Genomic DNA, 71,501 nt, shown 5'->3' with positions numbered 1-71,501 from the left:
GCCCCTGAATTTGACTTCTGATGAAGCTTAATGGGACCCAGAGTTTCTTGGTGGGACTGCCATCTGTGAAAATATAAACATATCCTTTTCCTCAAATGAGGAGGTTTCCTACTACCCATTCTTTGTCAGTTTTCACCAAGATATGTAAATTAACTGCATGAGCCCATGCATCTTCTTGAAAGTATAGTTTAGCAACTATGTGGGGCTTTCCTTGGGTAAATTTAAATTTATAAAGAGAATAATGTTAAAGATAAGAGGCCAAGTACAGGTATATCCCTTTTTTGTTTTGTTTTGTTTTTACTTTTTGGGTCACACCTTGCAGTGCTCAGGAGTTACTCCTGGCTCTTCACTCAGAAATATCCCCTGTCAGGCACAGGGACCAATGGGATGCCGGGAATTGAACCACTGTCCTTCTGCATGGAAGGCAAACGCCCTACCTCCATGCTATCTCTTCTGCCCCCATTTTTTGTTTTTAATAGTTGTATTTTGAGAGTCCTGTGAGCATGTTTAATGATGCCTTGTCCCTGAGGATTATAAATGATACCAGTGAAATGTTTAATTTGTCATTCACTATAGAATAATTGAAAAGTTTTACTAGTGTAGGTTGGGCCATTATCAGTTTTGATAGTATGGGAAATGTCCATGACAGAAAAAGGTTGTAACAAAAAGTTATATGTGGCCTTAGCTCTTTCAGAAGTAATAAGGGACAGCCCATAGAAAGTGAGAATAAATGTCAATGAGTACATGGAGAAAAGTTTTTTTGAAAAAAGATGGCATGTATAATATACATGTGCCATAATTTATCTGCATACCTCAGGCATATCAAATTTTGAGCAGAAATATCTTGGCCAGTGGTTTCCTGGCTGCAGTGCATGCCAAGGGGGCAAGGATGGAAGGACCCTGCATTCCCTGCAGAAATGGCCTGATTTACCACAGTTAAAACATTTACCCTAGGCTTACCTCTGCACTATATAATCCTCAATAGTATTCACATGCACCTGATGTTTAATAGAATCAATGTTCCTACATACCTTTGAATAACTAATAACATCCTCCTTTTCATTGATGGAGCTCAAGATACTTTAACAATCTTTACTAGCATTCTCAAAAACCAATAGTTTCAGTAGGTGTTTTTTGAGTCTCTTTACAATTTTTTGGGGGGGTCACACCCAGCAGCACTCAGGGGTTACTCCTGGCTCTGTGCTCAGAAATCGCCCCTGGCTGGCTTGGGGAACCATATGAAATGCCGGGATTCGAACCACCATTGGTCTTGGGTCAGCTGCTTGCAAAATGCCCTACCGCTGTGCTAACACTCTGGCTCCAAGTCTCTTTACACTTAACCTGTCTTTGCATTGCATCCATCAGTTTCCCAATAAATTTTATATATGTCTCAGAACTCCCTGAAAAGCTTTGGTATAATTTCCTTTAAATTCGGCATCTGCATCAATCTCCTCCCAAGCCCACAATGCTGCCTCGCAGATATGAGCTAAAACAGCACAAGACAAGGTAGTTTGCTTTTGTGTGTCCTGCCACTCTTCCTCACCTATTATCCTCTCATAAATCAATCAAACCCCTAAAACTTTTCTCCCAAAATGGCCAAAGCATGTAGTTTTGCCTTGGCCTCATCACTAAAGCACATTAATCTGATCTATAAAGGGCTCAGCATATTCAGTCCATGCAATAAATGTTGGTAAATGCACCAGAGCAGAGCAAAGCAGCCCAGGAGCAGGAGGGATATGTATGCTGAAGCTTTGATAAAGGACATGACATGTTCAGACCAGTGTGAGATTATCACCACAGTGATGATCCAGGAGGAAACGATGTCGTGCTCCCTGGTCCACTAGCAGATGGGCTTGCTCCATTCCCTGGTTTTGTTGTCAACCTAGTACCATGAAAAACCTGTTACCCCACTCACAGTTTTTGTTCCTGTTCTCAGGTCCCTATTCAGGTGCCAGATGTAGATGATGCTGGGATGTTGGATCCTGGGCAAGTTCATAATTGGTTGGTTTAGAGTATAGGTTCAAACCATCCATAAGCCACTTCAGGAAGATTACTTGATTTATTTTAGATGAAAGTGATATACTTATAGTGTGCTTCAACCAATCAGATTAGGGGAAAGTAGGGTGTGAGTTCTGTGTGTTTAGGGGATTAGGGAAAAGCAGGGTGTGTGCTCTGTTTAGTTACTGGGTGGGGGTGTAGAGCAGACCAGAGGGTCTCAGAGAGGGGTAGGCACAGAGAGCCTGGAAGAAAGCAGCAGAGAAGGAAGGGGTAACAGGAGTAGGCGGACACAGGTTTAAGATGAAGAGGGAAAATCTGGGACAGGATTCATTTCCAGGTCATCTGGTTATGATGGAGATATACTGACATTCCATAGGTTGTGGAGGGGTGAGAAAGGCTGACTGTCCACCATCCCTTCATCCTGGGGTCTTTCAGAATTCAAGTTAAAGAAAGAAACTGCTCTTTGCAGAAAAGGGAAAGTTATATCTAACTTCTGCCCGAGCACTCTAAAAATGTCATCTTCTCTTAGAAAAAAAAAAAACAAACAAACAGAATTTCAGAAGAAGAAAAGCCAGTGAAGGAAATAGTTTTAAAGACATTCAAACTAGAGAAATAGTACAGAGGGGGGTTACTTGTCTTGCCCACATTAAGCCAAGGTCAATGCCCTGCTCCATTTTAAAGAACTCTGTGTATGTATCTGGCGGGGGAGAAGAGTGGTTCTCATGTCTTTGGGAAAAAAAATTTTTTTGGTCTTGAAGATGGTGCTTTATTTAAGGGCAACATGTAGTCGATTATTTTCTTGTGGAAGCAATGGGATAGATCAGCGACTCCCAGACTAGTATGTACAAATCTTTAGTAGTCAATTAGGGAAATAACTACACTAACAATTATCATGACAATCTTAATGAGTGAGAGAAATAGAATGCCTGTCTTGAATACAGGCAGAGGTTGGGAAGGAAGGGGGGGCATATTGGTGGTGGGAATGTTACACTGGTGAAGGGGGGTGTTCTATTTCTGACTGAAACCCAGCTACAATCATGCTTGTAATCATGGTGTTTAAATATTTTATATATGAAAAAAAAAGTGATCCCTGAGCACAAAAGTTATGGGTAAGCCCTGAGCATAGCTGGGTGTGACCCAAACCAACAGCCGCCTCCCAGAAATAGAATTTTATCTACATTTTGTGATTCTTTACTCTATTACTAATTCATACTTCAAACCAATGGCTGATAATAACTAACAGTACAATGGAGGTCATTACCCAATGCCTAACGCCATGGGGATGAATGAGGCCCCACCTCATAAAAGAGCAGGCTAAGGATCTCCTTTCTGTCCTATACCCCAGACTGAAGGTTGTGGGCCTTCTAGACCACTAAATGTGCTCAACAGGATGAACTCCCTACAGTTTGGCCATCAGTGGTCCCAATAATAGCATCAGTTAACCATGAAGTCCCAGGGGTTCTCGTAATGCCAATAAATTTTGATGCCAATGGAACAAACTGGTACAGGGAAGAGAGGGAACATGATGGTTCTATTTAGCCTTTGTAGCCTCATAAAAGAAAAATACAATTTACTTCATGGTTTTGAAACTCAAAAAAAAAAAAAAAATAAGCCCACAAACTGACTGCCTTTGGGCTATGGGCTATTTCGAAGTGAAGCAATTTCTTCTTAGTGTTTTGATTTTTCAGTTCCTGACAAACTCATTATCAGTATCCCCTATCTATCAGCTTAAAATGCTGGTATTCCTCAGTGTGGACTTCAGCAGATCTGTCCACAATTAGGGAAGTCTGGAGGACCATAGGGATCCCCTGTCCTGTGCCACAGGAGCAGCCCATTGACAAAATTAATCACTTTCATCCAACACCTGCCATTGTATCTAGAGTCCTAAGAACTAACTCCCTGTAGATGACATGGAGAAAGAATCATATTCTGACTGTTTAATGGTTAACATCAGCTCAGCCTCCTCTTGGAAATTTCCAACTTAGTTCTTTTTTTTGTTTGTTTGTTTTTGTTTTTGTTTTTGGGCCACACCCGGCTTTGCTCAGGGGTTACTCCTGGCTGTCTGCTCAGAAATAGCTCCTGGCAGGCACGGGGGACCATATGGGACACCGGGATTCGAACCAACCACCTTTGGTTCTGGATCGGCTGCTTGCAAGGCAAACGCCGCTGTGCTATCTCTCCGGGCCCTCCAACTTAGTTCTTGTGCTGCCCATACAGATCCTGAGGCCACCACATGCATGAACAGAGTTTGCTCATCACACACCAATCCCACACACAGAGCAAGGTGACATGAACATAGAGAAGAATATCTAGAGTTATCCTGAGGATGAGGATGTGACATGTCGCAGGACATAGTTAATGGAGGGGAATGTGGCAGGTAGTTTGGGGCCAGCCTTTTCCTAATGAAGCACCGCCCTCTGTCCAGCTTCTGGACAGTGTTTATCTAGTAAAACATCTGGATGTCCCTAATTATTGGGGTGGTGCTGTTTTGGGTTACACCTGACTATATTTATAGCTTACTCCTGCTTCTGTGTGCAGGAATAAACTCGTGACATGGCTCTGGGGACTGTATAAAGTGTGGGCATCAAAGCCACATCTCAATCAGATGTGTGTAAGGCAAGCTCCTTTTCTGCTGTTCTATCCAGCCCTGAACCTGGATGTTTCTTTTTTTTTTTTTTTTTTTTTTTTTTGGTTTTTGGGCCACACCCGGTGACGCTCAGGGGTTACTCCTGGCTATGCGCTCAGAAGTCGCTCCTGGCTTGGGGGACCATATGGGACGCCGGGGGATCGAACCGCGGTCCGTCTCCTAGGCTAGCGCAGGTAAGGCAGGCACCTTACCTCGAGCGCCACCGCCCGGCCCCCCTGGATGTTTCTTGAAGTAAGAAACTTCACCCATAAATAACTTTGCCCATAATGTTTAACCTAAGTGACACTAAGACTTCATGGGTTATTCCATGTATTCCTCTGTATTCCATGGGTTCCATGGAATACAGAGTATGAAGGAAGAAATTCAATGATCCATGTAAAAGCAACTAACTTTCACTAGCATAGATACAGTGGGTAGATGCCTTTGTTGCTACTCAGCTGCCTTTCCCTGCTCTCCTGTTCCAATCTGCTTGCCTGTAAAGTAGCTGAGAATCTCCATCTTTGCTTTCTCAGCTTTCTGGAAACATCAAGTGATCCTGAGACCCAGACCTGGCCAATGAAAAGTAAGAGGAACTCTGCTAGGTGGCTTCTAAGAGAGAGTTTTTTCCTTGATCAAAGCAAAAGGTACATAGGGAGAGCCCCTGTCATTCTACCCCCTCATTCCTGACTGAGACGCTGCCCTTGAATAATGCCATATTTGAAGCAAGTCATGGCAGCCATCTTGTACAAAACCCAAGTTTGGGTACTTGTTGCTTGAAGGCCAAAATTCAAGAGACCCAATTTTTTTAAATTTTTTATCTGGTTTTTGGGTCACACCCAGTAGAGCTCAGGGGTTATTTCTGGCTCTACACTCAGAAATCGCTCCTGGCAGGCTCAGGGGACCTTATGGGATGCCAGGATTCGAACCACTGACCTACCTTGCCTCCATGCTATCTCTCCAGCCCCGAGACCTAATTTTTTTTTTTTTTGAGAAATAGGAATTTATTCAGAAGAGGGTGCAGAGATGGTATAGTGGGGAAGTCATTTGTCTTGCCCACAATCAACCCAGGTTTGATCTCTGGCACTCCATAGGATACAACAAGCTCACTAAGAGTGATCTCTGAGTGCAGAACCAGAAGTAATCCCACACCATACTGGGTATGGCCAAGAACACGGGAAGAGCCTAGAAACTTGAGAAGATGGTGGACACATGTACCCCCTCAAAACATGACATTTCTCAGATTGAGATTACAGACTTACATAGGACTGGAAAAGAAGTTTAAGGCCAGAAGCAGAGTATGGAGTTTTGTGTCATGGCTGCTAAGGCTGGTGTTATTGGCTTACAGATCCTTGGAGGAGGGCAGTCTGTTTTCTGTGTCATAGTCAGGCAATAGTCCTTTTCGGGGTCTGCTTGGTAACTTTGAAGAATCATTTTAGAGTGCCATGTTTTAAGGACAGATGCATCCTTGGGGTGCACCCAGGAGAGTTCTCAGAGGGCCTGTGATTTTCTCTTCCCTGACCTTGACATAACTGGATGTGGCTCACCATCAAACACACAGAGCATAGGGATGTCTCTTAGAAATCAGGAACAGGACAAAGACCAAGGGAGAAAGAGGAGCTATAGAATATGTGAAAAGCAAGATGGAGGACCTAATGTTCACTCACTTACCATCTTACAGCCATCCAGGGAAACATGACACACAGAATATATTTGTGTGCTGCTGCTGTTTCACTGATAGCTTCAAAAACTCGATACCTTTAAAACACCTACACTCAAAGCCAAAGCAATAGCACAAGTGGTAGGGCAGTTGTCTTGCATGTGGCTGACCCTGGACTGACCCAGGTTCAATACCTGGCATCCCAGATGATCTCCCAAGCCTCAGGAGCAATTTCTGAGTAAAGAGCTAGGAGTAACCCCTGAGCACCACCAGAAGTGGCCCCCAAACCAAAAACATACATATACATACACAGACACTCATTCACACAACACAACACACACACACACACACACATACAAATAGTTTTATTATCCCTCAACATTTCTGAGGATTAGGAACCCAAATTGTGCAAAGTGGTCCCAGCTTAGCATCTCTCCTGAGGTCATGGCCAAGCAGAGAGCTAGAGTCACAGTTATCTGAGGGTCATGGAGTGGAAAAATCCACTTCACAACACACTTACATAAGCTATTGATAGACTTCTGCTCTTTTTAGGGCCTTACACCATAGGCCTCTTCAATGACTTACTCCCATACCCACAATTTATTGTTTCCAAAATGATGAAAAGATTAATAGGAATTGATTTAAAGTAGAAGCCATACATTTTAATTACCTAATCTTGGTAGTGATGCCAAATGCTCTATTGGCCATACACATTAATTATTAGTGTGAAATAATGGGAAGGGTAATGGGGCCAATTTGGAGGTGAACTATCATGTTAAAGAGAATGAATGAAAAGCCCTGGATTCTCTTTTTCTCTCATTTTATCTCTTTCTCTCTCTTTCTCTGTCTCTCTCCCTCCCATCTTCCCTCCCCCGCAGCCCACTGTGCTCACAGGCAACTTCCTGCTCTGTGCCTGGAAATCACTTTCAGCAGTATTCAAGGGACTATGCTATGCCAGGGATCGAACCTGAGTCTCTGACATGCAAAATACATACTCAAGCTATTGAGTTGTCTCTTCAGCCCCAAAGCCTGAGTTTTGTTTTTTGTTTTTTGTTTTTTGTTTGTTTGCTTGCTTTTTTCCAGTGCCTGAGATTTTTAGGGAATAATTGACTGAAGATACCAGTTCCCAAAACATGAGTCTACATTCTTGCTATCATGTCAGGTTGTTGGGTTTGGTTTTTTTTTTTTTTTTTTTTTTGGTTTTTGGGCCACACCCGGTAACGCTCAGGGGTTACTCCTGGCTATGCGCTCAGAAGTCGCTCCTGGCTTGGGGGACCATATGGGACGCCGGGGGATCGAACCGCGGTCCGTCTCCTAGGCTAGCGCAGGTAAGGCAGGCACTTTACCTCCAGCGCCACCGCCCGGCCCCCCGGGTTTGGTTTTTTTAACTGTTTGTTTGTTTGTTTGTTTGAGGACCATATCCAGCAATATTCAGGGCTTACTCCTGGCTCTGTACTCAGGAATTACTCTTGGTGGTACTCAGGAGACCATATAAGATGCCAGAGATGGAACCCAGAGATTGAATCTAGGTCAATAGCATACAAGGTAAGTACCTTACCCACTGTATTATCTCTCCAGCCCCTATTTTTTTAAAAAGTTCTAATTGTTTAAACTATTCATCTGATACTTGTTGCTAAAAAAAAACTCTTGACCAAAGCAAGGATTGTTAACTATTTGCAATGAAAAATAGTGCTTTTATCATGAGCAAGAACAAATGAAAATACACTTAAAGGACAATATAGTTCTAAATCTTGTTCTAATTTATGAAAATTCTGAAACTATTATCAGAAAATGTTTATCATACTTTTTAGAAATAGTTGGCCAATTACTAGGTTTGTTGAAGAAACAGAATATGTCTCAGGGTTGGAGCAATAGTACAGTAGGTAAGGTCTTGCTTTGCATGTTAGCGTCAATTCTTAGCATTTTTTTTTTTTTTTTTTTTTGGTTTTTGGGCCACACCCGGTGACGCTCAGGGGTTACTCCTGGCTATGCGCTCAGAAGTCGCTCCTGGCTTGGGGGACCATATGGGACGCCGGGGGATCGAACCGCGGTCCGTCTCCTAGGCTAGCGCAGGTAAGGCAGGCACCTTACCTCGAGCGCCACCGCCCGGCCCCAATTCTTAGCATTTTTTATAGTCTCCAAGTCCACCAGGAGTGAACCCTGAGTGGACAGACAGGTGTAAACCCTGAACTCAGCCAGGTGTGGTCCCAAAACAAAACAACAAAGAAATAGAATATGTCTCTCTTTTATTCCCCCTAAAAATAGTGCTGCAAGCTGAACAACTAGTAAAACACTTACCAGGCTCAGAAATAATACAGCAATGGGGCTGGAGCGATAGCACAGATGTAGGTCATTTGCCTTGCATGAAGCCAACCCGTGACAGCCCCAAGTTAGATTCTCAGCATCCCATATTGTTCCCCGAGCCTGCCAGGAGTGATATCTGAGCGGAGAGCTAGAGTAACTCCTGAGCACAGCCAGGTGTGCCCTCCCTGCCAAAAAACAAGACCAGAAATAATACAGCACATAAGATGCTTACTTTGTCTTTTTTTATTTTTATTTTTTTAATTTTCTGGGTCACACACTCTGTGGCACTCAGGGGCTACTCCTGGCTCTGAGTTCAGAAATTGCTCCTGACAGGATTCAAACCACTATCCATTCTGGGTTGGCTGCGTGCAAGGCAAACACCCTACCGCTGTGCTATCTCTCCAGCCCTAAGATTCTTACTTTGAAAGCCTGAGTTTTATCTCCAGACTGCACATGGTCCCTCAAGAACCACCAAAAATGATCCCTGGATACAGATCCAGGAGTAAGCCCTGAATGCATGCTTGAACATAGTGTGGCCCAATATCCTCGGCCAAAGTTAAGGACAGATAGTACAGAGGTTAAAGCACTTGCATGTGACCAACACAAGTCAGAATGCCCTAAACCACATATGGTTTCCCAAGCACCACTAGGAGTGATCCCTAAGGATAGAGCCAGGTATAACCCTAAACTCCATTGAATGTGTCCCCCAAAACCGGTATATATACCCACACATAAAACCCATTCCTCGGGGTCAGAGTGGTAGCATAGTGGTAGGGCCCTTGCCCTGCACACAGCTGACTCAGGACAGACCTTGGTTCGAACCCTGGTATCCCATATGGTCCCCCAAGCCAGGAGCAATTTCTGAGTGCATAGCCAGGAGTAACCCCTGAGCGTCACCGGGTATGGCCCCAAAACAAAACAAACAAACAAACAAACAAACCCACTCCTGTTTTGAGATATGTTAACTTAACGTTTTAGTCTTGTTTTGGTTTGGGGGGGGGGGTCACACCTGGCAAGGCTCAGGATTTACTCTTAAGCTCTGAGCTCAGGGATCACTTCTGGAAGATTTGAGGAACCATAAGGGGTGCTGGGGATTGAAACTGGGTTGGCCTTGTACAAGGTACACCCCCTACCCATTGTACTATATCTCTGTTCCCTGAGACTTAAATCTTTAATACCGGATTAACTTAGAGGTAAGTCTTCTTGAGTTCAAGTACTCGGACGTTTCCTAAGATGTTGACGATTTAAGGAGTTCAGGGATAGAATGTCCGTCTTGCTAACAGGAGCCGGATCCCCGGCACTGCCACTGTGATTCCCAGCACTACAACTAAAGTGTGTGCTCCCCAGTGAGCTCTGCACCTAAAGTGGATGAGAGCCTTGGTCTTTGCAATAGAAAGAGCAAAGGGAAGTAAAGGGAAAGAATATCAACCATTCTGAATATTTGACAGAGGAGAGTGAGTAAAATTGGACACAGTGGAGATGAGGACCCAGCTGGCTGGCATTCTGTCATGCTGGCCTCTTCTAGAACTTGAGATCATTCATGTAGCCTAGATGGTATCCTTTACGCATTAGGAAATAGCTCCACCAAACAGCACTGGAAATAGAAGAACAAAGATCCATATACCTCCTGCACACATGGAACAAATCTTAACATCTTACATGTCAGTCCAACATTTACTGTTTTGGAAGAACTGAAACACTAAAACATCGTCAAGGGAGGTGAAGCAGCCATTGAACTCTTGTAAGAGTCTTAGCCTCCCCCACCACATGCGAGGAAATCCCAGATTAATGAGGATCTTCCCTTCTGTGACTTTTTTTTTGGGGGGGGCACATCCGGGGATGCTCAGGGGTTACTGCCTGGCTAAGCGCTCAGAAATAGCTCCTGGCTTGGGGGACCATATGATCGCTGGGGAATCAAACTGTGGTTCATTCTAGGTTAGCCTGTGCAAGGCAAACTCCCTATCTATTGTGCTGTGGCTCCAGCCACCTCTTGTATTTTTTGTTTGTTTGTTTGTTTGTTTTGGTGTCGGAATTTTTGTCCTGATTCCTTACTCAGGAATTGCTGCTGACAGTGTGTAGGAGACAATATGTGGTGCCAGGGATCGAATTAGGTTCACCCACTCTGCAAAGCAATGGCCTTAATCCCTATACTATCTCTCTGACCACTTTTTTTTTTACTAACTAGTTTATTGTATGTTACTGTATATAAAATAATTACACTTGCAAAACAGAAATTAATGAAAATTCATAGAGATAGATTAAGCTATGGCTTGACAATACTCTGATACATATTAAGTAGGTAATTAAGTAGGTAAGGAGGTAAGTTTTCATATTGGTGTTTAAATTTAATTCCATTGAATATTCACTGGTTCGTGAACAGTGGTTTAGAAAACCTTCCAAAGATTCATTTTAGGGGCCGGAGCAGTGGCGCTAGGGGTAAGGCGTCTGCCTTGCAAGCGCTAGCCTAAGACAGACTGTGGTTTGATCCCCCAGTGTCCCATATGGTCCCCCCAAGCCAGGAGTAATTTCTGAGCACATAGCCAGGAATAACCCCTGAGCGTCAACTGGTGTGGCCCAAAAAAACAAAAAACGAAAACAAAGATTCATTTTATCTACAAAAAGGAACAAACTTCCTGGGGTCTGAAGGGATTAGTACTTGAAGACACCAAAAAAGGGTCATTTTGAGCCTTCTGCAGACAGTACTGTTTCAAATCTGCAGCAGCCTGGGAAAGCTTCACGCGGTTGAGCCAGGCCTCCAGCCGGAGCTGCTAAACCACTTTCTTCATAGTGTCGACACTGGAGGAACCAGACATAGCCATGCAAGTGCCAGGCTGAAGTGTCGATCCACCTGACCCCACATTTTTATTTTAAATGACAACCCTCCATTAACCAACTCTTAAGTTATTTATTGAATTTCCATTGAAAAATTGTAGTTCAGTGGGCAATTTGATACCATCTATTAAAAAGCAAACAAAATAAAAATTTTATGCTGCAGAAATATTCACAGGAGCCTCTAAAATATATGAACAAGGTTGTTAACTCAGCACCAATTGTAACAGTAAACATCTAAAAGTAACCTAAATATCCAATGATAGCTTGTTAAATAAATTATGGACTGGGACTAGAACATTAGTATAGTGGGTATGGCATATGCCTTGCACATAGCCGATCTTAGTTCAACCCTTGGCATCCCATATGATTCCCAGAGCAGAGCCAGAAATGACCCCCAAACATAGAGCCAGGAGGAACCCCTGAGCACCTCTGGGTATGGCCCCAAAACAAAAACAAAAAGTCATAGACTAGCCAAATAAAGTAATTCTCTGCAGCCAAATAGAACACTAAAGAGGTTTAAAAGTGATCCTATAGAAAGTTTTCTAAAGTATTTCAGCAAGTAGGACAAATTTACCAAATTCATGTTCCAAACCAGAAGTATGATATGAAAAGTATGGTTTATGTTGAAAAGGGGGGGGGTGAGTCCCTCAGTATACACAGGCAAGACATTCGTTATTGGTGTCCAAAGTAATCAGGCCCAGCATTAGGGAAGGAGCTGTCTGTCCAGAAGGCTTCAGGTCTAAGACAAAGGTCTTGAAACAGACTTCCTCAGATGACTCTGGCCCTGCTCACTGTAGACCTGACCTCTGTAGATAACTACCAGACTCTGCCTCACACAGATGACTCTGTATCTGGCTGTCTCCTGGTGCAGGCATCCCTATCTGCTTTTCCCGCCTTGAGACAGACATCTGCGTCGTTGTTACTGCTTCTCTAATGCCTTCATGATTTACTCCCCTCTTACTTCATGTCTTAACTCTACCCTTTTGATTAACTTCTGTAGACCTAGCTTCATGGCCTGGTCACATAGGTCATGGCCAGTAAGATAAATAAGCCAGAGCTCTCTTGGTAAACTCATTATTTGACTGTCAGTCAGTAGTCTAGACTATAGGTCATCAGTCCTTGGTCCTTCCCATTTCTTCAGGCTCTACACACCAGTCATCCCTGTGACACGCAATAGTGAGTCTTGAGGGAGTCATTGGCTTCCACTGCTAGTCTCTTACGTTGCTCTTCTTTGTAACTTCTATTACAGTCAGCAAAAACTTGATATGTGTGATTCCCTTGGCACCATGTTGCTTTGCTGTGGGCATTTGAAATATTCTGAGGTGAAGACACTTTTGTGTTATTCAATCTCTGAGAATAAATGGGACTATTAGGAAACAGGCAGGAGAAGAAGGAGGCCTCAGTGAAAGGATTTCTGCTGTCTTCAGCAGCCTCAGAAGGTGAAGTGTTTGTGACAATAAGGCCAATAGAGGAGATTTGACAAGATTTGTTTCACTGCTGTCTATGGAGAATTGACTGCAAACCGAAGCAGGGGCTAAGGGGAGGGGGAGATGGGGTTATCTCTGGATGGGGGCAGGAGCAGAACAGAGTAAAGCAAATGGAAGGCCAGGGTGAGTCTTCCTGGAGTATCTGTTGGTGTCTTTGCAGTACTAAGAACAGTGCCTTTACGTTTCCGAGGACAAATCCACCTTAAATTCTGGTGTCCCATTCTGTCAAGGCTAGAGGAGAGACATGACCTAAAAGATTCAAATGGAAAGGACCTGCGCAATAGAGCAGCGGTAGGGCATTTGCCTTGCATGCAGCTGACCCAGGACAGAGGACCTTGGTTCGATCCCCGGCATCCCATATGGTCGTCCAAACCAGGAGCAATTTCTGAGCGCTTAGCCAGGAGTAACCCCTCAGCATCATAGGGTATGTCCCAAAAATCAAAAATTGAACAAACACAAATTTTTTTTTTTGTTTTTGTTTTTGGGTCACACCTGGCAGTGCTCAGGGGTTACTCCTGACTCTATGCTCAGAAATCGCTCCTAGCAGGCTCGGGGGACCATATGGGATGCCGGGATTTGAACCACCATTTTTCTGCATGCAAGGCAAATGCCTTACCTCCATGCTATCTCTCAGACCCCAAACAAAAAGATTCTAATGAAAGCTAAAAAAAATGCTAACAACAACAACAACAAAAAAAAAGTGAAAATGTGGGCCGGAGAGATAGCATAGAGGCAGGGCATTTGCCTTGCATGCAGAAGGACAGTGGTTAGAATCCCAGCATCCCATATGGTCCCCCAAGCCTGCCAGGAGCGATTTCTGAGAGTAGAGTCAGAAGTAACCAAAAAAAAAAATGTTGGCAATTTTTTTAGCAAAATTTACCCCCCCTTTCAGCACATTTCTTTTTCTCTCATGCGCTCTAGCTCTTTCACTCACTTACACACACACACACACACACACACACACACACACACACCCCTAGCTGTGGCACTTGTGCATTTTGGTGGTGGTCCTCTCTGAGAGTCCACTTCTTTGGGAATCGCACATCTGGTTGTAGTCCGTGCACACCCAGCCCAGATGCTCTCCAGAGGTCATACTAATTAGCTGTGATGCTGGCACACACATTCTGCCCGAAGCGATGAGACTCCAGCACAGTCTGGTTGTTGCTCTGGCCTGTGGCCTCTGATGTTCACACAAACAGGTGGCTCCAGGCCACAGTGTTTACACATCAAAAGGGAACACCCTGGTGTGCTGGAGTGCTGGGGTCACAGCTGATATGCTAGGCCCTGTGCCGGCCAGCTTCCAGCAGTGCTCTGTGGGTTGAGGACCATGCAATTAGGAGCGGGACTAAGGTCAACTCTATGCCAGGCAAGAGCCTTAACCTCTGTACAGTCTCTTCCACCTCACACAACTTTCAGTGATGGTGCTCACTTAGGGTCAGGCCATTAGTTGGGGGACTCAAACACCCCTGAATGACTATTTATTCCTGGTGTGGTGAACCTCCTTGCTCTGGGAATCACAGGCATGGGTTGGGGAAGGGGGACAAACTCTCAGCCTTATACTTACAAGGAGTACTCCAAGCTGTTGAGCAATCCTTAATATCCCGCATAGCTCCCCAATAAAGGAGATCTAAAGGTAGCTTGCATATACCCGTATTTAGATTTAGGAAGGAGGAAAGAGGTCAGGTTGGTCTACACAACATGGAGATGACTGACACCCCCCAATGAAGTCCAGGATATTTTCTCAAGGCAGCACAGTGAGGAAGGTTTGGGGGTGCTGACAGTCTGTGTTCAAATCACAACTGCATGAATTCTGCCTCAAACGAGTGTTTAACAAATGCATGTCTTTGCTTTCTTATCTATAAAATAAATGCAGAAATAATGCCCCCTCCTCCTTGTAAGGTTGTCCCGGTATGAGATTTTGTCGTTGTGCTCAGGGGTAACTTCTGACTCTGCACTCAGAAATTGCCCCTGGCAGACTCGGGGGACAATATGGGATACTGGGAATCGAACCCAGGTTGGCTATGTGCAAGGAAAACACACTACCGCTGTGCTATTGCTTCCACCCCAATAACAGCAAGATTTTTTTGGTTCTGGGTCACACATTGGAGGTGCTCAGGGGTTACTTCTGGCTCTGCAGTCAGGAATCATTTCTGGTGGTACTTAGGGGATCTAATGGGATGCTAGGGATCAAACTCAGGTCGGCTGCATGTAAGGCCAGTACCTTAACCACTTTACTAGTCTTAACTGTGACTTAACCACAGCCCCTAGACTTAGCTGTGACTATTTATTCATAAAGCCCAAGCTCAGGACAATAACATTAACAGGCTCACATACCTAATGTGACACTGTGACCTTATTCAAGTCACTGACACAGCAGCCTAAGTCAGTTGGTGTCTCCATCCATATGTCTCTTCTCTCCACCTGGGAGCTCAAACTATCTTCAGAGGCTCCTTCAGAGAACAGGAACACTCCAGGGCTTGGATTTACTTCCAAGGCTGCTTCTAGGGCCTGCATATTGGGCCCTTAGGGGGAGACGCATTGTTTTCTAGAAGCTTTTCCAGTCATGGTTGTCCTATAAATATTTGTGGCATGAGCCAGTGGTCAGTAGCAAATGCAAAAACACCCTCAATAGTCACCACTAAGGGGCTGTTATTACATTATAGTGCAGTCATCCAACAAAACCGAACAGTCATAGAAATAGGATAATTATAGTGATTATGTAGAAAGATAAAGGCTTGTGACCTGATCATCTTGAGGATGGGGGAAGTCTAAGTCTAAATGGTCTGGTTGTAATGTGGGTCCATCTTCATGAGAGAACTTTGTGAAAAAAAAAAAAAAAGCAAGATTCAGGAAACTGGAGGATAAGACAGGGCCCTTGCCTTGCATGTTGCCGACCCTGGTTTGAACCCAGGCATCACCAGGAGTGTCTCCTGAGCAGAACTGCAGATGTGACTCCACCCCTCAAAAAAAAAAAGAAGAAGGAAAAAGATTCAGAATAGGGTGTAGGATATCATGACTACCACTTATGTGGGGGGAATGAAATAGCACACATACAAGGATAGTGACAAAATGCCTCTGAGCCCCACATCCAAGGATCAAGGCTGACAACACTTGGTGGGGGGGGGGGAACAGGTCCAGAAAGTAACAATACTGACACTCTGTACCTCCCAATGTGGGCCAACACAAACTTGTTTCTGATTCAGAGTGTAAATAAAAAAAATATCCTGGCCTATAATAAAGTAAATAGTCCTATTATTGTTGTTATTTTTGTTGTTATAGCTTTTACTATTCTCTTTCATTGCAAATCATTATTTTTTCTCTCCACACAGACCAATTTCTAAGGTTGGGATATATTACACAATCAATGGATGTCTTCCAAAGTTTCTAGTGGTGAATTTTTGGTGCTGTTGTTATTATTTTGTTTTGTTAATTCATTTCCCATCACCACCACAATGCTTTCACTAAGGTGATTTTGAGTCTTTGAATGAATAGCTCTTTAGAATCCAGGAAATAGTGTGCATAGGTAATAAGGACCACCTCCCTCTAAAAGCATCAGCTCTAAGAAAAATACTATTTCTGGATAAATAGTACACGGGTAGGGTGTTTGGCTTGCACACAGCTGATCTGGATCCAATCCTGGGCATTCCTTTTGTTCCCCTAAGCACCATCAGGAGTAATTCCTGAATGCAGAGCCAGAAGTAAATCCTGAGTATCGCCAGGTTTGGCCCAAAACCAAAATCAGAAAATGAAATCAAAGCATCAGCTCCTGAAAACAGTTTAAAAAATATGTTTTTAGCCATTCAACGACCCAACTTCACTGGCTTTTCCACTGACCTCTGCAAACACTTAACCGACAAAATCTCCAGGTCTGCCAGGCTTGGTGGGCTGAGAACTCTGGATCTCCTCCAGAGTGAGGGCCGGCAGCCTCCCATCACCTCCATATTTCTGGAAGCTTCCAGCCACAGACACATCCTACAGCTGCCATGTGTCAGCTCATCCACAGGTTCTGAGGTGTACCTCCAATTTTTCAACACTGAGACCCCCAGTACAAACACACTAAATTAGATGTCAAAGTTGCAGAGAAGCTACCTGAGGTCAACAAACAAAACCAGTAACATTGGTTACTAAACCTTTAAACATTTAGTACATCTTTAAGCAATTACTGCATTGTGAAATATAACTATTTTCACAAATTTTCTTTTATTGAAGTTTCCCCCCATATTTCCATTACCATTTAGTTGTAACAGGCAATATAAAGTAAATCATTTTGTGTCTACTATGGGGGCAATTTTGGGGGGTGAAACTCGGGAAAATAGTGGAGGGAATGTTACACTGGTGGTGGGACTGGTGTTAGAACATGGAATTCCAGAAATAACTCTATTATGAGCAACTTTGTAAACCATGGTGTCTCAATAAAGTAATAAAAAAAGTGTGATTGTTTTTTTTTTGAGGCCACACCCTTTTGATGCTCAGGGGTTACTCCTGGCTAAGTGCTCAGAAATTGCCCCTGGCTTAGGGGGACCATATGGGATGCCGGGGGACCGAACCACAGTCCATTCCTTGGCTAGCGCTTGCAAGACAGACACCTTACCTCTAGCGCCACCTCACCGGCCCCAAAAAAGTGTGATTTTTAAAAAATAATTGAAGAGATATCATGGAACAAGCTGTTTGCCTTGCATGAAATTGTCTCTGGTTTGATTCCTGTCACCTCACTTGGTCTCCCAACACTGCCAGGACTCATTCCTGGTCACAGAGCCATGAGAACCACAGGGTGTCTCACACACACACACACACACACACACACACACACACACACACACACACTAAGAATTATGAAAAATTGACATAAAATATTACATCATGAGAAATAAAGTTCTCTCTCCCCCACCCCAGAACACAATGGTATTATAGGACAGTGAGTCCCAGAATTACTGTAGCAATGACCTATGAAACAATTAAACCCATGGCATCTTCCACTTCCTCCATTTAGTTTAGCTTAAATTATTATGAAAGAACATCCCTGAGACATACATTTTTATTAGTGGTTGTAAGGATCATTTGTTTGTTTGGTTTTGGTTTTGTTTTGTTTTGTTTTGTTTTTGGGTTTGGGCCACAACTGGTGGTGCTCAGCAGTTACTCCTGGCTCTGAGCTCAGAAATCGCTCCTGAAAATAGTGCCTAGGATACAAAAGCCACCCACAGATTGGGAGAAACTATTCACCCAATATCCATCAGACAAGGGGCTAATATCTAAGATATACATGTTACTGACAGAACTTAACAAGAAAAAAACATGTCACCTCCCAAAATGGAGAGAAGAAATGAACAGACACTTTCTCAAAGAAGAAATACAAATGGCCAAAAAGCACATGAAAAAATGCTTCACATCACTAATTATGAGAGATGTAAATCAAAACAACAATAAGGTACCATCTCACACCACAGAGACTGGCACACATCACAAAGATCAAGAACAATAAGTGCTGGGGGAATGTAGAAGAAAAAACTCTCATTCACTACTGGTGGGAATGTCATCTAGTCCAGCTCTTATGAAAAACAAGATGGAGATTCCTCAAAAAAACTGGAAATTGAGCTCACATATGATCTGGTTATACCACTCCTAGGGATATACCCTAGGAACACAAAAATTCAATACAAAAATCCCTTCCTCACACCTATATTTATTGCAGCACTATTTACAATAGTCAGACTTTGGAAACAACCAAGATGCCCTTCAACAAATGAGTGGCTAAAGAAACTGTGGTACATACACACAATGGAATATTATGCAGCCGTCAGGAGAGAGAAGTCATGAAATTTTCCTATACATAGATGGACATGAAAATTATTATGCTGAGTGAAATAAGTCAGAGGGAGAGAGACACACACACACAGAATAGCTTATTTATCTATGTGTTTTAAGGTAAATAAAAGACATTATTGTAATAAAGCCCAGAGATAATGGCTGGAAGGACAGGCTCACGATATGAAGCTCACCGCAAGGAGGGGTGAGTGCAGTTAGAACACTAACAAGTAAAATGACAATGTTAATGAATGAGAGAAGTAGATTGCCTGTTTTGAATACAGCAGGGGTTGTGGGTAGAGGGATATGCAGTGGGAATGTTGCACTGGGGGGGGGGTGTTCTTTTTGTGACTAAAACCAACTACAGTCATGTTTGTAATCACGGTATTTAAATAAAGATTAAAAAAAAGAAGAATAAACCACTCCTGGCAGGCTCAGGGGACCATATGGAATGCCAGGAATCAAACCCAGGTTCATCCTGAGTTGGCACGCCCTACCACTGTGCTAGCTTTCCGGCCCAGGATCTTTTTTTTGTTTTTGTTTTTGTTTGCTTTTGTTTTTTGGGGGGCCACACCCAGCGGTGCTCAGGGGTTACTCCTGGCTGTCTGATTAGAAATAGTTCCTGGCAGGCACGGGGGACCATATGGGACACCGGGATTCAAACCAACCACCTTTGGTCCTGGATCAGCTGCTTGCAAGGCAAACGCCGCTGTGCTATATCTCCGGGCCCATCATTTTTTTCTTAAGGTGTCCAATTTCTAGAAAACTGAGGCCACTCTGCTAGGCCAGCACAAAGACTGATTCCATAAATCAGTCTGGACCTGGAATTCTGGTGCAAACCCTTCAGCTATGGGTCTGGTGCACAGAATACTTGCAGAGTTGAAAAAAAAATTTTAATTGTTTTGATTTGGGGGTTACATCCAGTGGTGGATTACTCCTGGCTCTGTGTTCAAGGATCATTCCTGCTGGGACCAGAAGACCATATGGAACGCCAGGAACTGAAGCCTGGTTGGCTGCATGCAAGGCAAAAGAAACTCTATGGACTGTGCTATTGCTCAGACCAAGAGCTAGAAGTCTTGGTCAATTCACTGGGCCTTCGACCCCTGCTGCCACAGAGCTGAGATGCACTATGCGGTGTGGCCAAAAGGTGGCCTCAGAACCCCGCTGCTTCCACACTTCTAAGGTGCAGGTTACCTGCAGGGCCTGTACCAACAACATAGGTGGGTAAGGAATTTCCTAATTCAAAAATGACATTTCAGAGCCACAGTAGGGAATAAACTGCTGAGAGTTGCACTGTGAAATGTGTTAATCCCACATAGCAATTTCCTTTGGTTTCCAGCCTGATGACCCCTCTACATTCCTCTCAGCTCCTCTCACCTGAATTCTGATTGTTTTCAGAGTAACCACTTTCCAGCCAATGAACTCCAGAGGTAGGGGATTTGAGACAGAGCACCCGGAGAGATAGCACAGCGGTGTTTGCCTTGCAAGCAGCCGATCCATGACCAATGGTGGTTGGTTCGAATCCCGGTGTCCCATATGGTCCCCCGTGCCTGCCAGAAGCTATTTCTGAGCAGACAGCCAGGAGTTACTCCTGAGCACCGCTGGGTGTGGCCCCCCACCAAAAAACAAACAAACAAACAAAACAAAAAAAAAGACAGAGCAGATGAGGAAAATTCACACAATGAGACAGAGAAGAAAACTGAAGGGGGGGGGGTTGGGAAAGATGCAGAAAGAGCAGATACTCTTATTGGACCAAAGCTCCCATGTGACAGAATTATAAACCACTAGGGGCCTGGATATGGCTCAGTAGATAGTAGATAGAAGATAGGTCATGGGTAGATAAATAGATAAATAGAAACTATAAAGACACTGAAGAATGGTGAAAGCATATGCAAGATACCTGGGAAGATTTGCTCAATGGCATGTGGCACTTGCCTAGCAAGTTTAAGTCATTTTCTTGCTTTGTTTTCTTTTAGGGACATATTCAAAAGTGCTCTGGGTTTATTCATGGTTCTTTATTAGAAAATAAATTGGTGGTGCTTAGGGAAAAAATTGTGGTTCCTGGGGAAGAAACTGGCTAGACAGATACAAGGTAAGCACCTTGCCTATTGTACTATTTTCAATCCCAAGAAACCAAAACTATTCTATGACCATAATGGAAACTGTAGGCCTGAAAAATAGAATACAAAGAAAAAAGATAGTGGGGGGGTGGGAAGCATCTATTTTGTGCCTCATGGGAATTGCAAGAATGGAAAAGGCTACACTTTGCTGTAGCCTGAGAGCATGAACCTTCTCTGGACGAGCGAGAAGATGGAAAAAATTTAAGCCCTTAATGTTATTAAACCACTAGATTAAAATCACTGGAGGGCATTGAGTCCTGGCCACTCTGCCACTTTGGAGCATCTGGTTCATCTTGGGGTCTTGGTGTGGGATTTGGGGCAGCTCAGGGAAGACACGAGTGGACCCTCTAGCTGACTTTATTAAAGCATTCTTCATCACAGCTGTCTCCCTGCAGCCTTTTGTTTCTGCACAGTCTTTGGGAGGGTTCATATCCCTGCCCTGTCTCAGGGCACTGGGGATGGGGGTGGGTCCCCAATCCTAGTTGGCAATACACTGTCTTAAAGAGCCCTCACTTACAGGTTAGGGAATAAAGTTGACACAAAGCCAAAGACATACTCTCTTTCTTCCCCAATCCCATCCTCCAGATTCCACTGTTTGCATGAGTCCTGCAAATGCACAGACCAGGACACACAGATGCCCATGGTCTAGCTCCTTTCTGGGATCTCTCACATGCATTAATAGGCTCATAGCCCCTCCTGGCCAAAGAGCAGCTCTACTGATATAGGAAGAAATCTAACACATTTCCAATTTCCTACACTTACAGAGAGGAACTTGGCTGTACAGGGGCAACATGGAGAAAATTCCTGTTTAAGGTATTTCCATTGGGATTTAGGTTACTTATCTGAGAAACAAACCCAAGGGGATGGCTCTGCAGCAAAAATAGCTGCCTTGCAAGTGTGAGACTGCGAGTTTGATTCCTGTTTAAGGGGTATGATTAGGGCAAGCTATGTGTGTGGACCCCCTGTGCCACAACTGAGCGTGAAACCTCCAGATTAATTATTTAATTAATTAATTTCAGTCACCATGAACACCTCAGTCTAGCATACAATCCCTGACGCATATGCATGTAGCAGGACAACCAAGTTAGTGCCTGGCCCCTGGTGAGAACCACAACCAAGGATGCACGAGACAAATATACCAAAGAGCAGTCAAGAGAAGCACATGAATTCAAGTAGCTTGATTTGTAATATTATCAGTAATAGGAATTTTACATAAATGGATGTATATAGCTAGAAGATATCATGTTAGAGAAAGTAGGTCAGAAGAGCAAGAATAAATACAGGTGATAAATATAGGTCATGTATGTATCACTTGTATGTGGTATTTAGAATAACTGCATGAGGGAATGCAAATATTTAAGGGGGATGCTTATATTACCCTTGGCCCCAGAGTATAGGGAGGAAAAGAAAAGAGAATGGAGGGGAGGGCGAAAAGACATGAGAAAAAAAAGATCCAGGGGCACGGCAGAGGCAAAGGTCAAAGGGATTTAGAGACATTGATGATGTCAAGGAAAGACAGAACTAGAACAGGGGGCACGGCAGAGGCAAAGGTCAAAGGGATTTAGAGACATTGATGATGTCAAGGAAAGACAGAACTAGAAATCCACACCCCAAAGTCAATCATACTCAAATTATGACACCTAAACTTTAGCAATAGAACTTTAAAAAGTTAATGATGTCAAACTGCGGGGCTGGTCCAACCTCTAAAAGAAAACAATAGTGGCCAACTCTTCTCAGGTGATCTGATCCAGGCTGAAATCTCTGTGGCATTCTCAGAATGGGCGGGGGCAGATTCCCTTTTCCACACCAACCACAGCAACCCAGCGCCACACCCTCCCCCCTTCCACAGATATGGCTCATCTCCACAACTTAATCTTATCAAACTGTTAAGCCTTCAAAATTATTCCAGATCTAGAGATCCTGGATTGCTTGGCTGCAAGCAGTCACATGGCACCTCAAGATTTCATAGTAATGGCAGCCCAGTAGCAACACAGGAAATCTGAGGAGAATGTTACATAGAAATCTACCACGCTCAGTGAGCCTACACCAACAACAGCCCAATAAACCCTTGACATTCACTTTAGTAGCACCACAGCAAGATATAACGATCATTTCAAATTGATCTTTATTGATCTAAGTTTTGTTCATTTCATTTGCTTCTGTGTTAATAATATGAAGTAAATTTGTCTGTGGGCCCGGAGAGATAGCACAGCGGTGTTTGCCTTGCAAACCAAAGGAACAGAGGTGGTTGGTTCGAATCCTGGTGTCCCATATGGTCCCCTGTGCCTGCCAGGACCTATTTCTGAGCAGACAGCCAGGAGTAACCCCTGAGCACCGCCGGGTGTGGCCCAAAAACCAAAAAAAAAAAAAAAAAAAAAATTTGTCTGTGCCTGCAGGGAAGATGCTGGGTGGTGGGTGGAAAACTGGGACACTGGTGAAGGGAAAGTCACACTGATGATAGGATTGGTGTTGGAACATTTAATGTCTAAAATGACTGTATTATGAACAACTTGGTAAATCATGGTGTTATAATAAAAAAATGGTTTTAAGTGATAGATTAATGGATAGGACAGGGGACCTGGGAATACTGGTGATGTTGACACTAGGGATTAGAACATTGTATTGATAAAATCCATCTGTAAATAACTTTGTAAACATGGTCCTTGAGTAAAATTAAAGTTGGAAAAAAAATTAAGTTTTAGGAGCTGGAGAGATCATACAGAGGGTAAGGAGCTTTCCAACCTGGGTGTGATCTCCTGCACTACAAATGGTCTGCAACGGGCTGTATGTGATCCCCTGGGCTCCACCAGGACTGATCTCTTTGCAAGAGTAAACCCTGAGCACTACCAGGTATGGCCCACCCCACTAGCCACAAATTATTTGGGCTTATAGTGCTCATCTTCACACTTACCATCAATGTCAGCACCACCATTCCACCCATCTCAAGGGCTCTCAAGACAGACCCCACTCCAGCCCCCGCTGCCTCTCTTTTGAGCCAACATCTCTTAAAATGTCAAGCATATTTAGGAAAGTTCTGGTCAGCTCAGAGTTTTTGCCTTCCATATCTGCACCATTTAGTCATGTCACGGGACTCTGGCTGCAGGGCTCATGGAGTCGCTCTTCTTTCCACATGCCCCACCAAATGTTCAGTGTGCGGCTCCTATGCTTCTGGCAGTGATGCTCAACAGGGTTGCTGTGGGGCTCACACATATGATAACAGTGGTGCTCCCCAGGGCTCATATCTGGCAGGAGAGATTTTGACACTACTGGCTACGGGACAGCTGGAATCCCTGGCAGGGTCAATGGCCTGGCATCTCCATGACATCAAAATCCATCTCCCAACCTTTAAACTGAGCCCAGTTTAAAGCCATTTTTGGGAGGCTGGAGTGATAATATAGCGGTAAGGTGTTTGCCTTGCACGCAGCTGACCTGTGTTTGATCCCTAGAATCGCATATTGTCCCACAAGCCTTCCAGGAGAAATTTCTGAGTGCAGAACCAGCAGTAACCCTTGAGTGCCACTGGGTGTGGCCCCAAAACCAAAAAATAAAGCCATTCTTGGAACATAACAGATTTGGAGCTGTTATTATATCTTGTTCTCACTAGTTCTAGATGGAGAAAAGGGGGCAAATTCAGAGACTGCTCAGACCATTATACATTGTATGGCTGGCCAAAAAGTGTCTCTTTCTTTGAACATCCATCCCAGCCTCTGTGAGGTCAGTGTCCTCTTGCCATAGACATGGTTGTCATTCCCCTCTGCAGGGGAGGAATCTAATTCTACTAGCTCAGCCCACTCAGACAGTTTCTCCTGCCTGCTTTCCGTGGCCCCAGCACACTCGGGCCTGTGCAGAGTCTAAGTCCAAGAGTGAGAGCTAAGCCAGAAGCAAGGAGTCCTTCCTGATTTGGGCGGTCAGACAAACAGGCTCTCAGCCCAGTCCTGAGAACTTTGTCATCTAGTGAGAATGGCTCGTTCACATCAATGGGAGGGCCAAGTCTCACATGAGCTGAGGCTACAATGGAAAGCAATGCAAAGATATCAAGAAAGCAAGATAGGGCCAGAGAGACAGTACAGTGGTAGGGCATTTGGCTTGCATGTGGTAGACCTGGGACAGATCTGGGGTTTGATTTCCAACATCCTATATGATTCCCTGAGCATATAAGGAGTGACAGAACCAGGAGTAACCCGGGTGTGGCCCAAAAACTGGGGGGGGGGGGGGAACGTTATTCTCCAAATAACAAGTGTTATTCAAACCTAAGAGTTATTTTATTTGGCAAAGGGATGGTTTGGAGTCTAACCTGACTGTGCTCAGGATTTACTGCTGGCTCTGCTCAGAAGTCCATATGTGGTGCCAGAAATCAATTCTAAATCAGCCACATGCTGGGAAGCACATTAAGACCAGTACTATCTCTCTGGCCCAAGAATTTATTATTTTTATTTATTTTTTTATTGGTATGGGGGTCACAGTCAGCGGTTCTTGGGGCTTACTCCAGTTAGTTCTTAGGGTTTTATAGTCAGGGGTTATTCCTGGCAGGTCTCAGGGGGCCATATGAGGTGATCAAAACCAGGTTGGTAGCATGCAAGACTGTGCCTTATTCATTGTACTAGCACTTCAGACACCAAAAAATCTGTTTTGCTTTTGGGCCACACCCGGTGGTGCTTAGGGGTTACTTCTGGCTCAGGATTCAGGAATCACTTCCGGCAGGCTCAGGAGAGACCATAAGAGATGCCGAGGATCAAACCCAGGTCTGTCGCGGATCAGCAGCATGCAAAGCAAACACCACTGTGCTATCACTCCCGGCCCCAAAATTTATTTTTTTAAAACAAAGTTTGATTATTTACTTCAATTATTATTGTTACTGTTTTTATTTGGTTTGGGGGCCCTGCCATATTGTCCTCAAGAGCTACTTCTGGCTCATTGTCTAGCTAGGGGTTGTTTCCTATAAGTGTTGAGGGACCAAATGGTGGATCAAAGCCCAGTCTTCTGTGTGCAAAGCACATGCTCTGTCCATTGAGCTTCTCTCTGGCCCTATTTAATGCTTACTTCACTTAGCAGTTTGATAAAGGGTATGACTGCTTTCTAGAGCAAATACACATTGCTTTCTAGTGAAGTTAACAATATCTACAACTTCATCCCCATATCAAACCATATCAGCTCAGAACAGAGACCGCGCATCCTTACTACATAGAAGCACAGATATGGTGAGTTCTGGGGCCAGAGCACATCCCATGGCAAGGAGCCACAATGTTCTCTAAGTTTCCCCTGAGTCAGCTAAGCTCTTCTCACACTATAAATGTTGAACAAAATTCTCACAGTACCTTGTAAAATGTTCCCAAGGCAAAGGCTGTGCAGTGATAGAACCTAGTTGGAAAGTCATTTGGCTGTTCAACAAGAATTGTAGCAGTTGTATCTTGGGAAAGGCACGCTGCTTTTAATGTTTCTTTGAGTTAGTTATTCCATTTCTTCAATTTTACCCCAAGAAAACAGTCTGATGTATAGAAAAAACACAGCCCAAAAAGCTCCCAATAGTTTTTCTGTTTTTTAACTTTTTTAAAATCCCCCCTCTTTCCTCCATCCTTTTGTTATGATTGCCACAACCAGGGACCAGGGATAGAGCACTGTACACACACACACACACACACACACACACACACAACAGGCACGCTCAAACACACACACACACACACACACACACACACTTTTTGGAAAGTCACAAGCTCAGCTGATAAGACTAGAAGGAGACTTGGGAGGCCAGAAACCAGGGAAGGAGAATCTTTCTTAACTGTTTTAATTTTTGAACTGCAGAAACTACATTTTAAAAGAATTAAATTTAGGGGCCGGAGAGATAGCATGGAGGTAGGGCATTTGCCTTGCATGCAGAAGGATGGTGGTTCAAATCCCAGCATCTCATGTGATTCCCCCAAACCTGCCAAGAGCGATTTCTGAGCCTAGAGCCAGGAATGAACCCTGAGTGCTGCCGGTGTGACCCAAAAGCAAACAAAAAAAAAAAAAAAGGAATTAAATTTAGAGCTAGAGATATGGAGACAAGTCAGAAACAAAGTCTTGGGGTAAGGGGAAAAAACAGAGATGAGAGATGTATCGTGAGGACCAAATTGGAGTTTTCAGCCTATTGGTGGAGCAGTGGTATGTGGTTCATTAAAACCATAAACATGTGTGACCATGTTACTGCAATAATAATAATAATAATAATAGTAATAATAATAATAAAAGAGGCAGGTTGGGAATGTTGCACTGGTGAAGGGGGTGTTCTTTTTTTATGACTTAAAACTCAATCACATGTTTGTAATCATGGTGATTAAATAAAGATATTCCTATTTTATTTTATTTATTTATTTATTTATTTATTTATTTATTTATTTATTTATTTATTTATTTATGTGTGTGTCACACCGGCTTTGCTCAGGTTACTCTTGGCTCTACGCTCAGAAATTACCCCGGCAGGTTCGGGGGACCATATGGGATGCCGGGATTCGAACCTCCATCCTTCTGTGTGCAAGGCAAACGCCTTACCTCCATGCTATCTCTCCAGCCCCTTTAAAAATTTTTTTAAAAATAAGAGAGGTGGGGCCTAGAGAGATAGCTCAGCGGTGTTTTCCTTGCAAGCAGCCGATCCAGGACCAAAGGTGGTTGGTTCAAATCCTGTGTCCCATATGGTCTCCCGTGCCTGCCAGGAGCTATTTCTTTCTTTTTTTTTTGGTTTTTGGGCCACACCCGGCGGTGCTCAGGGGTTACTCCTGGCTGTCTGCTCAGAAATAGCCCCTGGCAGGCACGGGGGACCATATGGGACACCGGGATTCGAACCAACCACCTTTGGTCTTGGATAGGCTGCTTGCAAGGCAAACACCGCTGTATTATCTCTCCGGGCCCACCAGGAGCTATTTCTGAACAGACAGCCAGGAGTAACCTCTGAACGCTGGGTGTGGCCCAAAATAAATAAATAAATAAATAAATAAGAGAGGTGGAGAGGGCAGGAAGAAGGGGCTGGGTTTTGACTGCCCACACCTCCTAGATGCCCCCAAGTCACTGACAGGGTCCCAATAATGGTGCAGTTTGTATCCTCCTAGGCTCAGACTACCCTCACCCCATCTTATTCTTGCACAGATAAAGCCCAGGGGCCCCCTATTTAGGCTGCCCCTAAATTCTCCCTCTAGAGCTTTGTTTCCAAACCTGGCTCCTTCGCCTCTCCCATGACACTCCTGTCACATCTCAGGCCTTCCACCCTGATTGCAGAGCTCTGGAGCCTCCATCCTCAGAGACCCTGAAATACAGCATCTGTGTCTCTAAGGTCAGTCCATGACTGACAGGCCCTGCATCTCTTCTTCTCCTCAAGGACACAGTACTGAAGGGTCACACTACATAGCAAGTGGGAACGAGCCAAAAAGGGCCTGTGAAGGGTGGGCCCTTGTGTTCCCTTTTCCCAGCATCTTCTGTGGGGCCATCTGACTGTGAGCAGCTTCCAGACAGATACCCAAAATACAGTAATAAAATACATACTCCACTTAGAAAAACCTAGAGACATGAGGAATTGCTTTTAAAAGGTGAAACGGTTATTTCTGAACAGCCAGAAAAAGCATGACTTTCTCCTTAGTACTTAAAAAAAAAACCAAAAACAAAAAATACTTAAGGTGCTTTCCAGAGAGCTAGTAGAGGGATACCTGGCACCAAATGGTCTCCCAAGCATAACTGAGTTCCCTCAAAACCCCTAGGCTGATCTGGGTCATCTCTAGCATCACAAGGCCTGAGAAGCACTAGAGTCTCAGGCCCTAGCATTGAACCTAAGGACTGGTTGGGTCCCTAGACTCCCCAATTAAAAAAAAAAAAAAAAACCCACATTTGACAGCAAAAACACATTATATAACTAGCTTTAATCAAATCTGGAATCCTTGCAGGCTGTAAAGAGAGGAAGAACGGCCACCACACACTTGATGGGCCCATTAGGAACAACTTCAGTTGCCTCTCTGTCCTCTAAAGGGACAATAAAAAGCAGAAATGAAGCAGAGAGGCCACTGATGTGAGAGGATTACCGGGGGCTTAAACCAAAAACCCAACTTCCAAGCATGACAAGAACTACCTCATCTTTTTACAGCACCTCCTTCCTCTTCCAACCCTCACCCATGAAAATTCTATTATTAGCACACTGGAGATGTCTAGGATCCATCTGGCCATTTTTCTTTCATTTCCAAAACTTTTTTAGGGTAAGCTTGAAATCTTTCTCTAAATAGAACTGCAATTGTAATTCAAAATAGAGACCCTTAAATCAGATTTCAGTCCCATTCTTCAAGGTTTGAATTAACTGCTGTCTTGTTTTGTTTGGGGTTGGGGGTGTGTGTGACACCCAGTGGTACTCAGGATTTACTCTTGGCTTAGCACTTGAAGTCATTTTTGTTCGTTATTAGGGGACCATGTGGTGTCAGACCTTGAAGTGGGGGCCTACAGTATGCAGCACATGTATATTCAGCACAAAGAGCCACCACTATCGCCGTTTAATTTTGCTGAGCATTTGTCCCCAAGCCCTTTCTTCCCTTCCATCTGTTATTGCAACCAGGGGTTAGATCTTGATTATGACATGCCAGGGCAGTGCCGGGAATTGAACTCAAGGCATCAGATCAAGAGAGGTACCTTACCATTGAGTTCCATCCTTAGGTCCCATCTGTCTCATTCTTCTGATTTTATTCCCCCAACCTAATATGTTGGTGTCCCACATTCTGCAATGTCTGCCTTTACTCAGTGTCATCTAGAATGTTGTCTCCTAGGTGTCCTAGGTGTTGAAGAAATACAAAATGTCACATGTCTCAATGGAAGAACCAAGGCTTCTGTGGCTTTCTCTATGTTGTATTCCTTTTCTGACTGACTTCACTCAGCATATCTTCTAGTTCCATTCATGTTGTGACAAAGTGCAGATTTTGTTCTTTCTTAGGGCTATATTGTGTTTTATATATACATACATATACACACATACAATTTGGGGGGGGGCATATCTAGTGGTGTTCAGGAGTTACTCCTGGCAAGCCTGTAGGACCATATGGAATGTTGGGGATCGAACCTAGGTTAGCCATGTGCAAGGAAAATACCCTATCTGCTGGTCTATGGCTCTAGCCCCAGTATACCGCAATTTCTTGATCCATTCATCCAGAGTTGGACATTTGGGTTAGTTTTTTTTTTTAGTAGGGGGGTCTTCCGGTGAAGACCAGAAGGTCTGCTGGACAAATTCTAAAAGAGCTGTAACACTAGGGTTAGTTTTATATCTTTATTTTTAAATACTATACTTAAGCACTATGCTAATCAGGAGTGTATATAATCTTTAAATGAAAGATTTTATGTTTGGAGATAATGTTAAGAAGAACCCAATTTTTTTTGGGGGGGGTCACACCTGCAGCACTCAGGGGTTCCTCCTGGCTCTATGATCAGAAATCGCTCCTGGCAGACTTGGGGGACCATATGGGATGGCGGGATTTGAACCACCGTCCTTCTGCATGGAAGGCAAATGCCTTACCTCCATGCTATCTCTCCTGCCCCAAGAAGAACCCAATTCTTTTTTTTTTTTTTTTTTTGGTTTTTGGGCCACACCCGGCGGTGCTCAGGGGTTCCTCCTGGCTGTCTGCTCAGAAATAGCTCCTGGCAGGCACAGGGGACCATATGGGACACCGGGATTCGAACCAACCACCTTTGATCCTGGATCGGCTGCTTGCAAGGCAAACGCTGCTGTGCTATCTCTCCGGGCCCAGAACCCAATTCTTAATAGTTCCTAACTTTCTTTTTTTTTTGGTTTTTAGGTCACACCGGCAGCGCTCAAGGGTTACTTACTCCTGGCAGGCTCTGGGGGCCATATGGGATGCCAGGATTCGAACCACCGTCTTTCTGCAATCAAGGCAAACACCTTATCTCCATGCTATCTCTCCGGCCCCAGGTTCCTAACTTTCTATGAGAGGTGAGCTGGAGGGGTTAGAAGGACCTGATGGTTAACACCAAACACAGCACAGCAACTGCTGCCCATTAGAACATTTATTTCTCAGAGAGAAAATAAGTTTCCGACAGTCATATTATAGTAGGTAAAATTAACTTTTGTATTCTTTACAAGCATAGATTTTTTTCTCTGTTTATTACCTCTCTTATACCATCTGTTATAAACAATTCTAGAAAGCAAATAAAGTCACTTTCTACAATAAATAGAGCATCATGTGCTTCACAGCAGGTGCGACTGAGACACGCAGGTCCCATGCCACAGCAGGATCTGAGTCGTTTTCCGTTCTGAAAGAGCAGTTTCAAAAATGAGGCTCAGCAAAAGACGAAGAGAATCCAAAACACTGGGGGAAAAGGAAGAAAAGGGAGAGAGAGCAGTGGGGGGAAAGAGACAGAGAGCCCCGAGATCTTACAACACAGGTTGAGACGAAGGTCACAGAGTCCACAGCTGACCAACTACCTGGGGAAAGGGGGATGCATTGGCTCATTTAAATGAACCACACTGTGTGCATTGGAAATACTCAGCCACACAATGGAAGATCCAGTAACGGACGCTAAAGGCCTGAATAATTTAGAACAGTATTTTACAATTATATACACCATGTCCTTCCCTAACCATATGCTGCATTGTATTTTCATTATTGTACAAAATCCAAAACCTCAACCTTTATGTTAAGAGAGTTTTGTTGGTTCCCTTTTAAACTCTGGCTCATGTCCCAAATGTATAAGAAGTTGCGGTGGTTGGTTGGTTGTACTTTTACAAAGTCGAGTGTGTAAAAATGGCAGTGATCTCCCCAGGGACTTTGTTTTGTCCAAAACTTCCCTATGAAAAATTTAAAACAATTAAAAAGAACATCAGGTTAGAAATCAACATGGCACTCAGTGGCCTGCAACCTGGCCCTGTGACTTTGGTGCTTAAGAGGTGAAAAGAAACATCCAGAAAACAGACATGGAAGCCTCTGAAAGTTGGGTTGGTTTGTCAGTCAGCATTCCGTTTTCACAGTTTTTTTCCCTTCTGTGTTTGAGAAGGTGAAGATAGGAAAAGGGTTGAAGGAAGAGGAACAAGGACAGAGGGTCTGCAATATAGCACTGTGTTCCCTGAATCTGAAAGGTGGGAGCAGCAGAGGCTGGCAGGGCAGGGCACAGGACATGGAAGATACCAGACCGCAGGCACCATGCCATCTGTGGCAGCAAAGAGTGAGACTAAAGGCTGCAGTCACAACAAAAGAAAGCCCAGGGAGAGGAGAGAAATGAGAGGGCAGATGTAGTAGGACTTATATCCCCCTCGAGCTCTCAGTGGGCAAATGGACACATGCACAAGAGGCCTGCTCTGCTGTAAGCCTGGCTGACCTTAGGCCACTCCTCAGCAAGCCAGGGAGAGGGCAGAGGGCCCACCTCATGGCAGTGCGACCTCACAGCCTAGCTTCAGCAGCATGTCTGCAGTAGATAGGAAGCAGTGGGTTAGGGGGAGTGGGGACATGTGCTGGTGGAGGGGGTCACCCGAGTGGCCTCTGTGCTGGGCCCTGAGGAGCCAGGAGGAGGCACCCACCTAGCGTAGCAGCTGGCCTCAAAGGGAATGAGACACAAGAGAGAAAAAAGACTAATTTGGTGATTATTTCTGTCAGTTTGGCACGAGAGAAGGTAAGAAAAGGAAAGTGGATTGTATGGGCAGAGGGGCAGAATGAGGGACAGGAAAGAAGTAAGAATGGGCAATGGCGGGGCAGAAACTCAGTGAGAGTCCCTGTGGGACCAAGTGGCCCCCCAGCACCTCTGGGATGTTTCCAAGCCTTGCTTGCTCCCCTGAGGTGTAGTTAGTTGAGAGTGGGGTGGAGTGTGAGAGAAATTCCCGTGGCTAGGGCCCAGGTCCCTCCTCAGCTACACCCCTGCCTCAAGGCTTCCTACTTCTAACAAGTTCTTCAGTGGATTTGCCCAGGGAACTCGGGGAGTTTTTGGCACACAGCAGGCTCACCAGGGCAACCATGCAGTTGGTTAAAACTGGGGCCTAGCCCTTGAGGAGCACATAGCCTAGTCCCTGGCCTGCCAAGAAAAGGGGAAGCTGCCAAGTCATTCCTCAGCTGGGGCAGGAAGAAGCTTCTCTAGGCCCCAGAGGATGTAGGTCTGGCAGGCAGATGCAGACCAGGCCCAGCCCTTACAGGTAGCTGGAAGTAACGAAGGAGTGGGGCCCCCGAACTCGGCTCAGGTGGATCATTGCTCGGTCATAGGCCACCTGCACTGACTTGCGGATGCTGGTCTTGCGGCCTTCTAGCATCTTGAGCTTGTCCACCGTGTCTTCCACGCCCAGAGGCAAGACTTTGTCCCTCGGAAGCCACTGCCTAAAACAGAAGCAAAATAAGAGGTTTAGGCTGTGGTGGGCCTTGTGAGGGGGCTCCTCTGTACCCACTTCTCCATGATCAGCAAATCCAGGGTGAAGGAAAAAGGCAAAAGAGCAGATTGGCACAACAGTAAGGTACTTGACCAATTCCCTTCTTCATGGAACAATTCCCTCTCTGTGCACACAACCCCCTTTCCCACTGCATACACAGTGTTAGCTCAGAACAGAGGGATGGCCAACTGAACCTCCGGGAGGCTTCTGAGCCTTACCGTTCGAGAAAAGGAAGACAAGAAAGCAGGGTTCATGTCTGCAACTGAAACTGATCTGTGACAAAGTCTGCTCCTCATATGTTTTGGAAAAGATCCTCAAGTGATGTAACAGGTGACTAGGAGTAAACCCTAAAAGCCAAATCTTGGATTTACATCCCAGTTCCAGCTAGAAAGTATATATGGGGGATTGGGGAGGGAGTAAGAAACTTCACCTCACCTTCCTCATCTGCAAAATGGATTAGGATGGGTAAATGGAAGACCAAAATAATAATTAAGTGCAATCAGGGATGTGACGTGTAAGTGCAAAGGAAACAGCAAGTGGCAGCTACTATCATCAGTTGCTCTCATGTTTTTCACTAGCTAGACCCTCCCTTTCTGAGGACAGAAGCAAAGGCAACAGAATCTTCTGCTGGTGTTAAGCCAGACTTTAAGATGTTCATAAACCGTGAACAAGTCAGGACAGGACCCCTCTAGAGCCCTAAGACATGACCTGCACCCTTTGCCCCAGGTTGCTGCTGACTGGAGCTTGATTGAATCCTTTCCAGGAATCACCCACCACCAAGGAAACTTCCTGGCCTGAGGCTACCCCACATCCCAGGGGCTACCAGTGACTAGTGATGTAGGGTTACAAGGTATACTCCCAACCACTCAGTATTCTTAGGAAGACCCAACTCCAGAGGTCACCACAGGGTCAGCTGAGGTCCTACAGGAGTGGGCTGCACCCAGTTGTATCCTTTCCCTCCTCAGTAAGTCACCTGACACAAATCTCCACCTCACTTTTGCTGGCGTTGATCTGCCAATGCCCTCAGTTACCACTCACTCACAGGGCTAATCAGTGCCATTAGTAACACTAAGTTACCACAGCCCGTGAAGGTAGCTGCTGGTACGCACATACATGGATATGGGAGGGTGACTGAATTCCAGAATTTCTTGAATTCAAGGAGGAGGGACAAAAGATGGGTGAGACGCAAATTCGTGAAGCGTTCCATATTTAAAAAAAAAAAAAAAAAAAAAAAAAAGATGGGTGAGATGAATTTCTTTGCATGTCAGCTTCTTGATCACCTCCTACCCCAACTCTGTTGCTTCCCACCATGGGCCTTCCAGGCCAGTACTGCCACTTACCAGGTGCGCTTGTTGTCAAAGAAGAGGACAAGGAAGAGCTTCTCTCCAGCCTCGGCCTGTTTCTGCTCTCCCAGCTTCAACACATCCAGTGGGGGGACAGGGATGGGGACCCCATTGTGCAGGAGGCCCTCCCGGGGCATCTTGGGATCGATGATCTAGAAGCATGAAAAAGCAAAAACAAAAACAGCACTCAGTTTGAGGGTGTATGACACAAGTAAGGTTTCCTGTCACAGGTCTGACTGCTGAACCACCCTATACCAGTATTAGGTAGAGTTTGGCCATGTCTGCCACCAAGTGATGGAGGGGCTGTCCTATTCCCTGACCCTCAGTATCCTCACACAAAAATGTTTCTCCAGTGGCCTGTCATATCCCCCAGGTCTTGGTCCAACTGAATATGAGAGAATACTCAATAGTGAGGCCCCAAACTAAAATATGTAATGGAAAGTCAGCATGAGGGGATCAGAACTGAGTGGGATATCTCTTATGTCCAGGCCAGACAGTACACTCCTCCCTCTCAATGTGTTCTGAAGAGAAAGCTGCTTTGGATGTCTATTCTGTTTCTCTTGTCAATTTTCCCCAAAACTTATGCAATTTATTTCAAGTATTCAGGTATAGTCAGGAAACAGGATCTGCAGCAGCAAAAGCGTATCCTTTCAAGTTTACCTAACTACGCCTCTGGCTGCCCACCCCCTTAAGACCTCATGGGAAGGGCTGAGAGAAGTAGGAAGACCAAGCTTGGAGAATTGTTGAAGAGGGGAGAATGATGTGGATCAAAATAGTGGTCACTGAAAGAATTAACTCCCCAAAGTCTAGGACTCAGCAAAAGGCTTGGCAGTATCAACATGATCATTCTCTGGTTCTATGATGCTCTGACAATGATACCACAGCTCCCAATTATTCATCCTTCACCATCATTTAATCCTCCTGAGGGAAGTCAGCTGACATAGGAAAGGGCCTGGCATCAGGGAATGTAGCTGGTCAGTTAGGCTTTAACTAATAAGTCATGTGATCAGACCAGGCAGATCCTTTGCTGCCTACTACCTCTTACTCAGTCCCAGCTTCAAGAGTAGCTAATCATCTCTGTACACTAATGCCAAGAGATAGCATAAGTACCGAGGAAGCAGTTTTCTCCAGAGACAGGGCAATCTTAATTCCTATACCCTATTCTCCAGGGGCCTTTTCTCCTAATAAACTGCTCTCATTATTTACCTCTGGGTGTCTGCCAGCTTCCCAGCATCCCTCTAAACATAAGCAGCTGAAAGCAGGTATTCTGTTAAGAGTTCAAGGAAGAACTATCCCTAACCTGCCACTGGCTTTGTGATTTGAACAAAATATTCTCTCCCAGTCATCTCTCCTTCCTAAGGATTGGAACTCTGGGTTCTAAGGAGATGCAAGAATAGAAACTCAAAAAAAAAAAAAAAAAAAACAATTTTGTTTAATTTTTTCCAATTATAAAGTGGTGAGAATACTTAGATACATTTTCTTTGGATCAAGCAAAGCTGATTCTTACTTACAATGTAGGTCAGACAGGAGGGTAAATCTGCCACTCCAAGGGAGTATTCCTCCTTTTTTAAAGTAGAGACCATTAAGTCCCAAAATAATCATTAGTGAACCAATCACTCAATGAGGTTTATGTGGACAATAAAACATGGTAATAAATCTTGGCTAAAACTTAGCTTACTAGGGTCATACAGTGGACAAAGAGCTTTCCTTGCCCATGGCTAACCTTAGCACATTTCCATATAGTCCTCAAGCCCCACCAGGAGTGATCCCTAAGTTCAGAGCCAGGAGTAAGCCCTGAACACATGGTCCTCAAACAAAAATAAACAAAAAGCAAAAAATATTTAACATACTATATAACAAATACATATTTAAAGTGGCTATTATTACATATCTACATAAAAAATAAGAGTAACACAAATGTTTATTTATAGTCAACATCTTTGGGGCGCTTTTCTGTATTTTTCCACTTGAAATGTAGATACACTATTTCTTACAAAACAAAATAAAGCATCTTTGGTGGGATGAGGAACCACACCCAACAGTACTCAGGGACTATTCCTGGCTCATACTTTGAGGACCATTCAGTATTGTAGATAAAATCTGGGTTTCTTGGGGCCGGGTAGGTGGCGCTGGAGGTAAGGTGTCTGCCTTGCAAGCGCTAGCCAAGGAAGGACCGCGGTTCGATCCCCCGGCGTCCCATATGGTCCCCCCAAGCCAGGGGCGATTTCTGAGCACATAGCCAGGAGTAACCCCTGAGCGTCAAACGGGTGTGGCCCAAAAACCAAAAAAAAAAAAAAAAATCTGGGTTTCTTGCAGCAAAGTATGTACTCATCCTAGTGGGCTATTACAATAGCTACCCAAAAAAAAATGTTTTTAAAGACAAGATATCCAAGAGCCAGAGAGACTGTACAGAGACTAAGGAGCTTGCCTTGCATTGCATGCATCATGCTCAGTACCACATACCTAATACAATTTGGCAGCAACCCAAGACTGCTGATGTGGCCCTCAAAAAATAAAAAAAGGAAAAAGGGAAAAAAACAAAACATTCCTTAAAAATTGTACATTAGCGGCCATAGTGATAGCAGAGCAGGTAGGAGTTTGCCTTGCACACAGCTGACCCAGATTCAATCCCTGGTAACCCACTTCTGCCAAGATTGATTTCTGAGTGCAGAGTGAGGAGTAAAAAGCCCGGGCACCACAGGGCATGGCCCAAAAACCAAAACCAAAAACACACACAAAAATAAGCCCTGTAATTAGTTATAGATACAAATACATGATTTGTTTTGTTGTTTGGGCCACACCAGGCAGTGCCCAGGACTTACTTACTCCTGGCTCTGTGCTCAGGAATCACTCTTGGAGGGCTCATGGGACCATTTGGGTTACAGGGGATCAAATCTGGGGCAGTCACATGCAAGTACTCACTGCTAATGAGTACATGCTAGTACTCACTGTACTAGCTCTGTGGCCCCACAAATACATATTTTAAGTCTAAAAAGAAAAATAACTAGGAGAATATACATCAAGTGAAAACACAGATTGTCTTCAGGTGGAGGATTTTTCAGATTGAGACTAAGTTTTCTTGATTTTTTTTTTTTTTTTTTTTTTTTTTTGGTCACACCAGGCAGCGCTCAGGGGTTACTCCTGGCTCTATGTTCAGAAATTGCCCCTGGCAGGCTCGGGGGACCATATGGGATACCGGGATTCGAACCACTGTCCTTCTGCATGAAAGGCAATCACCTTACCTCCGGCCCCGAGAGTAAGTTTTCTTTTCTTTTTTTTTCATTAATATATTTTATTTAAACACCTTGTAAGTTTTCTTAATCACACAAAACATATATGATTAACAAGATATTTTTAAGAAAAGATAAGCTTTCACTTTTACATGATGAAATTTAAAAAACAAAACCACCACCACCAACAAAACAAAAACACACACACAAAAAAAAACCACACAGCCTGAGGTATTTGCTTAAGGCTGATAAGGCTGGGGTCTCATGAGCAAGCACAGTGAAGGCAATCAACATCCAACCTTTTAGTGGTCTGATCTCAGTGCATTTCCCAGCAACCTCTGCTGAGGAGGAAGCAAGGCCAGCAACAAAGGATTCAGCAACTATGAAGCAATAGTTTCTTCACTATCTAAAAGGATCCAAGACCTGTCCTCTTAAGAGACTACTGTAAGATTTGAAAGGGCATAGACATGAAAGAGACGGGAGAAGTAGTTATGCATGCACAAACCAGGTGTGCAGGTGGTTCTCGGTCCAACCACTGATCTCTTGGGAAGCTTTTAAAAATACATCAAGCATGGGAGAAAGCTTCAAGAGGTGGAAATATAGGCCTTACATGGTTGAGGCCCATTTGGTTCCCACTATCACATGGCTCCTCTGAGCACCACTGGGTGTGGCCTGTAGGCCCCCATAACACTAGTGGGCCTGAGAGACAACCTATCACCAGGCCCATAAATGATCAGGTCTTTGTTAGTGGGAGTGGTCCCTGGCCCTCAGCACTATAAGGTCCCTATTAAAAAATAAATTCATGTCTCAGTCTGGCCTCACAGGATCTAATTTGGCATTTCTGAGATGGGGCCTCAGGTCCTACACTGTTTTAAAAATATCCCAGAGATAGGATGAAGGGTAAAGAACTAGTCTTGCATAATGTCCACCTGGGTTTGATCCTTGGCATTCCCTATAGCCACCCTGAGCATTATCAGAAATTTTTAATTCCTGAGTGCAGAGTTAGGAGCAACCTCAGAGTTTATGGAGTGTGACCCAAACAAACAAATCCCAAGGCTGGATAGATAGTACAGCAGATAAGGCACTTGTTTTGCATGTGGACAAACCAGGCTTGATCCCTAGTGTCCCATATGGTTCCTCAAGCACTGCCATATGGCCCCCCAAATACCATCAGGAGCACTTCCTAAGTGAAGGGCCAGGAAAAATTACTGAGCATTGCTGGATGTAATCCTCCAAATTAATTCCCCCAGGACCCAGAAGCTGGATTAGTGGCCTAACCAGTTCTATCCTTAAAGAACCTGCAAGTTTAAACATAATCCAACAGCCCTGATTTTAGGATGCCCAGTAAGAAAGAGCTTGAAAGATGGTTCAAGTGGCTGAATCCTACCATGCTGCCTAGGTTATCTGGACCACCTCAGTCTGGGGTTACCAACGCATATATTTCTTAAGGTTTCTAAGAGTTGGAATCGACCTAGATGCCCTCCCCACCAAAAAAATTCTTAAGGTTTAGAACTATTATCTTCCAGGGCTAGATGGTCATTTCCTTGCACAAAGAGCTCTAAGGGATACACTACTAAAGTCAAATTGGAAATTTTTGCTACTGCTAGTGGGAGTATAATCTGGAGCCTGGTGATTTGTATAGTTGTGCATAGACTTTATCACAGGAAGGCACTCTAAGAATTCACCTTAAGAAACTATCATGACCGTGCACAAAGAGGAAGTTACCACATGTTTATTGCCAGTTGTTTATCACAGTGAAAAACTCATAGCAATCTCAATGACCAACTGGGAAATGGTTAAAATAAGATGCACACATGAAAATAAAGACAATGCAGTCATTAATGTCGATGAAGAATGTTTAATAGCCTGAGACATGCATGTGCTGTTAAGTGAAAGGGAGGTTAAATATCGTCTCATAGGTATGTATTTAAAAAAAAAAGGCTGAGTGAATAACCAACATATGGGACTGGTATTATGGATGACTTTGAACTCAGTGGCTAGAACACAGGCTTCACAAATCGCATTTGAGTGCTGGGCTCCAATTCCAACCCTGCCACTTAACAGCTAGTTGACCGGCCTTTGTTTTCTTCCCTATACTTCCTCAGCATTTCAAGAAATTAGCACGACTAAAGTTTAATAAAACATCTAAGCATTAGTAGAAGCTTTAAATATTCTCAGCGAGCACGTTTTTTTATCCATAAGCAAATAAAAGCTATAAAATTCCTAGGAGCCCTACTCTCTGAAATACTTTAGCTTGTTTTAAGGCTGGAAACCTAATTGGTTCGACCCACCCCTGGGGTAGAATCTCCCTCCCTTCGGCAGCTAAAGGCACCCTGATTCCCACCACTCAGCCGGCTTGATCCAATCAGATAAGCCCCCAAGGCAAGGCAGCGGAGGGAGGAGGGAGGAGGGTGGCGTCTGGGGCAGACTCACCAAGGCGGGATAGGAGGGATAACCTCGGCACTTGGCCCACACCAGCTCCAGGGGCTCCAGGTCTCCGCGGTCTTCAAAGGGCATCAGGAGGCTTCTGCCTGGGGGTGGGGGAGGGGAGGAGACAGTGCCCAAAGGGACTTGGAATGGTGCCCAGAAGGTCTGCCCTCCAGTTAACTGGGGCAGCCCAGGAATATGAGTCAGCAACATCCCCTCCACCCTTTCTTTCCTTAGAAGTTTTTAGAACAGATCAGGGGTTGGCAAAATTGTTCTACGAAGGGCCCCAGAGTAAAGATTTTTGGTTGGGGCCAGGCGGTGGCGCTGGAGGTAAGGTGCCTGCCTTGCCTGCGCTAGCCTAGGACGGACCTCAGTTCGATCCCCCGGCGTCCCATATGGTCCCCCAAGAAGCCAGGAGCAACTTCTGAGCACATAGCCAGGAGTAACCCCTGAGCGTCACAGGGTGTGGCCCAAAAACCAAAAAAAAAAAAAAAAAAAGATTTTTGGTTCTGTGGGTCACTTGGTCTCTGCTATAAGTGCAGTTGTCCTTCATGGCCTGCAAGGGACTGATTTTAATTAAGATCCCTGAAAATGCCAAATTCCAGGGATGCTCAAGCCCTTATTTAAAATAGTGTAGTACCTGCATTGAATCTACTGCACCGCCTCCCATATATTTTCAACTATTTCTAGATGACATAGAATACCTAATGCAATGTAAATTCTGTGTAAATTGTTGTTATACTATATAGTTTAGGGGATAAAGAAAAAAGGTCAGCATATGTTCAGTAAAGATGGAACCACTGTAGGAATACCTATACAGTAAGTATTTTTGAAGTTTATTGATTCTTCGCATGTAAGGGCAGGCTGTCCCTTAAAAGCTTACTTTATTCTGTACCCAGTGCTGCAGTACACACCCATGGATATGGAACAAATGCTTCCAGGAAATGCTTTTCTCAGAAAAACTCCCTTCCCCTCCTGCCATCCATAGACTGGGAACATGCGGGATTCGAACCAACCACCTTAGGTCCTGGATGGGCTGCTTGCAATGCAAACACAGCTGTGCTATCTCTCCGGGCCCAGAAATCATGTTTCTAAAGAAGCATTACTTTCCTCGTGTGTAGTTTTATTTAAAGTGCTCTGTAATAATAATAAAGTATTATTTTATACCTATTGTGACAATAGCAATACAATGAAAAGATAAAATTCAGTATTGGAAAGACAGGCTGTAGGAAATTAGTGCAATCATCTGCTGCTGACAAAAATGCAGATCAGACCAAGCCTTTCCAACTATAATTTGGCAGTATGTCTCAAAAGCCACAAAAAAAAGTATGAACATCTGCTCTAATTAATTCCTTTTCTGGGAATTTATTCTAAGAAAACTAACTTTAAAAGCAAAATAAAGAAATTTTTTAACAAAAATATGGGTTTTACATTTTGTAAATATGTAGTGAACATTATGTACATAATGTTTAAAGTAGGAAATAACCAAATGTCTAACACTAACAATATTATACAAAGTGTAATGCATTAACTAGAAGATAATTTGTTTCAATAATATGAGATATAAAAAGATGATGTGTCAACGTGAAGTAAGTATGAAATAGCACTGGAAAAAAGGAGATTACAAAAGTACATGTGTTTTCAATACCATTTTGTGCCTGAAATAAGCAGATGGCAATACAGAGAAATGAAGACAATTCTGTTAAGGTGATGGGACAATGGGAGGTCAATTTTCTTTTTAAATTTCCTTTGGCATCACGTGAACCAAAATGTGCTTTGAAAAATAAAAATAAGAAATCATTTCCACCAGCACAAAGCACATTCCTGGTTTTGATCTAAGTGTTTTACAAACTCACCTAGACATGAGCCCTGGCTTCTAGGCACTGACAGACAGGAATGAAACACACAGGCATGCACTCATTAACATACACCAAGAAGGAAGCTGATGCTTCAAGAAATAAAGCAAATGAAGGTGGGAAAGAAGGACTGAAGTCTGTCTATTAGAAGGAAGCATTCAGGAGCACACTCCCCCACACAAGTGCTCAAAAGAGGTAAACTAAGAACATCCTGCTCTGTTCCTGCATTACTCATATACCATTCCATCTCTGCTTTAGTCTTTCCCTACCTTAAGATCACTTGGTCCAAGAACCATGTATTTTACCATTTGGACCAGACAGAGGAGAATGTCTCATGAGGGAAGGGCCAAAAGCATTGAGTACAAGAGATTATAGGGTTATGGATGAAATTCCATGATGCGGCCATTCCTGATTACTCCAGTGAGGGCAGACTGGCAATAGTTACTGAAATTATAAATGCATACTTCCTTCAATACGGCATCTCCATTTCCACAGATATACTCCCCAAAGGCACAAAATGATTTCTGTACAAGGCTGTTCACTGCAACACTGATTATAAAAAACGATAATCTAAACATCTGTCTATAGAGGAGGTTGGCTAAGTAAATGATGACACTTCTAAGGGATACCATACAACCAACTAAAAGCACAGAAGGATTTTCAATTTATATATACTATCAATGGAAAGAAAAGGGCATAACAGAACACATATATTAGACTTCTATTCTCACTCAAATATGCATTCATGTTTTGGCTTGGATATATATGAATTAGCATCTGAAAGGACACCAAAGAAACTGTGAACAGTGGTTATTCCAGTGAGGCAGGAGGTGGCTTTGTATTTTTATTCCATTTTGTATGTCTAGATTTTTGCTCCATGGGCATGTACTACTCATTCAAATTTTAGTAATTTCTTTAAGAAAGAGGATAGGAATGACTTGAAAGTGAGAGCCATCTCCTGGCCTAGTGTCCAAGAGTTTGGATTGCTCAAAGGCTAGATATATCCTGCAGATTTGGCTCATTGCAAAGCCCACTGCCCAATACCCTTCATCCCCATCCACCTGTATACTGCTCCTCACCTGAGCCACTGTAGTCAGAGTCTCCATTCACACCTTCCAGGAAGGGTACTCGAGACAGGGCTGGTTTCCCACGGCTGCGTTTGGGGGGTGTCAGACCACTGCACACAGAGCAGGGAAGGAAAGAGGGCCAAGATGAGCTATTTCAATGACTAACATTTACTCCCCCATCTCTGACAAAAGTGGAGCTGCAAAACCTTTTTAAGCAGAATGATTTTGCCCCAGAACACACCCTAACCCACCAAAAAAATTCCCGTGAAGCTTTGAGGACAAATTTCACCCATATGTAGAAGGAAGGAGATGCCTACTTCATGACACAAGTATCTAGAGTACTTCTAGAGCAGTCTTTCCAAAAGTAGAAGATACTACCTCACTGGGGGTGGGGGGGGGGGGGGGCACTGGAACAAGAAGGGTGAGAAGAGAACAGGCACTGAGGTGGCAGGAGCCTTGAGTACAACTGTAGGGGGCACTTTCTCTTAATTGCTTTAAAGAAAAATAGTTTTCCAAGGGATTGCTGAGAGATTTTCCTTTAAAAAAAAGAAAAAAAAAAAAAGATGGTGGAGGCACAATAAATCCAGAAGCCTCTACTTTAGAGAAAAGCACTTATCAATCCTTTCTGAGTCTAAGTGGGTGAGTCACGCAATGTGGCCAATCCCAGCTGACCTAAATCTTTACTCTGTGGTGCACATAGTTATTTCTTTAAAAATCGATTTATTTTTGAGGTGCAAATATGTCCCTTTTCCAAATTTTCTTTAAAGAACTTGTCTCACTTCCCTAATTAGAAAAGACATTTTTAGATTAGAGGGGAAAAAATCCACTTCTCACTTCTACTTTAAGCATGTGAAGTTTTTCTTAGATAGAGATGGATTTTTTTTAAAATTAACAAACAGACTGATATTTTTTAAGACTATTGCAAGAACATATAGAAAAAAAAAGACAAAGACTAACAAGCAAAAATAAGATTAGCAATACCAAAGTAGTGGTAAAACTAGAATTCACCCAATTGTCAGTATTTTTAAATAATACCCAATGTAGTTCTAATGTATACATATTTGAAAGCTCATGAGCAAAAATAACAATGGCAAGGGCTTTTTTCCATCCTAACTTTTAAAAATATTGTGCATATGCAGCCAGAGAGATAGCACAGCAGTAGGGCGTTTGCCTAGCTTGCAGCCGACTCAGGACAGAGAGTGGTTGGAATTCTGGCATCCCCTATGGTCAAAAACCCTATGCCAAAAAACAAAAACCTCGGCCGGAGCAATAGCACAGCGGTAGAGTGTTTTTGCCTTGCATGCAGCTGATCCAGGACAGAGAGTGGTTAGAATTCTGGCATCCCAGATGGTCCCCCGAGCAAACCAGGGGGCGATTTCTGGTCTGAGCGCAGAGCCAGGAGTAACCCGAGTGCTGCCAGGTATGACCCAAAAACCAAAAACCTCGGGCTGGAGCAATAGCACAGTGGTAGAATGTTTTTGCCTTGCACACTGCTGATCCAGGACGGACCTGGGTTCGATCCCCAGAGTCCCATATGTTCCCCCAGCCAGAAGCAATTTCTGAGTGCATAGCCAGGAGTAACCCCTGAGTGTCACAAGGTGTGATCCAAAAAGTTAAAAAAAAAAAAAAAAAAAAGAAAAAAAATTGCAGAAAAGAAATTTCAAAGAAGCCTTTGGTGGGACGGAAGGTAGAAAAAAAACTAAGCCTCCTTGTCTATCAGACAGGCAAAAAAAAAGTGATCCTGGGTGTGAGGCCATCCTCTAAAGTCCACAGATCTTCCTGGATTCACCTTCCTATGAAATTAAAAATCCTCCTAAGTGGGTGTGCAAAACGACTGTTTTGGACTTGTCCAAAAAACAATCAGATGAGAATCACCATCCAGTGCACAAACCCCAAAGAACAATGACCTCTTACAAACCCAGCATGGGATCAACACGAGGCCATTTAGAAGGCCCCACCCAAAGGCAATATTCTGTATATCACCATTTCTCTTTGAGCCTGAATAAATTACTCTGTAATTGTCAGAGTGAGCTAAACAGTGTCTCTGTCACAGCCTTTGTTTTCAGCCTGTACCCTTCAAATGTACATGACAACTCACATGCCAACCTCCCCACCCTCATCCCTCAGAACACCCCATTCTCCTTTTTTATTTTTATCTTTCTTTGGTTTTTAGGCCAAATCCGGTGACATTCAGGGGTTACTCCTGGCTATGCGCTCAGAAATCACTCCTGGCTTGGGGGACCATATAAGATGCTGGGGAATAGAACCTCAGTCCGTCCTAGGCTAGCACAGGCAAGGCAGACACCTTACCCGTTGTGCCACAGCTCCGGCCCCCATTCTCCTTTTTTAGTTTCAACTATGTAAGAGGTTACAGACGGTAAAAAAAAAATAACTATCCAAAGAAAATACTTTAATTTTGGTATACAAAAAGTACATATCCAGAAAATATATTCTGGATCCTTTCTCTTCACAATAACACATTCCCCCACTTGAGTATACCAGTTATATATTGTACTATAAGAAAAATTGGAAGGGGCCTTGTAAGCCTACTAAGCAATTGAAAATATACATCAGCGAGGTTTGGAGATGCCTCCCAAAGGGAAAAGCTGCTCCGGGAAAGCAGAGAAAGGGGAAGGAGCTTCTGGGAGTGACAGTGCTGACAAGAAGGCTCAGGGTCCCAAAGGTGGTGGCAATGCAGTAAAGGTCAGGCACATTCTGTGCGAAAAACATGGAAGAATCATGGAAGCCATGAAAAAGTTAAAGTCTGGAATGCGATTCAATGAAGTGGCCACACAGTATAGTGAAGATAAAGCCAGGCAAGGGGGTGACTTGGGTTGGATGACCAGAGGCTCTATGGTAGGACCATTTCAAGAAGCAGCATTTGCCTTGCCTGTGAGTGGTCTAGATAAACCTGTCTTTACAGACACTCCAGTTAAGACTAAATTTGGTTATCATATTATTATGGTAGAAGGGAGAAAATAAAAGTGTATGAAAAGTTGAAAAAAAAAAAAAAGAAAAGAAAAATTATCTTCTGGGGCCCGGAAGGTGGCGCTAGAGGTAAGGTGTCTGCCTTGCAAGCGCTAGGACGGACCGCGGTTTGATCCCCGGCATCCCATATGGTCCCCCCAAACCAGGGGCAATTTCTGAGTGCATAGCCAGAAGTAACCCCTGAGCATCAAACAGGTGTGGCCCCAAAAACAAAAATTATCTTCTTTTCTTAAAAAGATAACAATAAAGATAATTTAAGTGGTTCAAAAATTTTTCTTGGGCTGGATAGATAGCACAGTGATAGGGCGTTTGCTTTGCATGCGTCCAACTCAGGACAGATTGGATACTTGGCATCCCACATGATCCCCTAAGCCTGCCAAGAATGATTTTTGAGTGCAGAGCAGGAGTAACCTGAATGCCACCAGGTGAGGCCCAAATCCCCCCCACCCCCCAAAAAAATCATCTTCTTTTAAAATAATCTGGCCTTTCAAGACCTACTCAAGGCAATTCTATCACAAACACTGTGATTTAAAATTAGTTACAAGAGAACTTGACAAGCTCTCAAGTCAATGGAAATGGATTTGCCTAGTCAGACCCATCAATGTGATGAAAAATCAGTGCATTCCTTGCCCTGGCTGACTCCAAAGAGAGAAAATGTCAATGGTTTGCTTCAAAATAATATAAAATAAAATAATATTCTATATTAATAAGTAAAAAAAATCCTGGTGGGATAAGAAGAAAAGATTAGAACTGAAGGTAGAGCAGGGTACACCTGTTTAACTGACTCATAACTGACTTAACCACTGTCTTATACAGAAAAGCCTGTACAATCAGAGACCAATGAGTCATAGTTTCAGTAACTAGTAGGATGGGAACTTTTATCCTGCTCTTCAAAATTAGGGTCTATTTAGGGAGAAAAAGACATTAGCACTTAGTTCATGTTTAGCAATTCATTCTCTACATTAATCTGTCACTGGGCTCAGGCAGATCAATCTGAAGATGTACAGAAATGGAGGTACTAGGAATTATTGGGAAAACAAAGCTCAGGAGTAACAGTCTCAAACACAACAAAGTGGCCCCTGCTAACCTGTTAAAAGATAAACTCTAAACTGGACCACCAGAGTCCAGGATCTAACTCTTCTTCTCATTAGTTAGTTCTGTAATACTGAGCAAGTTTTTTTGTTTTGTTTTGTTTTGTTTTTTTGTTTTTGGACCACACCCGGTGGTGCTCAGGGGTTACTCCTGGCTGTCTGCTCAGAAATAGCTCCTGGCAGGCACGGGGGACCATATGGGACAGCGGGATTCGAACCAACCACCTTTGGTCCTGGATCGGCTGCTTGCAAAGCAAACGCCGCTGTGTTATCTCTCGGGGCCCAATACTGAGCAAGTTACTTAAACCTCTTGAAGGATAAAGACTTAACAGACTATTTCACAGAAAGAACTCAATACAGCACATACCAAGTACACAATAAATGGCCTAAAGAAATAGTTTGGGGTTGGAGAGATAGTACAGCAGTAGAGCACTAGAGCTTTGCAGTTGGTCAATGCAGGTTCAATCCCCAGCACCCATATATATAATAAGCCCTGTCAACCCTGTCAGAAGTGATCCCTGAGCACAGGAGCCAGAAGTAAGTCCTGAGCATTCAGGCATAATCCAAAAACAAAGGGGGAAAAATAAAAAGAAATGGCGAGTTAATTAAAAAAAAAGATCACAAATAACTTTGCAATTCATAGTGAATTTTATATTTGTTTTGGGGGCCACACCAAGCAGTGCTCAGGGGCACTCCTGACTGCACTCAGGAATCACTCTTAGTGGGGTCAGGAGACCACATTTGGAATGGTGGGGATCAAACCCTGGTTTGCTACACACAAGGCAAATGCCCTCCCGACTGTACTATCGTTCTGACCCCCATAATACATTTTTAAAAATTCTTAAAAAGGAGTATTATTACATGAAAGAAGTTAAGTCAGTGTCTCATTTGGGATGGGGGTCCTCCCCAGTAGTCCTTGGGGGCTGTGGAGTTATTCCTGACAGTACTTGGCCTAGTTATGCAAGATTGAGTCAGTGGGTGCTGGGAGCCAAGGGTACAACTAGCCGTGCTCATATCTATCTTATCCCCATACCATACCTCAAAAAAGACCATTGCTATGATGCCCCCAAATGAAAAGGGTGAAGCCAAGTCTGCTGAGTTATCTAAGAAGGTCAGGGCAAGCTGTAAGGGTTGACATGGTTGGCTCACTTGCTAACTACACTGAGCAATATTCACCTGTACCACCCTCTGGAGCCTAATTCTGCTACAAAAATCCTATAAAACATCATGGCTCTTCCCCCTCCAAGTCAAACCCAGCCTGATAATTAAGAATCACATTTTTGGGGCTGGAGTGACAGCAGTGTGTTTGCCTTGCATGCACCTGACCCAGGTTCTATCCCCAGCATCCCATGTGGTCCTTCAAGTCTGACACGAGTGATTTCTGAGCACAGAGCCAAAGCACTGCCAGATATGGCCCAAACCAACAACAACAAAAGTCACATTTTCTTAGAAGCCACCAATTACAGATCAGATGCTTCAGTGATGAGCCAGAATTTGGGGGGGGGGGTGTGTTAAACAAAGTAAAAAAGCAAGAGGTTCAACCTATACCTAAATTGAGAATAAAGAGGAAGTCAAAGCTGCTAAAAAAGAATTTTAAGTTCTTACCTACAAGCTTCAAATGCCAGTCCACCAGTAAGACCCAAACTACATTCTGAGTCGGAACCGCTTTCAGCATGTTTTCCAAAGCCGTTAGTCACGCCTGCCAAAGACACACAGAGTGAGCCTGAGAGCTGAGACTCTGCTCTTTTCCCAACCTCACTACATGAGGCAGCTGCCCCACTTGGAAAGAGCTGAGGACTGGAGAAGGAAGTTGCTTCTCCCCTATGGGAAGCAGCTCTTGGGCAGTAGAAACTAATAAAGGTTTGAGGGAACACTGTCAGTTCGAGAAAAATGAGCAGACCTGTATCTTGCTTTCTATCCTCTGGTCTTACCTCAAAAACAACACAGGGCACAGTTTGTACCATTTATTGTCAACTGGCTTCAAAGGGAAATATTAAGACTTCCCCATCCCAGATGGCTCACTAGTTCCTGGATTTGTTTCTAATTTCAATCCCCAATTACACGGAGTCTCCAGTGCCTATGGAGGGGCCACCCACCTTGACTCTTCAGATAAACAGTCACACACCCTATCTGTCACAGGGCTGGCAGCAGCTTGCTTCATTCTTTGAGGATAGTGTCAGGGCAGATGGGACAGGGTAAGGACAGGATAAATGTCCACCACACCCTGAGATATCTACCAGCTAGTCAGAGTGGATAATGGGGGAGGGACTGTTTGACAAACTAAAGCTGACCATACTTTCCTAGTATGGAAAATCAAGATTACCTAAGTTTTATTGTTGTTGTTGTTGTTGTTGTTGTTGTTTTTTCTTGGTTTTTGGGCCACAACTGGTAATGCTCAGGGGTTACTCCTGGCTATACGCTCAGAAAGTCGCTCCTGGCTTGGGGGACCATATGGGACGCCGGGGGATCAAACCGCGGTCCGTCCGAGGCTAGCTCAGGCAAGGCAGGCACCTTACCTTTAGCGCCACCGCCCGGCCCCAAAATTACCTAAGTTTTAAACTGAACTTTGAGAAACAGGTTCCTTTCCCTCACATTCACTTTGTAAATTCAAATTAATACCTCCTTATTCATGGAGAACATCTTTAAGTATGGATGAGAGAACGTCTGTTGACATCAAGGTACATTTCGGAAGCAAATTACAGACCATCTGATCATCCCAGGCACATTTCTCCCATCTTCTATGAAGGGTTCAAATCTCTTCTCAGTGGCTCCAATTCCTAACTACAATCCAGCCTACCAGACTTGAATGCTGAGCCAAGGACTCAACAGCTCAAAATCAAAACAGACCCCTTGGCCAAAGATCAGAAGACACGTCACACCTGTAAGGGTAGGAAACTGAGACTGATTTTGACTTGCTGATTACACAATGGCCTCAATGAAAATGATCAAATCCAACTGTTCTGCAGGTGCCTTGCCTGCAAAGAACCAACAGCTGCACTGGTGGGGTAGAACAGATTCTGACAGTTTCCCCAACAAGTGGCCCTTAGGTAGAATGTGCCAAACAGTAGAATTTCTCATTCTTAGTGCAGTGTTTTCAGTTCTGTTTTGGTAACATCAGATACAACTGAGAGGATGTCACCAACAATAACTGTCACTATTAACTGTTACATGACAAGTACTTTATACAAGTTATTTCTAGATCTTATGAGTCCAGCAAGGTAGGCAAACTAGCTTTATACTGGACATAAGGTTAATTTAATCGGTACCCATGAGTATGGGATCTGAACTTACCTAACTTGGGTCTCAAGTTCTAGATCTAGATTCTATTTATCAAGAATATTGGGTAGTTTAGGATAGGTGCAAAAAGAGGGTACTGCTGCAAGAGATTAGGCAAGACAGAAGAGAGAAAAGTATTAGCTGGCCACACGGTTACTTAGAAGGGCTGTGAGGAGCAAAAGCTAAGAACAGTTCATTCCCCATGGAGCAAACTAACCTTATCTTACACCAAGATTATATATATTCTCTTCCAGCAGATGCCCTGCATACCCTGCTCCACCTCACCCATCCACCCATGATCCCCAATTATCTGCCAAGTCCCTCTTTAAACTGTCCCTCTATTTCCCTCATTTCCACTCACCTGGCTTGAGTCCTTCACCTGATCTATTTCTTTCTATTATCCTCATTTCTAAGGTCAGCAAGGGCATCACCTCCCAATCCTCAAACTTAAGATGACACAAACACCTACACTACTGCTGTTACTGACTCACATGCCACAGAGCACAGGCCCACATACCACATGACCCACATAACAAACACCTGGGGAGGTCATTTAGTCTCCTCATTGGACTATGAACTCTTTCCCAGCTAAAACTGAACATGACTTATTTTATTAGCCCAATGACTGGCTTATGCCGAACACATAATAAGAACTCCTAATGATGGAGCCCCATGACCTATCTCTGGGGCCACATCTAGACCACCCTAACTTACACTGGTCACTTCACTGTCCCTCACTCACTTTTCTTCCACCTCTGGAACCTACAGACTTAGTAGTAATTAGTCAATCCTTTAAGAATATTTTCTTGCCCCCCAAACACACAAATAACAGAAGCCTTCAATTCAGATCTTTTCATGAGTGTTATTTAAGTGGCATCTCCTGGTCACTCTCTTTAGTGCCTTCTACATCTTACATACCTTCACCCTTTCCTTGCTAGACTCTACAACATTTCTAATACCAGTTTTATTTTACTCGTTTACTTTTAACCTTAACTCCCTCCTCAAAGAGGTACTGACACTCCCCACTTCCCCCCAGAAAAACGCCTCATATATACATATATATATATACACCTAATGAATTGATTAATAAAATGAAGGCTACTATTTTATTACATATAGCTGTTTATCCCTCTCAGGTCAAAGAGAACTCCAGATCTAATCTAACCCTATTGTGAGCTTTGGAAATCTTACTGCAACTATGACTGTCTCAGAGAGGTCATTAGGGCAGTGGCTGGCTAGAGGAGATGCTAGCTGTTAAGCAAAGCAGGAAAATAGATGAGAAGTGAAAAGAGAAGTCACAGGCAGGATCACCTGTCTCTTCTTCCTGCTCAGGGGATCTCTCCCCTTCACTCTCACTACAGCTCCTGCTCCGTGGCCGCTTCCGAGAGTGCCGTTCATCCTCAATGCTGGTGGGAGAGGCAGGAGAGCCCTCTACATCCTGGTCCTCGCCATTTTCCAGGGCCCTGTCTGGACTCCTCTGTAGTTTAACTCCATTCTTAGCCTTCTTGAAGAGGACTGATGTGCGGCGGCCCACACCACTCAGTGAGACACCAGTGGGAGTATCGGGGCCCATGAGAGATAGTCTACTGATGCCATTGTCATTAAGGAGGCGCTGCAAGGGCTCACTCCCTAACTGCAGAGGTGATTTTTCCAAGAGTTCATCTTCTTCTACCCTTCTGGGTTTTAGGAATCGACATGAAGGTTTGCTATCATTAATGGGTTTCAGAGTGGGGGGATCCGGAGGAGATTCTTGCTCAGATAAGGATGGTGCAGGCCCCGTGGGTTCCAGGGTTGGTGGGGGAGGCAGTTTGGAGTCATCTGTTAGAGAAAAAGAGAACCTGCTTGAACATTTTAGAAAAGATCTCTCACTGCAAGCTATATAAGGAGACTGTTAATGAAGAACCAAAACTGAGAGCAATTTTAAGAGTTTAGATACACTCGAGATCTCAGGTCTGAGACAAAGTTTATACGACTAAATTTTATCTACACTAATAGTTTTGAACTCTCTGTATCAGAATCACCCAAAAAGTTTCTTTAAAACTCCAAATCCAAGACGTGAGGAGGGAAGGGGGGAGGGGGGAAAGGAGAAAAAAAAATTAACTCCAAATCCAAGAGCCAGTGTGACAGCTCAGATGACTTAAGTGCAAGTCTGGCATGCATAAGGCACCAAGTTTAATTCCCAACACTGCTATATAAGCCCAAATGGTTTCAAGCCACCACCAGGCCTAAACAGGACTGTTTAGGATCTGTTTAAACTGGATCTAAACACCTAACCCTCAGGTGCCCACTAAAAGGTGGAGTATTGCCAGAATTGACCCCTGAATCTAAGCACAGGTGGGGATCTCCTTGCCCAAACCTCAACAAAAAATGTCATGCTTCTACTTAATAGTTTCATTCCAATGGTCTCATCCCAGATCAATTTTAAGCAATCCCTAAAGTCTGGGTTATTTTTTTAAAAGGCTTAAGTCTGAAGTAAAGGCCAAAAACCACTGCACTATACCTAGGGAAGTCAAAAGCCACCCACCTAAGCAATTATTAGGTAAATAAATCTGAGCTTCACAGATTAAGAAGGTCAACGAACTTTAGACTATTAAACTCAAGTGTTTTTCCACTGTCAATAGTTTGTTTCTATCATCCAAATGAAACAAGTAGAATAAGTAAAAAGAATTGGTTTAACAATTGTGAAAAAATGAGATCAAGAGAAAAAAATTGAGACCCAGTAAGTTAAAGTAGTGGTTCTCAACACAGCCCAAACAATCTGTCTACCTGCAACCTTGAAACTTTAAAATACTAAGACTTCTATGGCACAACCCAGATTTTTTTCTAAAAAGAATTTCAGGGAGATAAGGCTTAAAAATTTTGTTTTGAAATGTTCTAGATAAAGTTGCTAAAGCAGACTATGAGCATGACTGTACTGTCAGATCTCAAAGAGTGAACAAATTAGCAGCATGCTGATTGCCATGTAAGGTAATAGGAAGGTCAACAAAAGACCCCAACTTCTTTGATGTCAAATACAGCCTTTTAACTCTGTTTCTCTTCTCTGCTCACCTAAAATAAAAATAAGATGGGCTAAAATGGGTAGTTGGTTCTCTAACCTATGGAAATAATCCCTAAATTTCAGGATTCTATAGATGGCTGCCCTCTCCAGCAATAACCGAAAATTCAAGGACAGATATAAAACAAAAACTGTACCAATGAAGTGGAAAAGGATGGAAAGCAGCTCTACTTTTAAGAACTCTGAATATTAGAATCATTGCCCATTATCTTTTGCAATCTGACCTTTCTGCTTGGGATGGGAACCAGTCAGCAAAAGTCAAAGAATCTAGATCAAGATCAAGAATTTAGACCATCTTATTGCCCTCATATTATAACCTAACCTGTTTTTACATATGCTAATTTTACAGTATTTTGCATCACATTTTACACTATTTTGCACACACCAGCTAAATGTTAGCTTATACCATCAAGTAGAGATTTTTCTCTACATGATAGTATGATAGTAAAAGCTAACATTTAACTGGTATGTGCAATATGGCCAATATCAGGTGAAAAATAGTGTAAAATTTCTTCACTAGCTAGTAAATAGTTGGTGGGCCTCCAGTATATGAATCTCTCTTTGCCTGCCAACAGTCCAACAATGAAATAGCAACAAATGTGACTCCCTAGGAGCCCACTCCAATATAATAGCCAACACATATTCAGGGTAACTTCAGATCTCTACTGATAAATATTTTTTTTTTTTTTTTGGTTTTTGGGCCACACCCGGTAACGCTCAGGGGTTATTCCTGGCTATGTGGTCAGAAGTTGCTCCTGGCTTGGGGGACCATATGGAACACTGGGGGATCGAACCGCGGTCCATCCAAGGCTAGCGCAGGGAAGGCAGGCACCTTACCTTTAGCGCCACCGCCCGGGCCCGATAAATATTTTTAATATCCTCTGTAAGGTATAGATGATTCATGCAAAGGCTTTAATTTCTCATTGATTAAACCTAAACAGAGTAGGATGCTCCCATAGCTATGTTCCCATAGCTTAATTAACACCTTATACCATTTCCCTGCCCCAGCACTCTGCCTGTCTCCAACTAGTTCTCACCTCTGTCCCCATCATCTTCTGGCTCCTCCTGTGGGGCCTGTTCCAGTACAGATGCAACATCTTGGGGCCCTGCTGGCAACTCCCCATTGGACATAGTCTTGTTCAGTGATGGTGGCTGGGATGATGGTGGCTGTGCCAGATTCTGCCGAAGAGCATTGATCTCCCGGCGAAGCAGACGAACACGTCGGGTCCGGGCCCCACTTGACCGCATGGCACTTACCAAGTCCAGTTTCTCCAGCAGCTCCTTCAGCTGCACTTCTGGGGACAAATGGGCCCGGTTCTCTGGGATGAGGATGTTGTCCACTGCCAGGGAGAAGGGAGGACAGAAGGGGCTGAAGGACCTGCCCAGCCTGGGGCAAGCAGAAGAGGCCAAATCCTGACCAAATCCTTGGAATGCAAAATATGCTCTCAGAATGCCTGAGCCACTGGCTTTCAGAAACATCAGAGCAGGGCCTTGACCCTGGTCACACCATTGCCTGGAGGGCAGCCATAGGGACTAGGCCAGAACTTGGGAAACAGCTGCAGGAAGCAGTTCACAGTCATAATCACAGGCTCTGCAGAGCAGGCATAAGGGAGTTGGCAATCCCCCAGCATAAGTGACCGGTTGCTCCCATTGATAAGCAGGAGCATGCAGAAAAGAGAGCTCAGAGGCAAATCCATTTATCTGTCCTCTGTCTGCACTCTTCTATGAGCCAGACTATACCAGTATGGCACTCTCCTCCCACCCCCCCATTCTCCCAGTACCAGAAGAGGAGGTGCAGAAGACACCAGTGGAATTTTGGATTGGTTTTTGGTTTTTGGGCCACAGCCTGTAACATTCATGGGTTACTCCTGGCTATGCGCTCAGAAATTGCTCCTGGCTTGGGGGACCATATGGGACGCTGGGATTTGAACCACTGTCTGTCCTGGATGGGCTGTGTGCAAGGCAAATGCCCTACCGCTGTGCTATTTATTGCTGCAGACCCTGGAGTTTTGGTTTTTTAAATAGACGGCAAAGCTAGTACTTTATTCCCCATTCCTACTAACCAAGGATTACTCAGTGAATTAAAATTTAACCTCTGAACCATTTTAGCCATAAGCAGACAGACCCCCAACCTGTGCTTACCCCCCCAGCTTTACTCCAGGAATCTATTCTATATTTCCAATACCCATTCTGATCCCTGGCTATCTGAAATTGGTCTCTGTGTCTTCTCCTGACTCCTCTCCTCCCCTCCCATCCAGGCATCTCACCGTCTTCCCAGGAGAAGCGGTAAAAGTCCTCCAATTTGGGTGATTCGGGTAAGTGGGTGCCCCTCTCAGGGTCATAGCCGATATTCTCTGCCTGCCGCCGTGCATGCCGCAGGATGGCCCCTCCCAGGTCCCGCAGACGGACAGCTGCTCGGTGGAAAATTGTGTCTTTAGCATTATACTTCATGCAGTTGGTAACTATAAGGTTAAAGTCCTCCTCAAACTCCTCCAAGGTGCGGTACAGGTGGGACTCCAGCTTCCGCCTCATAGTAGAAAAATCCATTGGCTTGGATATGAATTCCAGGTAATCTGGAACCTAAACATATAAAACCTGTACAATTACAACAACCATTTACTAGACAAACAGGCACACCCTGCACCAGTGTTCTTGCCTCTCTGTGTCTGGTTTGGCTATAACAAGCTAAAGTTGTCAGAGCCCCAGGGCTCTTCTCAAACACCCCCTGGTTTTATATACCCTATGGCAAAAGCTTCTGCTGGTCGACCTAGACTCTGTTTCTGTTCAAAGGGAGCTCAGGACTCAGGAAGTGAGAAGGGACTTACCTCACTCAGGTTGACAGGTTCAGCAAATATGTGCGCAGGATCCTTCTCCTGCAACAAGTCCAGTGTCGTCCTCAGCAAAACATTGAAAGGCATTAACTCCAGCTCCATAGCAGCTTGCTGGACCTTAACCTATGAAGGAGGCAGAAGACATCAGGACAGTCCTCACCCCCAACACACAGACACACACAAACACACCCACCTTTAGTTCAGGTCTCAGGTTCATGAGGTAGATTCTAATTATCCTCACTTTTTTTTTCAGTTGAGCAAAGATATAAGATCAAGCAAAGTACTCAACGTCACACAACGGTAAGCAAAAGAGCAAGAATTTCCACCCAAGTAGTCCAAGCAGTAGCTCATATTCCTAACCCTTATACAATACTACCTACCTCAATATTACCCATGTTCAAGGTTTATCATCTTCATATACAGAGGTAAAAAAAATTAAATCATTCCAAAATCTGTTTTAAGAGCCAAATGAGAATCTTTGAGAACTACTAAGCTAGCCTGACTAAATACTGAAATTTCTTTAATCAGAAATTCCAGTAATTGGTCCAGGCATGATACTGAGCGTATGCTTGAGGCCATCAAAAGCTGAACCACCAAAGGTGAAAACTATAAAGAGCAATACAACCAATTCATAATAGGCAGGCCCTGGGGCCCACTGTATTGGGCAGGAAAGGAAGAAAGCAGCATCCTAGCAGAGACTCTCAAGCCAATTGGAGTCACAATGACTCTTCAAGAATAAGATCTTGAAAAAGAGACCAGGCACTGAGGATACAATCTCACCTGCTCCCGCTTGAGCTTCTCTCTCTTCCGAATGAGCTCAATAAGCAGCCTTGCACGCTCCAGGTCATGCCGAAGCTTCTGCCAGTATTTTAGCTCTTCTTTCACTGCACTTGTCTTCTCATCCTGCTCTCGCTGCAGAAAGAAATGAAAAAGAAGTCCAAAGTCTTCTCCCTGTTCAAACTTCGCAGGACCTTAACAGGTAAAGACCTCCCCAAGCAGCCATCCACCACCCTATGCCTTCTACCTGTGCTTCCTTGACTTTATAATAACCACTCTTTTTTTTTTTTTTTTTTTTTTTGTGTGTGGTTTTTGGGTCACACCCGGCAGTGCTCAGGGGTTATTCCTGGCTCCAGGCTCAGAAATTGCTCCTGGCAGGCACGGGAGGACCATATATGGGACGCCGGGATTCGAACCGATGACCTCCTGCATGAGAGGCAAACGCCTTACCTCCATGCTATCTCTCCGGCCCCATAATAACCACTCTTGAAGTGAAAAGTAGGATGGCTTCCCTCTACCCATGGGGATACCAGAGAGCAGCTTTGTCCCTCAAAACTGGAAAGAAAGAATTTCAGAAAGAAACTAATATGCACCTCAAGGGTGGAAAGAATATCACCCTAGGCTTCAATCTGGCTAGAAAACAAAGTGAAGTTCTTACAATAATCCGAAATTAACTTGAAGAAAGGAAGGAAGAAAGGAAGAAGGGAGGGAGGAAAGAAGGAAGGAAGGGAGGGAGAGAGGAAGGAAGGGAGGGAGAGAAGGAGGAAGGGAGTGAGGAGGGAAGGGAAGGAGGGAGGAGGGAAGGAAGGAAGGAAGAAAGGAAGGGAGGGAGGGATGGAGGGAGGAAGGGAGGAAGGGAGGAAGAAAGGAAGGGAGGGAGAAAGAGAGGGGAGAAGGGGGAGGGAGGGAGGAAAGGAGGGAAGGAAAGAAAGAAAGAAAGAAAGAAAGAAAGAAAGAAAGAAAGAAAGAAAGAAAGAAAGAAAGAAAGAAAGAAAGAAAGAAAGAAGGGAGGGAGGGAGGGAGGGAGGGAGGGAGGGAGGGAGGGAGGGAGGGAGGGAGGGAGGGAGGGAAGGAAGGAAGGAAGGAAGGAAGGAAGGAAGGAAGGAAGGAAGGAAGGGAGGGAGGGAGGGAGGGAGGGAGGGAGGGAGGGAAGGAAGAAGGGAAGGAAGGAAGGAGGGAAGGAAGGAGGGAAGGAAGGGAGGGAAGGAAGGAGGGAAGGAAGGAGGGAGGGAAGGAAGGAAGGAAGGAAGGAAGGAAGGAAGGAAGGAAGGAAGGAAGGAAGGAAGGAAGGAAGGAAGGAAGGAAGGAAGGAAGGAAGGAAGGAAGGAAGGAGGGAAGGAGGGAAGGAAGGAAGGAAGGAAGGAGGGAAGGAAGGAGGGAAGGAAGGAGGGAAGGAGGGAAGGAAGGAAGGAAGGAAGGAAGGAAGGAAGGAAGGAAGGAAGGAAGGAAGGAAGGGAAGGAAGGAAGGGAAGGAAGGAAGGAAGGAAGGAAGGAAGGAAGGAAGGAAGGAAGGAAGGAAGGAAGGAAGGAAGGGAAGGGAAGGGAAGGGAAGGGAAGGGAAGGAAGGGAGGAAGGGAGGGAAGGAAGGAGGGAAGGAAGGAAGGAAGGAAGGAAGGAAGGAAGGAAGGAAGGAAGGAAGGAAGGGAGGGAGGAAGGGAGGGAGGGAAGGAGGGAGGGAAGGAAGGAGGGAAGGAAGGAAGGAAGGAAGGAAGGAAGGAAGGAAGGAAGGAAGGAAGGAAGGAGGGAAGGAGGGAAGGAAGGGAGGAAGGGAGGGAGGGAAGGAAGGAGGAAAGGAGGAAGGGAGGGAGGGAAGGAAGGAAGGAAGGAAGGAAGGAAGGAAGGAAGGAAGGAAGGAAGGGAGGAAGGGAGGGAGGGAGGGAAGGAAGAAGGGAAGGAAGGAAGGAAGGAAGGAGGGAAGGAAGGAGGGAAGGAAGGAAGGAAGGGAGGGAAGGAAGGAGGGAAGGAAGGAAGGAAGGAAGGAGGGAAGGAAGGAGGGAAGGAGGGAAGGAAGGAAGGAAGGAAGGAAGGAAGGAAGGAAGGAAGGGAGGGGGGAGGGAGGGAGGGAGGGAGGGAAGGAAGGAGGGAAGGAAGGAAGGAAGGAAGGAAGGAAGGAAGGAAGGAAGGAAGGAAGGAAGGAAGGAAGGAAGGAAGGAGGGAGGGAAGGAAGGAAGGGAGGAAGGGAGGAAGGGAGGGAAGGAAGGAGGGAAGGAAGGAAGGAAGGAAGGAAGGAAGGAAGGAAGGAAGGAAGGAAGGAAGGAAGGAAGGAGGGAGGGAGGGAAGGAAGGAAGGGAGGAAGGGAGGAAGGGAGGGAAGGAAGGAGGGAAGGAAGGAAGGAAGGAGGGAGGGAGGGAAGGAAGGAAGGAAGGAAGGAAGGAAGGAAGGAAGGAAGGAAGGAAGGAAGGGAGGAAGGGAGGAAGGGAGGGAGGGAAGGAAGGAGGGAAGGAAGGAAGGAAGGAAGGAAGGAAGGAAGGAAGGAAGGAAGGAAGGAAGGAAGGAAGGAAGGAAGGAAGGAAGGAAGGAAGGAAGGAAGGAAGGAAGGAAGGAAGGAGGGAGGGAAGGAAGGAAGGAAGGAAGCTGAGGCACAGTAGTATAAGGTAAATAAAAACATCACAAAAAAGTTAAAAGAAAAATGTTAGGGTTGTAGTTAGATCAAGAAAGTCTTCCTGGGATAAGCAATCTTTAACTAGAATTGTATATATAGTGATAAACATGAACAAAATAGGAAGGGGAGCTCTGAAACCAAAGAGACTAGAGGGCAAAAGAACATAGAATTAGTGATTCTTTGCTCAGTAAAAAACATGGGCTGTCCAGAGCAGAGAAGCTGAAGAACCACAGTCAAGGAATACTCAGGAATTAGCTGACAAGATGTCTCAACAGTCAGGCAAAAGAGCCTGGACATGTCCTGGAAATGTGGAATACATTCTGGAGGAAGTCACAAATTGGAAAGAAAATGGCATGTGAGTAAGACAATACTAGTTATAGGAAAAAGAGCAAATTAGAGGTTGGAGACTACTTAGAAAGCTATAGCTGAAATTAATGGGGCATGGATGGGTGAGCAAGATAGCTGCAGAATGGAGACAAAGGGCCATATACTGATAAATCCCCCAAATAGCTTAACAGCTGATTAACTGTGGCTCATTATAGAGGGAAGAGTCAAAAGCAACTCCAAGGGCTATGGATATGGCTCAGCAGTAGAGTGCTTGCCTTGCATGCATGAGTGCTGGGCTCAATGCCTAGCACAAATAAAAATAAAAATGATGTTAATTCCAAGGTTAGCAATATATTTGATTCACATAGGAAGACCCATCAATTTATTTTATAATAAAATGAAATACGTAAACATGAAATATTAAAGATTATTATAATTATCATGGACACCAAAAGTTCCTCTGCCCAAAAACAAAGGGACAAGACAAGAAACCTGAAGCTTCTGTCAGTTCTTTACAACTACAAGAATGTACAGCTCTCCCCACAACGGACACTCTGCCCTGCAAATGTTACCACTAAGGAGTAGAAAAGACAGGATCCGCATAGGATACATAGGGTAGAGAAAGCAAGAAATGGTATCACTATGAAGCTCTCATAAAAGTTATTCATGGTGTCAAATGCAGCCCCCAAAGTGAAAATGTGAGGCTTTGAAGACTTGCTGGGCTGGGACAAGGTAACTGATATTCCAGAGGAAGTTTCAGGAGAATAGGTAACCACGACCATAGTGACATCAAGGTTTGGCTATCTCTAGAGCAGTGGTATGAGAATGTTTAAAGGTAGAAGTGGAACATGTGAAGAGGCAAAATAAATTAAAGTTTTGTTTTGTTTTGCTTTTGTTTTTGTTTGCTTTTTGGGCCACATCCGGTGACGCTCAGGGGTTACTCCTGGCTATGCGTTCAGAAATTGTTCCTGGCTTGGAGGACCATATGGAATGCCAGAGGATAGAACTGCGGTCTGTCCTAGGTTAGTTCGAGCAGGGCAAATGCCCTACCGCTGTGCCACCACTCCCGCCTGAATTAAAGCTTTTTTTTTTTTTTTTTTTTTTGGTTTTTGGGCCACACCCGGTGACGCTCAGGGGTTACTCCTGGGTATGGGCTCAGAAGTCGCTCCTGGCTTGGGGGACCATATGGGACGCCGGGGGATCGAACCGCGGTCCGTCCTAGGCTAGCGCAGGCAAGGCAGGCACCTTACCTCTAGCGCCACCGCCCGGCCCCGCCTGAATTAAAGCTTTTTTAAAGACTCTCAGGAAGCTTCCATGATCGTAAAAAACACTAACATGGGGCCGGGAAGGTGGCGCTAGAGGTAAAGTGTCTGCCTTGCAAGCACTAGCGTAGGACGGACCTTGGTTCGATCCCCGGCATCCCATATGGCGCCCCAAGCCAGGAGCGATTTCTGAGCCCATAGCCAGGAGTAACCCCTGAGCATCAAATGGGTGTGGCCCAAAAAAACAAAACAAAAACAAAACAAAACAAAAAACACTAACATGCAACTCCAGTTACTAATAACTGAAGGCCACAACTGGGCAGGCTATGCATTCTAATTTATAGAATAAACATGTTTATTTACTATAAAACACATTTTGGCAGATGGCAAAGCAGTGATTTAAGAGCATTTTTTTCTATAACTCATACAATATGGCTGCCCCAACTCTTCTCAGAGGGTTTTCACTATGAACAGACTTGATCTCCACTCTCCCCTCAAATTTGTTCCAAGTTTTGCCTCTCCAAAGGGCTACCATTGGATGTGAACTACATCATAGAATTCATTCTTTCCAGGAATAGGCCACCTAGAGTGCAACTATCTATAGACAAAGGCTCCCAAAGTGGCTCACGGAGATGTGACCTAACTCTCCACTTTTGTGGTCTATCTGGTTCTTGGTGAGCAGGACTTCACTTACCTGCTCCGCATTTCTTTGGGACTGAAGGTGGGAATGCAGGCGCCGGATGAGCGGAACTCCATTCCGGGCCTGACGCTTTAACAGCCAATAGTTGTGAAGCCGCTGCATGAACTGGTTTTTCCTCTGAAAGGAGAGACCACTACAGATCTTGTTCAACCTTTAGTGGAGGCACAGGGAAGTGGAAAAAGGGTCAGTGGGCAGCCCAGATAGCCCATGCAGCCTATCTAGTCTCTGGCTCATTTCTGAACCTTCTTCCAGAAAGAGAGAATAAAGTAGCCAAATACCTCACCTCAGAGAAAGAGTGGAAAAGGCCAGCAAAGTTAAGCAGCTCAGATTCAGCATTAGATATTTCTTTTCACTTAACTTTCCACCCTGTCTTGCAGTCCTAATCCTCTAAAAAAAAAAAAAAAAAAAAAAACCAACCTCTCCCAGGAATCCTGTTTCCTGTATTAATGAAATCCTGTGAAACAGACCTTTTATCCCAACAAAACCCAAGGTTCTCGTGATAAAGGTTGCAAAAGGGAGCATGAACTTGAATAATCTCTGGGCAATGTGATCACTATTTCCTGCCCACGATGTAGCTGGAGCTCCACCAGGCTAAGGAAGAGGCCACAGTCAAGACTGAAGGCAGACAAGTAGGAACACAGCAGACTACTCCTTCTAAGACCCAATGCAATCTCTCAGGTCATCTTTTATTTTTCATTTAAAATTGCAGTAGTTTTAAAATGTCTAATTTTGGACCAAATGGGGGGGAAAATCTAATGGCAAAAAGAGATGGAAAATCTAAAAACTCAGCTGGCTAAACTACCCCAAAAGAGAAGTCTTAAGGTCATGGTATAAGCCAGTAGCATGCTGGGATAAAGAAAAGGGGAAGGAAAGGAATTAATGAACCTACAAATCTCTACCTAAAGTCCAGACTGTGAGGTGGATAGCATTCCTATGTTACATAAGACGGAAAAGCAGCATAGGAATGGAAGCTGTATAAATTGTCAGTATCACTAACATAGCCAGTAAGCGTGGGATCTCAATCTACCACATCTCTGCTACACACATGATGTATTCCCATATTAATTATCCACAAGGTTAATAAGCAAGGCTACTGTGGGGTTTCCTCTCTTCATCTCATTCCACTGAAAGGAAAATGAGCATGACTGAATAAGGTTGAGCCTACAAACACAGGGCATATTGAGCTGATCATTGCTCACCTAGGCTTGCTCCCCTTCTCACAGTCAGACATTCCTCCCCAAGCTTAAAAAAATCAAGGCCTCAGTCTTTCTCCAAAGGACAGATCCCCCCACCAATGCCCATGCCAAGCACACCTGCCCAGATGCAGGCAGCCCCCACCCTCTCTACCTCTTAACCATGAAGTGTTCCAATAGCATTTTTGCAAGTAGGGAAAGAATAATAATAATATAGTAGCAGAGCAGCAGTAGCCACTATTTATTGAGCGCTTACTACTTATCAGGCACTTTGCTAAGTGCTTTATTAGTTTCTCATATAACTTTTATCATTCATATTGGTAGCTTCACTTACAAATAAATAAAACTTAAAAAGGACTTAAGTGACTAACTTGTATTAATTAGATTATATTGTATTGGCACAAATAAATAAGACAAAGAAATTAAGTAAAAATATTTGCAGTATACTATTTGGTTTTCAGCCAGCATGCTAAGCTGACCTCTATAAAGAACTTTAAGAGGAGACAAAGCAACCAGAAAGCCTAACCTCTGAGATGGGTATCTTAAAGGATCAAGTATGGAACACTCACAGTAAGTAAGTGCACAGCCTAGAACATCTGTGACTAGAAAACGCATTTCCAGGTAACTGAATTCTAACATAGACCCATGGCTTGCACCGAGTCCTTCCCTCGTGAGCTTGTCTGCTTACTCTTTCTACTTTGACAAATCTGGCCACCCATTTCCCTGACAAAAATCATTTGCATATTACTCTTCAGCTCCCCTTTTCATTAAGAGAGACGTACAGCAGGAACAGCATCATGGGTCCCAACTGTGGGAAGAGTCTATCTATGGCTTTCCACTTAGTTCTAGCCCTTAGAAAAGGACCTGGCATATAGTAAGTGCTCAATAAATATCGTGTTGAATAAATAAAGGCGTGAAAACTTTACCTCCTGTGGCGACGGTTTCTTCATCTGGGGGTGTGGGAGAAGGTGCAAGGACTACATTAGATGAAGAATCTCCAAGACTTAATCCTATTCTAATGAACTTTTTAATGACAACCACCCTTGAGGTGCACCTCTGCTGGAAATATCTTTCCTGTCTCCTTTTCTGCCAAGCTCATTCCTTCAGCACCTCCAGCTAGTTCACTGATCGTTTAAAACAGGTATAATAATTTCTCTACACACTCAGTGGGGGCCAAGATGAAGGAAAAGCTAAACTGAGTGACCATTTCTTCCCTAAATCTGAAAAGTTTGTTAAAATGAAGACTAGCATGTCCTCCATAAATGACTCCCCCCTCCCCTACTCCTCACATGAAGTCCCCATCATTCCCAGGACAGAGCTTTCTAGACAGCAGTTATCTATAATGACTTCTTAAAATAAGTTCTCAATTGAAAGGACTATCTCTAGGAGCTTTAGAAACATGTGTAAAACATTTGTTACACTGTCCAAAGACCAGGAAGGTTAAAATTCAAAAAATACACAGCACAGAATAACAAAGATTTATCCTATCCAAAATGTGACCTTGTTTTAAAAGAACTGCCTTAGACATCTGATAAACCCAGGTTTCTAAGAAACTTAAATGTTTGTCTCACATTGAGCCAAAAGAAATACATTGCTCGAGGGCACCATCAAAATTACAAATTGGGCTAGGCGAGCTTAGGATCAGGTTCAAAGTAGTCTAAACCGGGGGGTACAAAAGAGAGCAGATGTTCACCCACCATGCCTGGGAAAAGAGAGCTGGCTCAGGGCCAACATCAGCTCAGGAAAACATGAGTGTATGGTATGTCTTCCTAGCCAGGCTCACCTGCAAGAGGGTATCTGTGGGACAGTGACCATGGGGACAGTGGAAGACAAATCTCGGCTCACTTCCTCTGGCTCCTTCTTGATCTTTTGCTTCAAAGTCATTTTGTTCTTCTTGGGCATGCCCTTGGGGCCTGTCCCACCTTGGTTTTCATCTTCCTCTTCCATATCTTCCTTCTCTTCATCCTCCCCACAGCCTTCCTTCAGTCCTTCCTCATTTGCAGCCTCACTCAGGCCTTTGGGGCATTTGTTCTTTTTCCTAGCAGTGGTAGCACCTGACGGTGAGTGGGCCTCACAGTACGCAGTCTTGCGCACAGTGAAGATAGTGCCGTTGAGGCTGGTCTCCCGCATGGGTTCAATCTTCATGAAGAGGCCAGCCCTCTGTGCACATGTCACATGGAAGGCCGTATAGCAGTTCACCTTATGGCACTGGATAGCTGCACCCAGCCCCTTCTGCTTGCAGATATAGCAGGTTAGTTTCCAGCGGGCAGGCGGGATGTTGTCAATACCCTCAATGGGCTCCAGGAAGACGGTGTTAGCAAAGCAAACTTCAGGGATCCAGATGGCACATACTACATGTGCCCAGTGGCCATCGCTGGTCTGCTTGAAAGCACCACCCTTATTGGGGCAGAGGACACAATCCACGGGCCGGGAGGGAGACTGCAGGCAGCATCGACAGAGCCACTGACCCTCGGGGATATAGGGGACACCATAGCATTCCTGGTGTACAGCCAGATTGCAGATATCACAGAAGAGAATGACGTTGCTGTTGTGACACTCATCGTCCAGGCACACGCAACAGAAGGCATCTTCATCAATGAGGGACTGCTGGGTCCCGCTGCTACGACTCTCCAAGTATGACTCTTTCTCCAGCCGATCAACAAGCAGCTCGAACGTATCTGCGGATACCACGCTGTGCCCATCCACTCGCCGTTTCTCATTCACCATGTCTAGCCAGGCCAGGTCCTCCTCGTCCATGTCATATTCTACCTCTGCATCTAGGTCTTCTGGTGGCTTCTCAATGTAGCGGTAGTAGGCAGCAGGCAGTGGGGATGCTTCAGGCTGGCTGCCTGAGTCCACCATGCGAAAGCTGGGCTGTGGGAGGTGGAAAGAAGTACCAGATGCATGCTTGGAGCAAGATTCCTTCTTCTTGCCCTTCGATGAAGTTTTTTTGGACTTGCCAGGGAACTGAGGCTGCTCACTGTTTTCTTTGTTACTATTGCATTCGGTGATATCCTGTGCAGTCAGCTCGTCCTCTGTGATGATCTTGAGTGGGTCATAGATGCTAATACGATGCAGACGCCCGTCAATGTCCACCTCAACGATCCGTTGGGCCTGGGCGTATGTCAGGGTTTCCCGGGTGGGGGAGCACTTCAGACTATAGGGAGACGGGGAACGCCGGCCCTCGGCATTCTGCCGTGACTTCTGCCGTGGCTTCCTCATGGCACCTAGAAATCAGGGGGAAAGACCTGGAGAGAGAAAACCAGGACGCCAATAAGTTAGTTGTTCAAGTATTCATGTACACACTTATTCAGCAGTCCATTTTATCCAAGCAATTGGCTGCTTTCTAGCTGAATCTTTTGAACCTGTGGTTTGCTCCTTCATCTCCTATAATTTATTTTCCACAAACAATGCATTTCAGTGAAAACTTTTGACCCTTCAAAAATTACAAATCCTTTTTCCCCACCAGCAGTTTCTCTTCATCTTTCTGGGGTTTTATTTTGTTTTTAGTAATAGTCACTCCCAGCTAAGCCCATCCTGAAGGTATAGGTTTGATGGCTTAGTGCTTGGGACCTTAAGGACCATCAGAGCACTTAAAAACCATCATAGCCTTAACTTGTGGTGCTACTTCAGCAACCCCAGATCTTCCAGGCTTTCTGCTGTTTAGGCCCTGGAAGCAAACTCTTACTATACTATTATTTACCCCGAAAGTGTCTTTATCCAGTTCTGGAGTACAGTGGGTAGGGCATTTGCCTTGCACACAGTCGACCCAGGTTTGATTCCCAACATCCCACATGGTCTACCAATAGTAATTCCTGAGTGCAGTCAGGAGTAAGCCCTAAGCATTGCCAGGTATGGCTAAAAACAAACCAACAACAACAAAATGAGAAAATAGTCTCTCTCCCTCAAAATACATCTGGACCAGAGGCTACCAAACTTATTCGGTCTATAGCTCTCTTTTCAGGAAAAGAAAAATCACTAAAAGCCCCTGGAAATCTGCATTAAGTGAACAAGGAGCACCCAAGAGTACTACCTTGAACATTCAGGGGCTCCTTTCTACCACTATGAGGTGATTATAACCATTTGGAAAAATACTGTTCTTGTCTATCCTTGTAACACAAAGAGAAAAGACCCTAAAGTTTCCCTTCATTCTCTGGGAAGAGGCAATTATGACAAGTGCTTAAGGAGGTGTAATAGAAAGTTACTGACTCACTCACTGAGCACGTTTCTGGTAATAAAATGTCCTGAGGTGTGGGCAGAATTGACCAATATAGGAAAAGAGTCAAAGAGAAGACTCAAATTTGTCACTGTGGTTCTAGGGTCTACCATTTTCCTTTATAAAGTAGAAACGGAGGCTAGAACAATAATATAGTGGGTAGGCATTTGCCTTGCATGCAGCCGATTTGGGTTCAACCCTTGGCATCCCATATTGGTGCCCCAAGCCTGCCAGGAGTGAGTCCTGAGCACAGAGCCATGAGTAACTCCTGAGCACCTCTGGGTATGGTCCCAAAGCAAAAGCAAAACCAAAACAAATGACTAAACCTTTTCTCTTTTCACATTTCTCAGATTTCCTAGATAAAAAACAAACAAACCAGAAGCTTGGAAAGGAGTCACTCAACCCAAAGCTAGAAAGCATAAGACTATAGTTCCAACCCAGTTCTACTGCGCTGAGCTCCTCTTGCTGAAAGGTAAGTACGGTACAAACATACACTAATCTAGTTCAAAGAGTTTGGGGTGCATATGGATTCCAGTAAGCCCTGGTCCTGTGAGTCCTGGAAGTCACTTCAACACTGGGTAGCTGGCTCCATATTTTAGTGAAAGGCTGACCTCAATAGCGTTTTGTTTGTTTGCAGGGGAGATGGGGACCACATCAAGCAGTACCTGGGACTTATTCCTGGCTCTACATTTAGGACTCACGATTCAGTATTCAGTGTAATATGATCAAACCAGTGATGGCGGCGCACAAGGCAAGGTAAGATCCAATTTTGTTTTGTTTTGTTTTTGTTTTTGGGTCAACCCCCGGCAGCGCTCAGGGGTTACTTCTGGCTCCACGCTCAGAAATCACCCCGACAGGCTCGGAGGACCATGAGATGTCAGGATTGGAACCACCATCCTTCTGCAGGCAAGGCAAACAAAACACCTTACTGCTGTGCTATCTCTCCGGCCCCAAGATCCAAATGTTTTTGTTTGTTTGTTTGCTTTTTGGGCCACACCCGGCGTTGCTCAGGGGTGTTACTCCTGGCTGTCTGTTCAGAAATAGCTCCTGGCAGGCACGGGGACCATATGGGATACCGGGATTTGAACCAACCACCTTTGGTCCTGGATCCTGGATCAGCTGCTTGCAAGGCAAACACCTCTGTGCTATCTCTCCGGTCCCGATCCAAATGTTTTGTTTGTTCCTCTACCCCCTCCCCCGCTGTGCTGCTCAGAATTTACTCCTGGCTCTACACTCAAGCCACAGCCTTGCACGTGGCTGATCCAGGTTCGATTCCCGCCATCCAATGTGGTCTCTGGAGCCTGCCGGGAACGATTTCTGAGTGCAGAGCCAGGAGTAGATGTGGCCCAAAAACGAAACAAACAATCAAAACTCCTGGTGGGTTTGAAGGGCCGAAATGGAGGAAATAAAGCCAGGGTGGGCTATGTGCAAGGAAAGCGCCCTATCCCCCGCAATGTCCAGACTTAAAAAAAGCTTCCAATCCATTGGGTCCTGGGGTGATATAGCACAGCGGGTGGGACGTCTGTCTTGCACCCAGCGAACATGGGACAGTCCTGGAGTCGGGGTTCGATCCCTGGTATTCCATATGATCCCCCAAACCTCCCAGGAGCGATTTCTGAGCGTAGAGCCAGGAATAACCGCCCCAAAAAGGCTTCCAACCCCGAAATGTCACTAGACCCAACACAGAGCAAGATGGGTGCGTACACATACACTCCACCCCGCCTTTAGGTACCCCCACCTTCCCAAAGGCCCCCTCGGTGACTGACTCCTGACAGTCCTTTGTTAAGGACCCCCTCAACACGGCCCCCTCCAGTTGCCCACCCCCTCAAGCAGCCCTCCTGGCTCTCTCCAGCAGCAACTGGCACCTGGGGAGAAATCTGTGGTGGTCCCCCCCCCCCCCGCCTCAGTCCCTCAGCCTGCAGCTCAGGAAAGCTGAGGGGTTCCGAGCCTGAGAGAGGTGGGAATTTGGGGAGGCGACTGAGTGAGAGAAAAAAAAAGTTTCGCCCACAAGGAGCTTCCAGTCTAGATTTTTGGCGGGAATTTTACAGCCCACACAACCCTTCTCCCACACACTCCTCAGAACGTCTCCAACACTCTCCCCCCCAGAGAAGCTTCTTGCACACCTTCGAACCCTTCCCCATTGGCCCAGCCTCCTCAGGGGAAGCCCAAAGAACGAAGAGCTGCTGCCATGAGCCTGTCAGCCCCCTCACCCCTTCACCCCCACACACACACCAGATTCAGGCGCCAAACTAGAACCTGGGACAAGCCTCCTTTCAAGGAAGCGCCTCTGCCCTAAAAGCAGTATGAACCCCAAGAGGAAACCCCAAAGGGAAAATTAAAAAGCAAAAAAACAAAATCTCCTTCTGAGGGGAGAGAAGAGAGAGCGCCTCAGAGAAAACCAGCCTCCCCCTCAGAGTCTCTCTCAGAGTGAGAGGGAGGGAGAGCGAGCGCCAGCGCAGGAGCCAAGGGGAGGGGGGAGTAAGGGAGGGAGAAAAAAATCCGCGCTCCCATTGGCTGCCTCTCCCGCCCGTCACCAAAGGCGGCTCGCGATTGGCTGGCGAGTGGGCGGGGCGCCGGGCGGCTCGACCAATAGGCGCGCGAGCGAGCCAGGGGCGGGGCCGAGTCCCTCGGCGGCCAGGACTTGAGGTAAGGGGAGGCAAGATGGCGGCTGCAGGAGGGGGTCCTCGCTGTGGCGCTGCCCCCCTCAGCCAGCGCAGCGTCTCTGCCTCTCCCCGCGCCACCGCCCTCCGTGCTCCGAGAGGGGCCGCTGAGCACCACGTCGCCTTCCCGCTCCAGCTCGGGGAGCGTTCTTCTTTTTTTCCTTTCCCTGCCCCCCTTAAAAAAGGCTCCAGAGCAAGAACCCGCTCCCCGTAGGCCTCACCCCCCAAAAATTACCTCAGCCCGGCTCCACGTTTTTTGGGGGGCGCCCCTGAGGGCGGGCCGGCTAGTTGAGCAGGTCGCTGCTGCAGCTCTGGGTGTTGTGTGTGTGTGTGTGTGTAGAGGACACGCCACGGCCTTCTCTCGCGGGGCCTGAGGGGGGCCCCAGCGCGAGCACCCCAAAAGCAGCAGCAGCAGCAGCAGGAGAAGGAAAGAGCAGCAGCAATGGAAGCCAGCCTCCGTCAGTCAAGTCGCCTTCGCTTCGCCTTCGCCTTCCTCGCCCGCTGCCGCCGCCACGGAGCCCGGCGGAGGGGAGGGAGAAGGAGAGGGAGAGGAGGGATGGATCAGCCCCCAGGCTGGATCCGCCCCTCCGGCCTCCCCCCTGCTGCACCTCCACCCCTTCTTCTTCTTCTCCTTCTCCTTCTTCCCTCAGCTCCACTCTCCCGGGCTGCTCTCTCGGTGGAGTGGATGGAGCAAGAGCATGCAAAAAAAAAATAAAGGGGGGACACTGAGGAAGAAAACAACAAGAAGGAAAAAAAAAAGATCACCCCAATTCTACCACCCCCGCCTGCAGCTGTGGCAGGGCGTTGAGAAGAGGGGAGCAAGGAGCCGGCTCTGCCTCTGAACTAGAGAGTGAAAAGGGGGGACATTGAGGAAGAAAAAAATACAAGAAAAATAAAAAGATCACCCCATTACCACCACCACCCCCGCCTGCAGCCGTGGCTTGGATGGTGAGAAGAGAGGAGCAAAGAGCCGGCTCTCCCTCTCTAAGTTGAGCACGAAAAAGGGGGGACATTGAGGAAGGAAAACAAAACCAAAAAAAAAAGAGAGAGATCACCCCCACTACCACCCCTGGCTGCACCCCTTTGCAGGGCGGTGAGAAGAAGGGAGAAGAGAGGAGCCACCACCACAGCCAACGGGGCACCGTCCCTAGCTCGGCCTCACGGTGGCGGTGCGGACACAGTTGGGGTGCAGAGCTGAGGCGCAGGACCCGGCTCATCTTGGATCTATCTCCCCGCTGCTGCAGCTAGCCAGCCAGCCGAGCCTGGAAGGGAGAGGCTGCGAGCTGGGGGTGCTTCTCTGCTCTAGTTTGCAAAAAGATCTGAGCTCCCAGAGTGGCCCAGAGTCCTCCCCCAAGGGTTCCTTCCACATTTCAGGGAGGTGGTGGGTGGCTGAGGTTTGGGGGCAATCAGCAG

At 44.9% G+C, this 71,501-nt stretch overlaps 2 protein-coding genes, 1 non-coding gene and 1 pseudogene across 3 annotated transcripts; 1 reads left to right on the top strand and 3 right to left on the bottom strand.

The window, feature by feature from the left end:
* Positions 1–11,197: 11,197 nt before the first annotated feature.
* On the bottom strand, positions 11,198–11,398 carry LOC125996359 (guanine nucleotide-binding protein G(I)/G(S)/G(O) subunit gamma-5-like; annotated as a pseudogene).
* Positions 11,399–30,012: 18,614 nt separating this feature from the next.
* LOC125996829 (U7 small nuclear RNA) lies at positions 30,013–30,074 on the bottom strand. Its single transcript, XR_007491498.1, has one exon. It is a non-coding gene; the product is annotated as a U7 small nuclear RNA (small nuclear RNA).
* Positions 30,075–30,831: 757 nt separating this feature from the next.
* Positions 30,832–66,456, bottom strand: BRPF3 (bromodomain and PHD finger containing 3). Its single transcript, XM_049765235.1, has 12 exons — positions 64,996–66,456; positions 62,014–62,170; positions 57,132–57,263; positions 56,346–56,474; positions 55,788–56,100; positions 54,558–54,860; positions 51,777–52,283; positions 48,795–48,888; positions 43,123–43,220; positions 40,194–40,291; positions 34,528–34,682; positions 30,832–33,137 (listed from the first exon to the last, which is right to left on the bottom strand). The coding sequence occupies exons 1-12, from the start codon at positions 66,432–66,434 to the stop codon at positions 32,954–32,956; spliced, it is 3,609 nt and encodes a 1,202-aa protein (XP_049621192.1). The 5' UTR covers positions 66,435–66,456; the 3' UTR covers positions 30,832–32,953.
* Positions 45,646–46,125, top strand: LOC125996350 (peptidyl-prolyl cis-trans isomerase NIMA-interacting 4-like). Its single transcript, XM_049765294.1, has one exon. The coding sequence runs from the start codon at positions 45,697–45,699 to the stop codon at positions 46,090–46,092; it is 396 nt and encodes a 131-aa protein (XP_049621251.1). The 5' UTR covers positions 45,646–45,696; the 3' UTR covers positions 46,093–46,125.
* Positions 66,457–71,501: the final 5,045 nt, after the last annotated feature.

Source organism: Suncus etruscus, chromosome 18, assembly GCF_024139225.1.
Source record: "Suncus etruscus isolate mSunEtr1 chromosome 18, mSunEtr1.pri.cur, whole genome shotgun sequence".
Taxonomy (NCBI): domain Eukaryota; kingdom Metazoa; phylum Chordata; class Mammalia; order Eulipotyphla; family Soricidae; genus Suncus; species Suncus etruscus.
The sequence above is the reverse complement of the archived record's forward strand: the minus strand, read 5'-3'. Positions and strand labels throughout refer to the sequence as shown.

Excerpts from the sequence above, each read along its gene's own strand:
- LOC125996350 (XM_049765294.1), top strand. The coding sequence starts at position 45,697 with ATGCCTCCCAAAGGGAAAAGCTGCTCCGGGAAAGCAGAGAAAGGGGAA.
- BRPF3 (XM_049765235.1), bottom strand. The coding sequence starts at position 66,434 with ATGAGGAAGCCACGGCAGAAGTCACGGCAGAATGCCGAGGGCCGGCGT. Across the intron at positions 57,264-62,013 it reads CCCAAAGAAATGCGGAGCAG|CGAGAGCAGGATGAGAAGAC; the intron begins GTAAGTGAAGTC and ends TTCTTTCTGCAG. Across the intron at positions 52,284-54,557 it reads AGAAGATGATGGGGACAGAG|ATGACTCCAAACTGCCTCCC; the intron begins GTGAGAACTAGT and ends TTTCTCTAACAG.